The sequence below is a fragment of the Aulonocara stuartgranti genome (genome assembly GCF_965226115.1).
Source record: "Aulonocara stuartgranti genome assembly, chromosome: 18".
Lineage (NCBI taxonomy): Eukaryota > Metazoa > Chordata > Actinopteri > Cichliformes > Cichlidae > Aulonocara > Aulonocara stuartgranti.
In genome coordinates, this window is record NC_138954.1 from 1,327,835 (window position 1) to 1,399,923 (window position 72,089).

Genomic DNA, 72,089 nt, shown 5'->3' on the forward strand with positions numbered 1-72,089 from the left:
GGGGCCAGTTTAATAGCTCAGCCAATCAAATAGTTTTGTGCTTCCACAGCAGCTCTGTCTCTGTCTCTGATCTTTACTGCTTCATTTCTCTGTTGTCTTTGTCATCAGTCCAATGACACAAGAATCAGAGGTTTAACAGTGTGTGGCTCCCTCTAGTGGATGTTGTGGAGTATTCTGTTATCCAAAGGTTTTTGTACAGAGTTTTGCTGTTTCCTGTCACTGTGGGCTGCAGAGCACAGTAGTACACAGCAGAGTCAGACACTGCAGCAGAGGAGATGCTCATCTTGATTTCTGTTCCCTTCACTTGAATCTTCAGTCCAGGAACTTTTTCTACTCCTACTGATCCTGAAGGTGAGTGTGAGATCAGGAACTCTGGAGGTTTTCCTGGATGTTGTCGATACCAGAAGAAATAATCAGAAGGTGACACTTTGTAAGTGTAGGTCAGAGTAACTGTGCTGCCTTCTACGCTGGACTCTTCATCTTTGACTGGAGTGAGCTGATCACATGTGACACCTGAAGGAAGAGAGAACGTTTTCAATCAATAATTGACGTTAATGAATCCTTTGAATTGAACATAGTTTCCTGTGTAGGTGAGCAGACCTGTGAGAGTGAGAAGAATCAGAGGAAACACACAGTGATGTAATGACAGCATGTTGAGGAACATAAAGTTTGTTTTGTGTTGAACTCTGTTGAATGTGGAGGTTTTTCTCTCTTCTATAGTTCAGTAACAGCTCAGCTCCTCCCTGAATCTCTGCTCCTCCTCTCTGCTCTCAGTCACTCCTCCTCCTGTGCTTCACACACTTTATAACCAGAGTTGCTGGTTGCTTCATCATCCCAACAAATGCTAGTTGGGATGATGAAGGTTTCAACTCTTTTGAAAACTTTTCCATTATGTGCAACAAAGAAAATTTGCTCTTTTGAATAAAAATGATTAAAACATGAAAATCTTATATCATCCATGTTTTCCTTCCAAAGCTGCTGCAGGACTTGTTGTTGCTTCTTTTAAAAAGGCCGATGAATTACTAACGACTAACTCTTGCTGCCTGCAGTTTTGCAGTGCAGCTTGGACTTTGTAAAAATCTTCCACACGTCACATTTGCTTACAGAAGTTTTGTTCAGTATACCGATGCACATGAAACACTAATAATAAAAGTGTGATGTGAGCAGTGAGCCTCACATGAACAGAAAGTTTTGACTTATTTCTCTCAGATTAGTTGTCTTGATTTGTAGAAACGCACAGACACGTCACATTAGGCCTACGAGATCATTTCAAATGTCAGTTATTAACTGACGTATGTCTGTACGTGGGAGCCTTTGTCAAGGCGGCCTTTTGCCAATGGATTTACAGTCAGACCGAGTACGGTGGAAGCAGGGGGTGTTTATTTCCACACACATATATAACGCCATGGATAAGTAACGGCAGCTCAAGCAACAAAATCATGATCCTGCCTAATGACCAATGGCAGCCTTAAATCATTTCAGCTGTTAAAGGATTAAACCTTTACTTACTGTAAATGACTGTGTAAAAACAGTGTCAACGTCCAGCAAACATCATGTAGAAAAACAGTTAAATATGTAACTTCTTTGCACTGAGAGAAAGTTTCCCCGGTCTGACCCACTTAAGATCACAGTGGGCTATGTGTGGCCTGTGGTGGTCTAACAGCCCAGGCCGAGTGCTCAGTCCACTCGCTCATCGTTACAGTCTGACAGGACAACACAACAGCTTCTTTCTTAAAGACGTGTTGATGCACGGGCGAATATTCAGGTAAGGAAATCCCACAAGGTTGATTCTGTTCATCTGTAGCGTTTCAGTGGGAGAAGAAAGCAGCAGACACCATGAAGGTATCAGTTTTCTTTATTGACAACAATTTCGAATATTTAAATTGAATTTAATATATTATTTACTATTATTGTAATTTTCTTACATTTAGGAAGACATTATGATGTAAATACATCAGTTCAATTAGTTGCCATAATTGTCTTTAAATAATGATAATAATTAGGGGTGGTTGATGTGAGTTTCCATCAACATCAATGTTATTTCTTATATTTTGCTTCATAAGTGAAATGAATCCAGTCTGTATCCACACAGACTGTTTATAAGATTAAAACCTGCAGTCAGCTGAGACTGAAGAAGTCACCTGATGATGATGATGATGAAACGTTTCTCCCACAAAACGCTACGAACAGATGAAGAGAATCAACTTTTAGAGATATCCACACAGAGGCTTAACAGTGTGTGGCTCCCTCTAGTGGATGTTGTGGAGTATTCTGTTGTCTTTGCTCCAAAGGTTTTTGTACAGAGTTTTGCTGTTTCCTGTCACTGTGGGCTGCAGAGCACAGTAGTACACAGCAGAGTCAGACAGCTGAAGCTTCTGGATCTTCAGAGGAACTGACTTTTCTTGTAGCGTAGCCGTAAATCTGCTCCTCTCAGAGTCTTCATGTTCTGTTGATCCAGAGAAGCGTCGTAGTATAAACTCTGGAAAGCTTCCTACTTTTTGTTTGTACCAGAACAATCTGGGGAAATTGTCTGATGTTTCATATCTACATCCAAGTGTAACTGTGTCTCCTTCAGCAGCAATGACATCTCCTTGTTCCTGGATCACTTTGTCTTCTCCTTTACACTCTGAGGAAGAACAGAACATGCAGAGGAAGAGATGGATCAATAAACATGATTAAAAACTCACCATTAATCAGACTCACACATTTATTTAAGCAGAGGAAACATGTTGATGTTTGTATCTCACCAAAGAAAAGAGCAGCAAGAATAATCCACAGCCAATGTTCCATCTGTACAACAAGGTTTAAATCAACAGGAGAAACTAGCTGATGTTCAACATTCAGTCTGAGAATTGTTCTCTTCACAGCAGCACTTATTATTGACACAATGGTTGAACACAGTGCAGAAGGAGAGCCCCGCCTACTGGATGATGTCGCCCTCTGTCTCCTCTTTGAGTCTCACTTCTCTCACTTCCTCTTCCTCCTGGTTCACAGACTGTTAGCAGCATTTGAATCACTGTGAGGAGGGAGGAGGGAGCACTTTGCACTGTGTGCAAGGACAACGAGCCAAATGTTCTCCATCACTGAGCTCCCACGAGAAGAGCATTGAAAGAAAATATAAATGGTCACAAACAGAACTTGTTTCTTTGGGATTCTGGTGGGTGGTTGGACTGGAGCGGTGTCTTGGGTAGATAATGATCACGACATGGATTTGGGCGAGTGGGCACTGGGTCGTCAGATTGTTGGTTTCTTTATAATATTGCAGGGTCTTTGCTCTTTGAGGCAACTTTGATGTTTTATGTGTTTATGCGTTGGATGTGACTGTGGACTTGGTTAGGTTGATCGGTGCTGTGAGTCTTATGGATGTGTAGTAAATACTTCAGCATCGACATGAGCGAGGCAGAAATAAAGAGCATGATAAAGCAGAAATGGTGGAAACGTTGGAAAAGCAGTGGGCGGAGGAAAAAGAAGGATGACGGTGTTACAGGACTCAGAGGAAAGCAGGAGAGAGAGGACATCAGCACGTTGATTTGGATGCTCTGGTTTAAACAGCACATGGTTCATAACAGGAAACAGGACACAAGGACATGTGACAGCGGTGAGGAAACCAAGCATCATCTTACACCAGGCTGTCAGAAACATGCGGCTGAGAGCTGCAGACTGACCCCAAACCTCATTAAAGTCACTGACAGCGAAACTTTCAGGTCCTGTTAAACAGAATCAGTTCTTTTTCTCAGTGACGCGCTCGTTCACACTTCCCACCAGCAGATGGCGCTAATGCACTATTTCCCTGTTTTCCAACCACTAATATCTGCCTTCAACTGACGGAACTTCACATTGTGACACCAGGCGGAAGTAAACAAAGAAAAGGCGGAAGAACCGTTAGCTTTCCTCCCGTGTGTCTGAGCACGAAGTGTGTGAGCTGAGTGTGTGAGCTGAGTGTGTGAGCTGAGTGTGTGAGCTGCGGCAGCAACGATGCCTTCAGTTCAGTATCTGAGAGAGTTCATCAACGAGCGACTAACTGCTGCTGCTGAACAAATATTCTTGGAGTTTGAAAAAACGATCGTCCAGTACGAGGAAGAGATCGACCGTCAGCGCAGACTGCTGGATATCACCTGGAAACCCCAAATCAAGCTGCACAGGACAGGTGAGTGTCCCTCTGAGGGAGGATCCTGATCACAGCTCTGCGGGACGTTTCTGATTGTGAGGTAGAAAAACCTGAATGCATCATTTTCACCGAGCCGGTGTGTGTGTGTGTGTGTGTGTGTGTGTGTGTGTGTGTGTGTGTGTGTGTGTGTGTGTGTGTGTGTGTGTGTGTGTAAATAACTCTGAGCTGATGGACTCTGAGTTTGTCTTTAATGACAGTTTAATCCGAGCAGCTGCTCAGTGAGATGCAGCTCAGATGCTTCTTATCTGTGATCAGTGTGTTTACCTTCAGACAGCTTGAACTTTAAAACTGATAGATGTAAAAACAGGGCTCAGAGTCTATTGGAGAAGCTGGCTGGTGTCATTTGTTGCCATCAGGCTGTGAGCATGTGCTGTTTATATCAGCGATAAACTGAGAACATGACGCACGTAGGAAATTATGAGTTTAGAGCTTATCAGTGTCTTAAAATGGAACTGCAGCACTGGCTAGTGTGAAGCTTCTGACAATAAAAATTCATATATGAACTTTAATTTGTATCATATTTGTTACAGCTGGCTTTTTTCAATGCATTGGTTGCATTTTTATTATTTATTTATTTTTAATTAATTTAGGATTTTCAGTGGAGAGAAACCCACTGATGATGTAAGTCTCAAAAACTCACAAAGACTCACAAATATGATACACCAGGTGTTAAGGAGTTAAAGACTTCAGCAAATGAAACAGAAACAATCAACAGTTTCTCCAGATCTCTGTCAGTGTCAGTGTATCTACAGGAAATGTTACAAAATGATGATTTGGTTAAAAATGTCTGCCAGCTGAGTTCAAACCTGCAGAAGCACTTTGGTTAACAGCAGCTCTTCTGAATGGAGCTGCTGATAGTTTTTAAGCTGCTTTTACTGCTCAGGGGACGAGCTTTCATGTTCCAGAGCAGCTGACATTAACTTCCACTATGGACCCGCCTCATCTGCAATAATTCAGCAGTCGTGAATGCACAAATACAAAAGTCAGCCATTACTTTTATGTAACTCTGGGTATAATCGGCTCTGCTCACAACCTCTTGAGATTCTGAGGAGCGAAGCTGATTTTAAAAAATGAGTCCAACGTCTAACATCATCACTTTTCTTCTTCTTGTGTCCTTTTTTTCCCTCCAGACGACCCACAGCAGCCTGTCTGTAAGGAGGAGGAGGAGGTTCTCCCTGAGCAGCAGCTCTGGAACCAGGAGAGGAGCTCCAGTGTGGAGCAGGAGGAACCAGAAGCTCCACAGATTAAAGAGGAACAGGAGGAACTGTGCAGCAGTCAGGAGGGAGAGCAGCTGGGACTGAAGGAGGAGATGGATACCTTCATGGTGACTGCTGCTGAGGAAGGAGAGCACAGTGAACCAGAAGCAAACACTGACCAGCTCCCCTCTCACAGCTCTGACACTTTTATGTTTCTTCAGTCCAAATCTAAAGAAATATTTGAAGTTATTAATAATTCTATCCTGTACGAGGAAGAGAACGACCATCAGCACAGACTCATGGATATCAGCTGGAAACCCGAAATACAGCTTCACATTACAGGTATGTAAAAGTCTGAATGAAGTCACACATGAATGGGACTCATGTAAGTAATGAATCTGAATCATGATCAACATGTTTGAAGGAGGTCAGGAGAGAGGTCTAACAGTCGGCGTCTGCAGCCTTCTGTTGAACACGGTGGAGGTGCTGTCATGGTTTGCGCTGCATTTCAGCCAGTGTTGGAGCTCATATTAAAACTGAAGGAATTATAAATGCAGAAAAGTACATGCAGATTTAATCCACCGTACAATATCACCTTGAGACTGGAAATGGCTTCATTTTCAGTCTGAGCATGATCACAAACAGTCAGATGATGCATCGGAAGGTCATCTAGATGGTGCTTTACTGTGTGTTTTTTCTATGAGTCATGGATCAGTCTCCCTGGAACTCAGACCTCAACATTGTTCAAGAAGTGTAGGGTTTTGACAGGCAACAAAACAAAATTCAGTCAATATCCAAAGAATATCTCTAAATCTTTTTCAGGAACCCTGGAGAACTCTTTTTTTCAACACTACCTGAATAAATGACAAAAGCTGCCAAACTGTTCAGTCTGTGGTGAAGATTAAAGGTAGCCAAACCACATCAATCAATACCAAATATTTAAAATTGTACAAACCTTTGCTTTGTATACTGTATAATGCATTTGGTTTTGCACACATTTCAATAAATCTGCCGTTTCATTAACTTGCTACATCATTTCCTCATTTTCCAGGCAAAACATAAATGAAGGATAGCTTTAGACTTTTGCACAGTATTACACTTTTATTTATCTCACTCGTCTGTAAATTTTTACCAACTGACATTTTTAAAATACACATGCAAAATATAAACATTTATTTAAATGTACTGGAAATGTATTCAAACTGAAAGTTCTTTAAAGAATCGACTAAAAGACAAAAACCTGCATGAATGCCATAAAAACGACACAAACACAATCTTTTTATTTTGTTACTGTTAGAAAGTTGGTTTGTCGTGTCATACTGATCATTTATTCATTCAGTATATGTTCACTGCCTGCAGCTTTTCTACCTTGCCATTTAACCTCTCTCTTCCTCTGTTGATTTCTGGAGTAGCAGCCTTTGTGGATGACACTTATTTTCTCTGTAAAAGTCTTATTTTGACAATGTGTTTTCTCGGGGATGTTTTTCTATTATCACATCACTTTTCTTTTTCTCGTGTCCTTTTGTCCTTCCAGACGTCCCACAGCAGCCTGTCTGTGAGGAGGAGGAGGTTCTCCCTGAACAGCAGCTCTGGAAGCAGAAAAGGAGCTCCAGTGTGGACCAGGAGGAACCAGAGGGAGAGCAGCTTGGACTGAAGGGGGAGACTGATACCTTTGTGGTGACTGCTGCTGAGGAAGAAGACCACAATGACCCAGAAGCAAACACTAACCAGCTTCTTTATCACAACTGTCCTATAAATGAGAGCCAAAATCATGAAGGAAGCTGGAATTTAGATTCAGGGACAAATAGTAACTCAGAGAGTCGGTGTAACTCTGACACAGGTAAAAAGTCCTTAACGTGTGATTTTTGTGGAAAATCCTTTAAGAATAAGTACAACATGAATCAACATCACAGAATCCACACAGGTGAGAAGCCGTATTCTTGTGAAACATGTGGGAAAGGTTTTTATGTGTCATCATCTCTTAAAAGCCATAAGACTACCCATACAGGTGAGAAACCATATTCTTGTAAAACATGTGGGAAAAGTTTCACACAGAGGGGTAGTTTGACTATACACATGAGAACGCACACAGGTGAAAAGCCGTATCATTGTAAAACGTGCAGGAAAATATTCACATGTAGCAGTCATTTATCAGTGCACATAAGAACACACACAGGTGAGAAACCATATTGTTGTAAAACATGCGGGAAAATGTTCACATACAGAAGTCAGCTGTTCGGGCACATAAGAACGCACACTGGTGAGAAACCGTATCATTGCAAAACATGCGGGAAAATGTTCACATATAACAGTCATTTGTGGCGTCACATGAAAACTCACACAGGTGAGAAACCATAATGTTGTACAAAATGCGGAAGAATGTTCACATCCAGAAGTGTCTGTTTGGACATAGAAGAACTCACACCGTTGTATCAAGCGTATCATTTTCAGAAATTGTAGTCTTGAAACATGTGGAGAGAAGCCAAGCGTGAAAGAAGATTGGCGGACTTATACGTGTTTACAGGAGAGCTTTCAGAGTTCAAATATCTTTAGACTGTGTTCCGACAAGCATCATTTATTGCATGATTATTATCTATAAAGCAGAGTTTCATCTAATCTGTTCTCATCTAATTCTTCAGTGAAAATATGGTGACTCTTAAAAAATGAATTTTAGTTTGGTTTTATTTATTGATATAGTCTTTATTTACAGGGGGTTTGAAACTCAATTTGTATATTAAGTTTTGTATTTGCTGTCTATTAATGGATAACCAATGACTGTTGCTGGTTGGTGTCTTGTGATGTAAAACTGCATTCGAGGTATTTGTTTTTTAATAAATAGAAAATGTTGACGTTTTTTTTATTTTGTTTTTTATATTTGAAGCTATTCACTTTATTTGGTTCATAATATCTTTGGTTATTTAGTTCATTTAGACTGACTTTGTTTTGTTGTGTTTTATCTGCATAGCAGTAACTAATGACAATAATAAAGTAGAAAGTTTCAAGGGGATGATTGTTTCCCTTGGACTCCTCCAGCCTTCAGCAAAGACCTCGTTCCTATAGCTGCACATATGTTTCTCTGCTTGAGAGCACAGTGTGAGGCAAAGATGTTTTTCCTGCATCAGGGGGACCTGCCAGAGCTGAGGAAGGCTGGTTTGAGCTCAACTTTCATTCAGCATCGCTTTAAAAGGTCAAAGAGGGTTTTAAGCAGAGTAGAATAAGATGGAATAGGGATAAATGAAGATAAGGGTTTACTTCAATTTTACCTTTATAATGTTTGAATAGATTTTTATAGATTATTGCTGTTAGCCTTCTGCATGCATTAAATAAATTGAATCTGTTATTAAAGTAAAGCCCACCTGTCATTACTTATTTCATTCAATAGTTTCTTTCAGATTGTGTGTTAGAGAAACATTTTTACCCCTTTACCTCCATCATTTTGGTTTTTGTACACCTGAACTTTGTTGAAAACTGTTACACAGGGGTCTATGTCTGTTCCTCAGACTCCTCCCACCTGAATGCTGTCATTATACAGCCACTTGAGCTCGGCCCTTAAGATGTTTGAGATTAAATATCTGGCACTATGGCTCCATGAATATGGACTCTCAGAAGTGGAGAGTCCACTGCAGTCCAACATCAGGCTGGTTGTGCTTTGACTTGTGCAGACAGAAATCATCTCATTGGTTGAGTTCAACATCAGTGGGTGAAGTCAGAAACAGTTTCAGGTCAGTCTGTGAGGTTATTTCTGTCTTTACCTCTGTGTGTTACTCTACTCTTCTTGTTTCCTTTTGTTCCTCCAGGCGTCCCACAGCAGCACATCTGTATGAAGGAGCAGGAGGAGGTTCTCCCTGAGCAGAAGCTCTGGAACCAGGAGAGGAGCTCCAGTCTGGAGCAGGAGGAACCAGAAGCTCCACAGATTAAAGAGGAAGATGAGGAACTCTGCAGCAGTCGGGACGGCGAGCAACTTGCATTTGAAGAGACTGATACCTTTATGGTGACTGCTGCTTATTAGGAAAGAGATCATAGACCATAATAGGAGTAGCTCCTCTCTCACAGCTCTGCCGTAGCTGAGAGAAAAGATCAGGAAAGAAAGAATAAAGATTTGGGATCATCTAAAAATTCAGAGTCAAAGTCAAAGAAGAGACTTCACATAAACTGACATCACAGCAAAAATGTAAAAGACTCTCTTCTATCAAAGAGTCAGTGTGACTCTGGTGCAGGTAAAAAGTCTTTAAAATGTGAAAAGGTTCCAAATGAATAAATTTCACAGAATCCGCACATGAAAGAAGTCTTGCTCTTGTAAAGAATGTGAGAAACATTTTACTCACAACAGTACTTTGACTGTCCACATGAGAACGCACACAGGAGAGAAACCATATCATTGTGAAACCCACGGAAAAACATTCAATGTAGGAGTTAGTTGTCAGTACACACACGAACTCAGACAGGTGACAAACATGAATGTAAAGCATGTGGAAAAATATTCATATTGTGTAGAAATATTTTACGCCAGCGGTCTCCAACCTTTTTTGCACCACGGACCGGTTTATGCCCGACAATATTTTCACGGACCGGCCTTTAAGGTGTCGCGGATAAATACAACAAAATACAACTAGTACCGAAAAAAAGATTTATTCATAACACACGTGAAAAGACCCAAGAAAAACGATAAAAACGATAACAAAATAACGCTGAAAACCGATAAAAACCCTGAAAGCCATACATTTCACACCTGAGCCTCAACTCTCACAGCCCGGTACCAAACGACTCACGGACCGGTACCAGTGTGAGGCCCGGGGTTGGGGACCGCTGTTTTACGCCACACTGAAAATCACATGGGTCAGAAGTCCTAGTCTTGACAGTTAAACATTATTAGGGAATCCAGCTTTGGGCAAAACATCCAAAAATGTGTACATGTTTCAGTTTTCAGAGTTCAAACTCCTTTTGTGTTTGAGTTTATTACATGTAACACTGATCAGTCTGATCTGTTATCCATCTACATCAGGCTTCTCGGTGATGTTCAGCGAAGCTTTATTCTGATTAGATTTTGTTGTTAAAAAAAACAAAACATGGACAGTTGTTTAGTTTATTTGGCTCATTTTCGATTATGAAGTTAATTTAAATCAGTTTATTGTTAGCTTTATTTAGGACAGCTTCCTTTGAGCTCATCGTACAGCCATGCGTCACATGATCCCAGGCAGTCATGAGTAGAGGAGGATAAGGTGGAGTAGAGTTGGATGAAAATAATGGAAGATTCATTTTTGTCTTCATGCATTTATTATTTTGAACATAATTTCACAGAATATTGCTGTTAGCTTCTGCAAGCTGTAAATAAAGCATTTAACTTGTTGTTAAAGTAAAACTCTTGTCTTTATTTTATTTGACTGTTTCGGTTTCTTTAAAATGCCAGTAGCCTTTCCTCAGTGATCTAAAATACAACTATGTAGTATGAGTGCGCTTGTTTTTAAAAAGTTCCTTCATGTAATGATCTGCTAGAGGGTGTGGGGGGGGGGGGCACAGCCCCGTCCTCCAGGGTATGAAGCAGGTATGGAGGAGATCAAAACTCCAGACATCCAGAGGCCCCCAGAACACAAGAGACCAAGGAAGACCAACAGAGGGGCAGCCGCGCCACTGTCCCAGAAAGAGCTGAGGAGAGTCCCAGCCAGCTGTGCCAGAGCGACCGAGCCCCAGGCCGAGAGGCTGAGGGCACCCCACCCCCGAAGTGGCCCAAGTGAGCCCCAGGCTCCAGGCTGGACAATCTAACACCAGACAATCAAAACTAGAAATACCGATAACTAAGCTACGAACAAGTCACACAGAGAAAACAATAATGAATGAACAAGACTCAAAAAAGCATAAAGACAAAACAAAGAGTCAGAAACCCAAGGACCCTAACAGTTTTATATTTAGACTATTATTTACTCGATTCTGTCAAAAAACAGACAAATATTCACATTGGTTGGTTGAATCTATGAAAATGCAAAAGATTTGACATAATGAAATGAATGAGGGGATTCTCAGCTACTAGCTTGAAAATGGGAATTTTATTTAAATATGAGAAGAAAGAGTTCTTAGTCTTTTATTTTATAAAAGAGAAATTACGCAAAGGAATCAAAAATATGAAAAAAAAATGACCTAAAGACTTTTAGCTTCATGTGAGAGATTTTACCTTAAAGAGATAAACCTCTGTTACTCTGTTTATTTTGCTTCTGCTGCATTTCTGCATGTCCTCATCCACTAAATATAAAATAGTGTAAATGAGCAGCTTTTGATGTTTGACAGTTTTTATTGTGTCTGAACGTTCCTGCAGTTGGTTTGTGGTTGATGTGGATTTGCTGCTCATGTGAATCCTCCCACAGTGTTTCATTAGCAGCTGTAACCACAGTGACTCTGATAAAACAGGAATTAGCAGAATCCATCTGATATGAAGCTGTGCTTTGAATACCACTTCCCTCCTCTTTGAAGAGTAGTCAGATATCTGTGTTCAGGTTTTTGTACAGCCTCTTCTACACTTTGTATCACTGTGTTTGTAGAGCACAGTAGTAGAGAGCTGTGTCTGCCAGGGTTAGGGCTGCTATGGTCAGATTAGTTGATCGATCTGATGTTTCTGATCCATATCGTTTATCAGGAATATACTGAGTTGTGGATCCTCTTGCTCCTTTCCAGAGTATAAACTGAGGAGCCTGAAGGTCAGAATGATGTTTGTACCAGTAAACATAAGGGGTGCCACTTATCTCATAGCTACATGTGAGTTTGACAGATTCTCCTTCTGTTTCAGTGACTTCAGGTTGTTGAGGAGTGATTGAGTCTCCAGCTGTTAGTCCTGGAAAAAGAAAGAAGAAAAGTAGTGAAATGCAGTCTGTATATCTGCTTAATGCAGCAGCTTCAACTAAACTTTAATCCCTGTTCTTAAACTCACCTATAATGTGAGATAGAAGCAAAAAGAGGTGCAGCAACATGTCTTTGGAGTTATTAAAGCCAGACAGACAGCACATGAACAATGTTCTTCCACTGCAGCACAATGACCAACAAATAATGTCATTGGATGAGCTCAACTTCAGTGGGCGGGGCCAGTGTAATAGCTCAGCCAATCAAATCGTTTTGTGCTTCCACAGCAGCTCTGTCTCTGTCTCTGATCTTTACTGCTTCATGTTGTCTTTGTCATCAGTCCAATGACAAAATCGTATGTGAACTGCTTCAGTCTTTCCAGTCATGTCAAGGCTTCCAAAGTTTCCAGTGAAATGATGACTTATGTGATGAATCTTAAATTATCTATTTTCACTAAATGATGATATATAGACAGATACTTTATATGAACAGAAAACATAAAAAAAAAACCAAATAAAAGAAAAAAGGAAGTTAGTTAAAAACATTCGTGATATTTAAAGTCCCTGAACTGAATATTTCCTTTGTTTTTTGCCAAGTTACTGAATTAACAATGGAAATGAGTTTATTTGCTCTGTGTTGTTCTAAAGATGGTTTTTTTAGATGCCAAGACAGATTTCTCTCTTTTTTAAAACTGGCTTTCAAATGCATCACTGGCCTTGTCCCAGAGTTAGTGACCAATATGATTCTAAAAGTCAGCTCAGGGAGCCTGCAAACTACCAAAATCCAAAACATTACTTGGTGAGTCCTCGTTTTCTTTCAAATGTCCTCATATTTTTAATAGTTTACCATCTGCAATAAAACTAGCTGATGTTCAACATTCAGTCTGAGAATTGTTCTCTTCACAGCAGCACTTATTATTGACACAATGGTTGAACACAGTGCAGAAGGAGAGCCCCGCCTACTGGATGATGTCGCCCTCTGTCTCCTCTTTGAGTCTGACTTCTCTCACTTCCTCTTCCTCCTGGTTCACAGACTGTTAGCAGCATTTGAATCACTGTGAGGAGGGAGGATGGAGCACTTTGCACTGTGTGCAAGGACAACGAGCCAAATGTTCTCCATCACTGAGCTGATTAATACTTGAAATTTAAGAATTATATGAGGCTTAAGTTTGACATGAACAGAATTTCACCAAAACAGAATCTCTTACAGAATTCACCTGCTTGCTGCTACTACTGCACATTCACCTAATGTATATACTATATATATAATGTTCTTCCTCTACCCCCCCCACCACCACCACTATTTTTGCACATGTCGAGGAGCGTGTCAGGTTACATTTCACTGTGTGTTATACTTGTATAATTATACATGTGACAAATAAAGAACCTTGAACCTTGAGCCTCTTATGGTTATGATTAGAGAAAAATACACATGGCATAAGTCGAACAGGGAATTAAAAGCAAAACTAAAATTGAAAAGAACACATCATCTCATCTATATGAAAGTATGAGCACCAGAACTTCTGATTTATTAGACAAAAGGCCAAATATTTAAGATCTGAATATAATAAAAAATAATTCATGGCCAAATCGTAATAATAATTAACACATAATTTATTCTGGAAATGCTTTGTGAGTTCCTATGTAATCAAACTGTGTTTGTTGTAGTGGTGGATTAGCAGGTAGCTGAGCTAGCTCTCCTGAGCCTCCAGAACACGAGGAGAACAGCTGGACGGGCTCACCTGAGCTTCCAGCGAGGTCAGAAACTGCACCTGCCGGGCCAACACCCGAGGAGCAGTTTGTTTGTTCTGAACTCACCAAATCCAAACAGTAACTCCTTTTTTAAAAATAAGATTTAAAAATGTCATATTATTCTGCGGTGTCAGTTTAAGGAGGCAGTGGATTCAAGATAGGAATCATGTTAAAGTTCAACCTAAGAAAATCATTCAGATAATTTCAAAACAGAAAACTTCAAATTAAATTTATAATATTTGTGATTTTCTTGTTTTTCATGGATGTAGAAAAACATTGTTTTCAGCTGGAAACTGATTTGAAACAGAGAAATCTTCGACAGCGGAACAGTTAAAGGTAAATGCTCTCTGCCGGAGCAACAACCGTGTGACACCAGGCGGAAATAAAGAAAGGAAAGGCGCGTGTGTGAACAGAGCCGGGAGTGTGGGACCGAAAGAGTCAGCACATCACTGTGGTGTTAGCGGCTTTGCACTGACTCCCCGAGCTCTCTGTAATACTTTACATTCATTAATAAGAGAGAGAGAGGGGGAGGTGCGTTAACAGTCCCGCTCTGTCGGAGCTTTATCACGTGACACCAGGCGGAAGTAAACAAAGGAAAGGCGCAAATTGCGTTAGCTTTCCAGAGACTGTTGTTGTTGTGTGAGCTGAGTGTGTGAGCTGAGTGTGTGAGCTGCGGCAGCAACGATGCCTTCAGTTCAGTATCTGAGAGAGTTCATCAACGAGCGACTAACTGCTGCTGCTGAACAAATATTCTTGGAGTTTGAAAAAACGATCGTCCAGTACGAGGAAGAGATCGACCGTCAGCGCAGACTGCTGGATATCACCTGGAAACCCCAAATCAAGCTGCACAGGACAGGTGAGTGTCCCTCTGAGGGAGGATCCTGATCACAGCTCTGCGGGACGTTTCTGATTGTGAGGACTTTTTGATGTGAGCTAACAAAGAGCAAACAGAGGACAGGACTGCACTGCGCTCCATTCAAACAGCAGGCGCTGAAATCATTTAAAGCTTTGAAGTCTGAACTTTTTCCTCTTGATGGTTTTTTAGCTAAGGAATCAGATTTATATATAAGACCAAGCTAAGAGAAATCTGAGCATGGATAGTGTGTGAGGCTGCACATGTGTTACATGTACAGGGAGTGCAGAATTATTAGGCAAGTTGTATTTTTGAGGAATAATTTTATTATTGAACAACAACCATGTTCTCAATGAACCCAAAAAACTCATTAATACACTGAACAAAAATATAAACGCAACACCTGTGTTACTGCTCCCATTCCCCATGGGATGGACGTAGAGACCTAAAATTCATTCCAGATACACAATATAACCATCCCTCCCAAACAGTGGTCACAAATCAGTCCAAATGTGTGGTAGTGGGCACATCTGCCATATTGAGATAATCCATCCCACCTCACAGGTGTGCCACATCAGGATGCTGATCTGACATCATGAGTAGTGCACAGGTGTACCTCAGACTGCCCACAACAAAAGGCCACCCTGGAATGTGCAGTTTTTTGCGCTATTGGGGGTCTGGGGACCCAGAACCGGTCAGTATCTGGTGTGACCACCATTTGCCTCATGCAGTGCAACACATCGTCGCATGGAGTCCATCTCAATATGGCAGATGTGCCCACTACCACACATTTGGACTGATTTGTGACCACTGTTTGGGAGGGATGGTTATATTGTGTATCTGGAATGAATTTTAGGTCTCTACGTCCATCCCATGGGGAATGGGAGCAGTAACAAAGGTGTTGCGTTTATATTTTTGTTCAGTGTATCAAAGCTGAATGTTTTTGGAAGTAGTTTTTAGTTTGTTTTTAGTTTTAGCTATTTTAGGGGGATATCTGTGTGTGCAGGTGACTATTACTGTGCATAATTATTAGGCAACTTAACAAAAAACAAATATATACCCATTTCAATTATTTATTTTTACCAGTGAAACCAATATAACATCTCCACATTCACAAATATACATTTCTGACATTCAAAAACAAAAACAAATCAGCGACCAATATAGCCACCTTTCTTTGCAAGGACACTCAAAAGCCTGCCATCCATGGATTCTGTCAGTGTTTTGATCTGTTCACCATCAACATTGCGTGCAGCAGCAACCACAGCCTCCCAGACACTGTTCAGAGAGGTGTACTGTTTTCCCTCCTTGTAAATCTCACATTTGATGATGGACCACAGGTTCTCAATGGGGTTCAGATCAGGTGAACAAGGAGGCCATGTCATTAGTTTTTCTTCTTTTATACCCTTTCTTGCAGCCACGCTGTGGAGTACTTGGACGCGTGTGATGGAGCATTGTCCTGCATGAAAATCATGTTTTTCTTGAAGGATGCAGACTTCTTCCTGTACCACTGCTTGAAGAAGGTGTCTTCCAGAAACTGGCAGTAGGACTGGGAGTTGAGCTTGACTCCATCCTCAACCCGAAAAGGCCCCACAAGCTCATCTTTGATGATACCAGCCCAAACCAGTACTCCACCTCCACCTTGCTGGCGTCTGAGTGGGACTGGAGCTCTCTGCCCTTTACCAATCCAGCCACGGGCCCATCCATCTGGCCCATCAAGACTCACTCTCATTTCATCAGTCCATAAAACCTTAGAAAAACCAGTCTTGAGATATTTCTTGGCCCAGTCTTGACGTTTCAGCTTGTGTGTCTTGTTCAGTGGTGGTCGTCTTTCAGCCTTTCTTACCTTGGCCATGTCTCTGAGTATTGCACACCTTGTGCTTTTGGGCACTCCAGTGATGTTGCAGCTCTGAAATATGGCCAAACTGGTGGCAAGTGGCATCTTGGCAGCTGCACGCTTGACTTTTCTCAGTTCATGGGCAGTTATTTTGCGCCTTGGTTTTTCCACACGCTTCTTGCGACCCTGTTGACTATTTTGAATGAAACGCTTGATTGTTCGATGATCACGCTTCAGAAGCTTTGCAATGTTGAGACTGCTGCATCCCTCTGCAAGATATCTCACTATTTTTGACTTTTCTGAGCCTGTCAAGTCCTTCTTTTGACCCATTTTGCCAAAGGAAAGGACGTTGCCTAATAATTATGCACACCTGATATAGGGTGTTGATGTCATTAGACCACACCCCTTCTCATTACAGAGATGCACATCACCTAATATGCTTAACTGGTAGTAGGCTTTCGAGCCTATACAGCTTGGAGTAAGACAACATGCATGAAGAGGATGATGTGGACAAAATACTCATTTGCCTAATAATTCTGCACTCCCTGTAGAGGTGACAGTATCTTCATGTAGTTGACTTTATTCCCCTTTTCAATTTTTTTTACTCGTACAAGCTTATGGTTGCAGAGGATATTTACTGATTTGTACATTTTTTTTAATCATCGCATCTGTTTTATTATTTTCATCCCTCCAGACGTCCCACTGCAGCCTGTCTGTGAGGAGGAGGTTCTCCCTGAGCTGCAGCTCTGTGACCAGGAGGAACCAGAACCTCCACAGATTAAAGAGGAACAGGAGGAACTGTGCAGCAGTCAGGAGGGAGAGCAGCTGGGACTGAAAGAGGAGATGGATACCTTCATGGTGACTGTTGCTGAGGAAGGAGAGCACAGTGAACCAGAAGCAGACCGTGAACAGCTTCCATCTCTCAGCTCTGATAACTTTTTTTGTACCAAACCAACAGACACGGAAGACTTTAGAATTTTTTTCCAGTACAAAGAAGACATCAACCATCAACAAAGGCAGTTGGCTGTCACCTGGAAACCAGAAATAAAGCTCTACAGAATAGGTGAGTCAGTCTCAGGGAGGATCCTATCAGGAGGATCAGAGGAGCAGGTCATTGATCCATAAAGAAACTGACCACATGACTGAAACTATAGTCAAATGTCTGTAGCTCAGTTTGTAGAGCAGCTCACCTACCAACTAGAAGGTTGGTTTGATCCCCATTTCTGCCACTCAGGTGGGTTTTTGCTGTTTTGCAGCTTGCAGGCGTGTTTCACCTGCATGGAGAGCTCCTTTGACCGCATGTTGTATGTTCACAGCAAAATCTTCCAAATGCAAGCACCACAACTCAGATCAACTCCAGGCCTTTTATCTGCTTAATTGATAATGACATAACAAAAGTATTGCCCATGAAATGGTATTTGAGTCAATTGTCCAATTACTTTTGGTCCCTTTAAAAAGAGGGTGGCACATGTTAAGGAGCTGAAACTCTTAAACCCTTCATCCAATTATAATTGGAATAAAATGTTTCATTTCATCTGACCAGCTCCTTTGCTGATTAAAATGAGAATCTTGGGCTTATTTTTACTATTTTCTATCCAGAAAAGAACTCAGGGTGTGACCACTGGATTATCAGACTGGGCTGGTGGTACTGTCTTTTAAGAAGGGAGGGTGTGCTCCAGCTGTGTGGGGGATCACACTGCTAAGCCTACCTGGGAAGGTGTACGCTGGAGTACTGGAGAGGAGAATTCATCCATTAGTCAAACATCAGATGGAGGATGTACAGTGCAGTTTTCATCCTGGTCATCGAACGCTGGCTCTTTATCCTCTTGAGGCTGTTCGAGAGTGTGTGGGAGTTTGCCCAACAGTCTACAGTGCTTTGTGGACTTGGAGAAGGTATTCGACTGCAGTCCTTGGGGTGTCCTGTGAACGGTGCTTTGGAACTATTGGCTATTTTGCCGTTGTCAAAGGGCAGTTAGTCCCTGTACAGCTGCCCTGAACTTGGTCCATGTTGGCAACAATAAGTTGGACTCATTCCTGGTGGATGATGGGTTCCAGCAGTGCTGCCCTTCATCACCAGTTCTACTTTTATATCATCAGGACTTCTTGGTACAGCAAAGTGGCAGAGAGTCTCAGGTTTGGTGGTCCCAGAATCTTAACTGTGTTCAACAGACGACTTGTTTCTTTTGGTGGTGACTTGATGCACTTTGCAGCTGTAAGTCACCTGGTGCAGAGTGTGAAACAGCGGAAATGAGAATTTAGCATCTCAAAGTCCAGAGCCATGACTCTCAGCTGAAAAAGGGTGGCGTGCCCAATTCCAGGCAAAGGCAGATCTGATATCCTTAACTGCTGTCTTTGCACAGTCATGTGGTTGATTGTCGATTATTGCCATTCCTTCAGCCATGTTGAATGTGTGCCATAGGTGATATGCAGCTGTGTAAGCGTGCTGGAGATCTTTGTCTTCCTGGCTGGTGTCTAAATGAATGCACTTGAGCTCAAAAATGCCACTACTCCATGGTTTGTGTTGAAATCTCTCATGCCAAAAGCCACCAACCGACACCTCTGCCAGCATTCCATATTGGGACAAATCGTGGTCCTGGCTGTTGTTGCTGTAGCTTTGGTTCACGCTCAGGCTGTGCTCGTGTAGCCAATGCAGCAGCCACAGATTGTTGTATCTCTGTTTTTAAGTCAGCTGATACAGCCACCATTTGTTTAGCTTTTGTTTTGTTCATGTTAAACTCTGAGTCCCTTTCTTCCATCTAATGTTTAAGCAACCTTTTGGTTAATTGTTTAATCTTTTGCTCTGGTTTCTCTCCATGTCTCCTGACATGATGTTGCAAGTACTCTCTCCATAACGAGTCTGTCATAGCACTCAAGTCGACCACCCCATCCAGCGAGTCTTGTACAGATCTTGGCACTGATTTCTCCACAAGAGTAAGGTTGCCTCACTCGTATCAGGCCGCACACCTGTGTGATGTTTTCAGAGTTTGGCTGCTTGTTCCAGATATTCAGCCAGAGACTCGTTGGCTTCCAGCTTCAATCATTTGAGTGCCCTTTAGGGCTGCCACAAATGATTATTTTCATAGTCGACTAGTCACAGATTATTTTTGCGATTAGTCGACTAATCAGATTATCATCCATTGGACGTAAAACGTACAGCTTATTGCACCAACATGAATCTGCTCTTATATGTGATTAGCTTACAGCTTTAAGTGTTTAGTAGGGGTGCAACGATACACAAAATTCACGGTTCGGTTCGATACTTTGGTGTCACGGTTCGATATTTTTTTCAATACAAAAAAATGTTCATGCCTTTTTAATTAACATTTATTAAAATTATAAATATATATTTTAACTGAAAAGTACAGTTTTTAATTTAATGTTGCTGAAACTACAAAGTAATTTAAAAAATCTATCTGATTGAGGAATCACTCATCTTTGGAAAAGAGAGTTTATTACAGAGAAATGTCTCTTTCCAAAATAAAAGCTCTACTATACACTTCTTCTGGGCTATATTCTCAGCAGCATATTAAACATATCAGGTCCCCATAAGGAGAATCCTGTGCTAACGGCTGTCTAAATGACTCGGGTAAAGTTTGTAGCATGCTGCTTGTTGTTTTTGTCTGCTTCCACTTGTCTTTGCACTAGGATGATGTCGGAGTAAATGTGCAGTCATATTCGTTGTGTTCCCACTAGTGCTGTCAGCGTTAATCTCGTTAAAATGACGTTAACGTCACAACACGGCAAATCTCCGTTAACGAGCTACCGTGGATCGCCCCGTGCGTGGGGCTGGACGGCCAACACGTTAACAAGCTAACTGCGCTAACACACTAGTTCCCACCCATGTAATTGAGCATTGCGTGGCACATCCAACATACTGTTTTACTTTAGTCCATGACGCGCTTACCTTCAGGGTCATCCGTCACATGAAAACCAAATTAGTTCCAAACGCCAGATCTGAATGAGGGTGGGGGAGGTTCAATTTCGGGTAGCGTTGAGGCAGTTGCCATGTTGCAACGAGCTTAGTTTCTGTCTTGCTAGCTTGTGCTGTGCTCAGTGGATCTGCGCTCGACAGTGCAGCCTAGGCAGAGTAGTCGAACGCAGATCCACTGAGCTCTCAACACAGACAGCATCGTCAGGAGAAAAGTTGATAAAATAAATGAAAAATTTTGTATTGTTCGATACATATGCGTACCGAACCGAAAGCACTGTATCGAACGGTTCAATGTCGATACGAGTATCGTTGCACCCCTAGTGTTTAGGTATGTACTAACTAAAAACAAAGACAAGATGATAGTTTATTAAGTTTTGATGATATTTGCAGATTGTTTCGGTGGAGTTTAATAAACTCACCCGTCTGATCCTTGCTATCTAAAATATAACAGGACACCGGAGTAAATTCTCGAGCATCTCACACTTCTGATAATCAGCTGTCTGCTTGACGTTTATTCAGCTGTGTAAAAACTTTAATCTCAGCCAAACCGATTTACTCAGGAACAAATAAAATACTGAAAAAAGCCAAACAATATCATTTTTAAGTTCTCTAAGTGACTCATATATCCTGTTGAACCAGAGTGGCAAAAAATCTTGAGGGGTTTAAAACGATTTGCCGGGAGTCTGGTGTTCTCACGGCTCTAGTTAGCCTAGCCCCCGGCTCGCTATCGAGCTAGTGGGTAACAGACGTCTCTGAAAACGTCGGAGCGCTTTTGAAAATATGCGGTGTCTTGATAAACTGAGCAGATATTTGAGGTTTACACAGCTACATTCTCGCCTGAAAATATGTTAAACGTTTATTTTGTGACCCAGAAAGAATAATAAGAGTAACATTAAAACTAACTAGCTGCCGCCATTGTTGGAAACTGAGCTGGGCCGCGCTATGAATTCTGGGGCAGGTTGGGCCACGAGGGATACACCCAACCCATCCTTCAAATCTGGGGAAATGAAGGACGCATTTGTCGGCCGCGTTTGTCGGAGTCTTTAAATTTGGACAGTCTTCGTTGTGTAGCTGTAACGTAATTGGCCTACAAATGCGGGCACAGGAGGATGCGGTTCCTCAATTTGGACACAGCTACGATACCGGACACTGCTTCTTCTTCTTCTTCGTGGATTAACAGCAGCTGGCATCCTTGTACATGCAGTGCTGCCATCTTCTGTTTCAGTCCGATATTACACTCTTAAATCCTGCTACTTATTCCTGCGTCTTTTGGGATCTTGCAAAGCTTCAAACGACGCGTCGACTATTAAATCAGTCGTCTACAATTTTGATAGTCGACATAATCATAACTAAATGACTAATCGTGGCAGCCCTAGTATTAAAATACACCAAATGTTTTCCTTTTAAGCACATTTTATATAAATCCGATTTTACCAGTAGGCTACCATTGTTATTAACTTCTCAATGCACTCTGGGTAATGATGTCATACGGTTGCACAGCATTGAGTTCACAGTTAGCAGCGCACTGAAAATGGGTTCTGTTCAACCTTTCCAGTATGAACCAGTGCAAACCGAGAGAGGATGAAAATAGTCAACCATAGTCTATGCGGCTGCTGCTTGCCAATGGCAACGGTGACTGAGAGCATAAAGAGCTCAATTTTATGGCAGCAGCTATCCATGGTATCGCATAACTGCATGATCAAACCATTAACACATTTTAATTTTTATTATATAGTGAAATTACGATATTGTTGTTCTTACAGATTCTCCATGCAACACAGTGCACCAAAACTTTGAAGCCGTATGTCTTAATACAGATGTTCTTTGGGCAGCCCTCGTTAGCCTCCATGACCGGCATAGTACTGGTTTACCAAGTCGTAACCAGGTCACTAGTAGGCAAGTTAATTAACACCCTCGCCGACAACCAATACGTGTCATCGTCCCAGAATGCATTGTGTACGAAAAAACATGGCCGCTCCCACGGCTCCAAAAATAGTTTTAAACAACAAAGATTTAATGGAAAAACAAAAATTGTAGTTATTCTCAACTATGTTTTTATGTAGTGAAGATAATTTGTAACATATTTAGAGTAACTTGTCATAATAGCCGGGGGTCCTTCTAAGGCGTTAAAGAATTCAGCAAATGAAAACGAAACGATCAACAGTTTCTGCCAGATCACTGTCGCCAAAGTGCTGCTCATAGGGGGTCATATGATTGTTGGGATTTTCTCTGTATCTGTTATTATAGGATGTACTGTACAATATAAAGCGCCTTGAGGCAACTTTTGTTGTGATTTGGCGCTACATAAATTGAATTGAATCGTCGGCGTCAGTGTATCTACAGGAAATGATGATTTGGTTAAAAATGTCTGCCAACTGACTTCTTCCCCTCTTCTGTGGAACCAGCTTCCAGTTTGGATTCGGGAGACAGACACTATCTCTACTTTTAAGATTAGGCTTCAAACTTTCCTTTTTGCTAAAGCATATAGTTAGGGCTGGACCAGGTGACCCTGAATCCTCCCTTAGTTATGCTGCAATAGACGTAGACTGCCGGGGATTCCCATGATGCATTGAGTTTTTCCTTTCCAGTCACCTTTCTCACTCACTATGTGTTAACAGACCTCTCTGCATTGAATCATACTTGTTATTAACCTCTGTCTCTCTTCCACAGCATGTCTTTATCCTGTCTTCCTTCTCTCACCCCAACCAATCACAGCAGATGGCCCCGCCCCTCCCTGAGCCTGGTTCTGCCGGAGGTTTCTTCCTGTTAAAAGGGAGTTTTTCCTTCCCACTGTCGCCAAAGTGCTTGCTCATAGGGGGTTATATGATTGTTGGGTTTTTCTCTGTATCTATGAAGCGCCTTGAGGCGACTTTTGTTGTGATTTGGCGCTATATAAATAAAATTTAATAAAATTGACTTCTTCCCAAAGCCCTATCAGCTCGCTGATCACATGAAAACCTGCAGAAGCACTTTGGTTAACAGCAGCTCTTCTGAATGGAGCTGCTGATAGTTTTTAAGCTGCTTTTACTGCTCAGGGGACGAGCTTTCATGTTCCAGAGCAGCTGACATTAACTTCCACTATGGACCCGCCTCATCTGCAATAATTCAGCAGTCGCGAATGCACAAATACAAAAGTCAGCCATTACTTTTATGTAACTCTGGGTATAATCGGCTCTGCTCACAACCTCTTGAGATTCTGAGGAGCGAAGCTGATTTTAAAAAATGAGTCCAACGTCTAACATCATCACTTTTCTTCTTCTTGTGTCCTTTTTTTCCCTCCAGACGACCCACAGCAGCACGTCTGTAAGGAGGAGGAGGAGGTTCTCCCTGAGCAGCAGCTCTGGAACCAGGAGAGGAGCTCCAGTGTGGAGCAGGAGGAACCAGAAGCTCCACAGATTAAAGAGGAACAGGAGGAACTGTGCAGCAGTCAGGAGGGAGAGCAGCTGGGACTGAAGGAGGAGACGGATACCTTCATGGTGACTGTTGCTGAGGAAGGAGAGCACAGTGAACCAGAAGCAAACACTGACCAGCTCCCCTCTCACAGCTCTGATATTTTTGCGTTTCTTCAGTCCAAATCTAAAGAAATATTTGAAGTTATTAATAATTCTATCCAGTACGAGGAAGAGAACGACCATCAGCACAGACTCATGGATGTCAGCTGGAAACCCGAAATACAGCTTCACATTACAGGTATGTAAAAGTCTGAATGAAGTCACACATGAATGGGACTCATGAAGCATCCTGATCACAGCTCTGCGGGACGTTTCTGATTGTGAGGGCTTTTTGGAGATGTGAGCTAACAAAGAGCAAACAGACTGCACTGTGTAAGTTATGAATCTGAATCATGATCAACATGTTTGAAGGAGGTCAGGAGAGAGGTCTAACAGTCGGCGTCTGCAGCCTTCTGTTGAACACGGTGGAGGTGCTGTCATGGTTTGCGCTGCATTTCAGCCAGTGTTGGAGCTCATATTAACCCTTGTGTGGTGTTCGTATTTTTGTTACTCAGCCAGTGTTCATGGGTCTGGTGGACCCGCTAGAGTTTTGGCTTTCCAAATTAACCCTTTAAGACCTACCATAGAACCAAGTCCGCCAGAGCTTATATTATATTTTTACATGCTGTGGAGCCATTTTTGGGAGCATTTCAAGTTGCTATACATCAATACAACCATTATAGCCCAAACTTTAATAATATGTCTGCATTAGGTGCATAGTAATTACATAAATTGCAAAAAAGTGCAATAAACTACAAAAAAATTGAAAATCGTTTTTGTTTTTTTAACATATATTTCTAGTTAGAGAAATTTAAGAGGCTTATCCCTCAAAACTGTAAATACAAAAAAGTTGCACAAAATAGTTTCCCACCACAGGAAATTTATTTTGAGTGTCTTCATAGTTTTATTTTTGAAATACACCAATTTTTATACACTGCAGGAAAAACGAAAATAAATATTATAGTGCAAATTTGCAAAATAACAGCATATGCATCAAAATAAACTATTTCCAGCAGTGCAATATGAGTCCTCAGCATCCCAGAAACGACACAGAAAGTCATAAACTCAAACATAACTTTTTAAAACACAAGTATAGGCTCATAAGGCCCCGATCGTAAAAAAACTACATTTCCGCAAAATGACGTCACTTCCGGTTTCGGGCAGGTCATGCGGTCATGTGATAGTTCGCGCTGATGGACGTAGGAAGTGTTACAAACAGCTGATGGATCGGCGAAGCGTGTTTCTGGAATATCATGTTTTTGTTGCTGCAAGTGATTTTTATGCAGTTTTTGCAAAGCTATATGTGGAAGGAAACTGTGACCGAGGACAAACTGATGGCATAAGATGTAAGTACAACTCCTCTGGTTTCATATGCAAAAAAAATTATTGCGCTAGCTTACGTGGTTGCAGAGCTACCGGGATTTAAAAATAGTTACGCAAAATGGAGCGTGCTGCTCCGACCGGCTGTAAAGGGTTAACACTATCAAACAATTTTATGTTAAATTACTCAACAGATGTTTACTTCATCCCAATTACAAGACATATGAACAGCAAACATGGTTAATTTTTTCCCTTTACCTTTGTTAGATCACATTTATGAATTAATGTGCTTCTCGTTTTTCTTTTATATAAAATGTTATAAATAAATCAGTTATAATCAAGTGGAGTGAGTGGAAAGACACAACACATTTACACGTGAAAAAAGAATTAATTGTTTAATTTTTCTTTTGAAAAAAACTGAACATGGGTCTCACAGACCCGAACACCATACAAGGGTTAAAACTGAAGGAATTATAAATGCGGAAAAGTACATGCAGATTTAATCCACCGTACAATATCACCTTGAGCCTGGAAATGGCTTCATTTTCAGTCTGAGTATGATCACAAACAGTCAGATGATGCATCAGAAGGTAATCTTTGTTAATGTTGTTGTTACTGTTAGAAAGTTGGTTTGTCGTGTCATACTGATCTTTTTTTTTTTTTTTTTTTTTTTTTTTTTTTCTGCCTGTCCCGTTTGGCTCTTTTGCATCAGAATTATTATCTAAAGGCAAAGAAAGATGCCCAACGGATTTACTTTACCAAATTGACCATCCCAGCCTTGCCGTAATGGTCCATTTGATTCACCTTTTATTGTTTATTTTATTTTCACTTACTGAATACAGGACAGACTTGACTGGGGGAAAGAAGGGGAGAAAGAAAGAGGGAAAGAGAAACAGCTGAGAAGAGGGACGGGGGAGAAGGGCAAAAGACAAAAACCAACAGAATGAGCAGAAAAAAAAAAAGAAATAAAAAATGCATATATCGATCACCTGGATCACCTGCTGTGAAAGAAAAAAACAGTTTTGATCTCCTCCATAACTGCTTCATGCCCTGGAGGACGGGGCTGTGGCCCCCCCACACCCTCTAGCAGATCATTACATGAAGGAACCTTTTAAAAAAACAAGCGCGTCCATGCTCACAGGTGTACACACGGGTGATCACACCCACAAACTACACCCTTTTTGGCTCCTACCTCAAAGCACACTGTGTTCTGTTGATCTTATGTGCTGCACAATAATGTTTAACATTTAGTATTTACTGTCATATTCCCATATATCATTGTGATGTTGTTTATTCTATTACTCTTGTTCTCTTCTGCTTGCTTTCTTTTTTCTTTCTCAGCAGGTGATCCAGGTCATACTGATCATTTATTCATTCAGTATATGTTCACTGCCTGCAGCTTTTCTACCTTGCCGTTTAACCTCTCTCTTCCTTTACTGCTGCACGTCTGCTGATGTTCCTCTGTTGATGAGCTTATATCTGGAGTAGCAGCCTTTGTGGATGACACTTATAGTCTCTGTAAAAGTGTTATTTTGACAATGTATTTTCTCAGGCATGTTTTTCTATTATCACATCACAGAGGGAGAGCAGCTTGGACTGAAGGAGGAGACTGATACCTTTATGGTGACTGCTGCTGAGGAAGGAGACCACAATGACCCAGAAGCAAACACTGACCAGCTTCTTTATCACAGCTGTCCTATGAATGAGAGCCAAAATCATGAAGGAAGCTGGAATTTAGATTCAGGGACAAATAGTAACTCAGAGAGTCGGTGTAACTCTGACACAGGTAAAAAGTATTTAACGTGTGATTTTTGTGGAAAATCCTTTAATGAAATGTACAAAATGAATCGACATCTGACAATCCACACAGGTAATAAGCCGTATTCTTGTGAAACATGTGAGAAAAGTTTCACAGTGAAGGGTAATCTGACTGTACACATGAGAACGCACACAGGTGAGAAGCCGTATTCTTGTGAAACGTGTGGGAAAAGTTTTCATTTGTCATCATCACTTAAAGACCATAAGAATGTCCACACAGGTGAGAAACCATATTCTTGTAAAACATGTGGGAAAAGTTTCAGAAACGGGGGTAATTTAAATAGGCACAAGAAAGCACACACAGGTGAGAAGCCGTATCATTGTAAAATATGCAGGAAGATGTTCATTCGTAGAAGAAGTTTATCTGAACACATAAGAATGCACACAGGTGAGAAGCCGTATTCTTGTGAAACTTGTGGAAAAAGTTTTTATTTTTCATATTCACTTAAAAGACATATGACTGCCCATACAGGTGAGAAGCTGTATTCTTGTAAAACCTGTGGGAAAAGTTTAACACAGAGGGCTAGTTTGACCATACACATGAGACTGCACACAGGTGAGAGACCGTATCGTTGTAAACGATGCAGGAAAAAATTTATAAGTAGTAGTTGTTTATCGGTACACATGAAAAAAGCACACAAGTGAGAAACCGTATCATTGCAAAACATGTGGGAAAATGTTCCCATACAGAAGAAGTCGTAGTCTTGAAGAATTTAGAGAGACTGACATCTGAGAGACCTAGCGTAACAGAAGATCTAAGGATTTATACAGGTTCACAGGAGAGCTGTTAAGAGAATATTTATCTACTGGGTGGTTGAAACTCAATTTGAATATCAAGTTTTATATTTGCTGTCTATTCGTTGATAGCTGATAGCTTTTGCTGATTTGGAGTTGGTGTCTTGTGATGTAAAAGTGCATTTGAGCTATTTGTTTTTTAATAAATAGAAAATGTTGAAGGTTTTTTTTAATTTTGTTTTTTACATTTTGTAGCTATTCAGTTTATTTGGTTCATATCATTTTTGGTTATTTAGTTCATTGACTTTGTTTTGTTTTTGTTTGTTTTTTACTTTTCAGTTTTGTAAGAATGTAGACGTTGTTATGCGTTGTTATCATCAGGTTATAACTGTACCAGCATTGGGGAGGGTCTTTGTTTTGTTGTGTTTTATCTGCATAGCAGTAACTAATGAAAGAATATTTTGACAGTGATAAAGTAGAACATTTGTTTCCCTTGGACTCCTCCAGCCTGCAGCAAAGACCTCGTTCCTATAGCTGCACATATGTTTCTCTGCTTGAGAGCACAGTGTGAGGCAAAGATGTTTTTCCTGCGTCATGGGGACCTGCCAGAGCTGAGGAAGGCTGGTTTGAGCTCAACTTTCATTCAGCATCGCTTTAAAAGGTCAAAGAGGGTTTTAAGCAGAGTAGAATAAGCTGGAACAGGGATAAGTGAAGATAACAGTTTACTTAAATTGTATCCTTTATAACTGTTGAATAGATTTTTATATATTATTGCTGTTAGCCTTCTGCCTGCATTAAATAAATTCAATCTATGATTATATTAAAGCCCATCTGTCCTTACTTTATTTCATTCAGTAGTTTCTTTCAGTAGTCTTTCCTGAGTGATGTAAAATCCAGATTGTGTTAGAGAAACAGTTTTCCCCTTTACCTCCGTCATTTTGTTACATGCCTATTGTTACAAGCTGGTGCCCTCGTGGTTTACTGTGGTGAAGCTCGCTCACTGTGAGAAGCTGATCATTGCATCCAATTCAAATGTTCCTCTACTCTGGAGAGGTTTCTGAAGAAAACAATACTGATGAAGAAAGGCATGAAAAACATTTATTTATTTTTTTGTTTTATCTTTTTTGTGCTACAGATGGTCAGAATCCCCTTTGCAGTAAAGACTTGCACCCATACCTGCAGAGGCAACTGTTTGTTTATAGTTTCTTTAATTTTCTTTATTTTGATAATTTTTTTGCATCATTTTAATACTGATGCTGTGCATTGGGGTTTTGTTAAAATCTAGACATGACTTTAGAATCCAAAGATGGGTAAAGGGCCACCATGCACTCGGGAGATTTTGGGTTGCTTTTTTTACACAGCGGCACAGGAGTGCAGTTTCTTCGCTTGTCTGTGTCAAAGATTTTCAAAAAGCAGATGCTGATTAAAAATCCTCACGGGCTGTTTTTGGTCGTTCGTACTCCCTCAGCCTGTTCCTGGACCCACCTAGATGTTTGGAGGCCTCTGGTCACTTAGCCAAGAAGCACAAATAAGGCCACAGCCTGAAGTAAAGATGCTTTTTCTCCTTCATGGGGACCAATCACAGCTGACAACAGCTGCCTCATTCAACTCATTCCCAATAAATCCTTCAACAATTTTTGTTTCAAACAAACAACTTTCACTTCAAACTATTTGTAACTTTTGTCACTGGACTGCTTCATTAGTTTGCTACACTTCTTCAAAAAAGCAACAAGTTAAACAGAACGTGAACGTGGCCAGACATGGGAAAGAAAGTTCAGTCTTATAAAATAAAATGTGGTTGGGTCTCGTGCCCCAGTCCTGGGTTTCGGCACCACTGTAAAAGATGCACAACAGACCTGACCACATGATCGCACTTTTTAGTACACTCCTTTATTGAAACTGTCAACTTACACACGTGGCCGCAGCTTTTCAGCAGATGCTTAACATGCGCAACTAATGTTGAACATTAGTTGCGCATGGTTTTTCTGCCAGGTAACTGGTGCCCCACCTGTCAGAACCCCACCAGTGGCGCATGCCACATACTTTGAGAATAACTGTTTTAAGCTCATCTATTATCCAGCCATGTTTCAAGATCCAAGGTGGTTACAAGTACAGGGAAAGAGAACCAAGGACAGATTAGAATAGTTGACTTTTTTTTTTCTGAATGCATTTATAACTGCTGCAATAAAACAGAAAACCACTGGTTAAAATAAATCTCCCCTGCTTATTGTATCAGTGGTTTCTTTAAAATGTCAGTAGTCTCTCCTAAGTCATGTAGAAATACAGATTTTGTGGCTAAGTCAGATCCTTAGTTGAAGTTTCTAAACAGTTCCATCTAAATTGCACATAACTTAGTACTAAGAACATAAATTCACATTTTAGTATTAAATGCATAAATATGTATTTAAAGTCAGTGGGTTTTGAATTTCAGCTGTGTGAATTTGCTTTTTTATTTCTTTGTGCTTGAACGTTCCTGCAGTTGGTTTGTGGTTGATGTGGATTTGCTGCTCATGTGAATCCTCCCACAGTGTTTCATTAGCAGCTGTAACCACAGTGACTCTGATAAAACAGGAATTAGCAGAATCCATCTGATATGAAGCTGTGCTTTGAATACCACTTCCCTCCTCTTTGAAGAGTAGTCAGATATCTGTGTTCAGGTTTTTGTACAGCCTCTTCTACACTTTGTATCACTGTGTTTGTAGAGCACAGTAGTAGAGAGCTGTGTCTGCCAGGGTTAGGGCTGCTATGGTCAGATTAGTTGTTGTTGGTGATGTTTGGGATCCATATCGATTATTGGGAATATATTGACGACCACTGTAGTCTTTGGCTCCTTTCCAGAGTATAAACTGAGGAGCCTGAAGGTCAGAATGATGTCTGTACCAGTGAAGCTCTGGATGTGTATAACTTGTCTCATAGCTACATGTGAGTTTGACAGATTGTCCTTCTGTTTCAGTGACTTCAGGTTGTTGAGGAGTGATTGAGTCTCCAGCTGTTAGTCCTGGAAAAAGAAAGAAGAAAAGTAGTGAAATGCAGTCTGTATATCTGCTTAATGCAGCAGCTTCAACTAAACTTTAATCCCTGTTCTTAAACTCACCTATAATGTGAGATAGAAGCAAAAAGAGGTGCAGCAACATGTCTTTGGAGTTATTAAAGCCAGACAGACAGCACATGAACAATGTTCTTCCACTGCAGCACAATGACCAACAAATAATGTCATTGGATGAGCTCAACTTCAGTGGGCGGGGCCAGTGTAATAGCTGAGCCAATCAAACAGTTCTGTGCTTCCACAGCAGCTCTGTCTCTGTCTCTGATCTTTACTGCTTCATTTCTCTGTTGTCTTTGTCATCAGTCCAATGACACAAGAATCAGAGGTTTAACAGTGTGTGGCTCCCTCTAGTGGATGTTGTGGAGTATTCTGTTGTCTTTCATCGCTTAGAAGTAAACGTGGAGGTAAATGGACTGTGTGGAAATGAAACAACCTTGCCTTTGATTCAAAACAATGGCAATGAGCAAGCTAGCACACAGCTAAGGAGCACAGATAACATGACCAAGAAAGTAGACTCTGTGCATTATTATAAATCCTCAAGTGATAATCCCCCCTTAGACTGTCTTGGTGCAAAACCAAGACATAAATCATGTCTCCTGGAAGGGGGAGGACGTATCACAGGCAGGGCACAGCGAGCTGAAATCTCTGAAACCGACTGGCCTTCACTTCCTACGAGACAGAGAAGCTCTTCTACCCCTGTATACGGGAGGAAACAGGACTGGACAACCGTGAATAGGAAGGTTAACAACAAACCTCCAAAACAACTGAATGTGAAACTGCAGAACAGATTTGCTCCACTATCAAAGGACCCTGGATCTATATCGGACAACCATCCATCTAAAAGCAGCAAAATAAGGTCTGAAAATCTGTTGAAAAGTGAAAGGCCACAGGGAAAGCTAACGGCTAGGCCTGAAACTCTGATTGTGGGTGACTCTGCCGTAAAGGATGTACAAAGGATGTGCGGTAAGAACACTAAAGTCCTCTGCTTTCCTAACGATATGGTCAACAACCTGAAGGAGAGAATTCTTCAAATTGCAGATGAATATCCAACTGTGACAAACATTGTTCTGCATACAGGGTCAAACGATGTGTCCAAACAACAGTCGGAGGTTCTGAAACGGGACTTTACTGGATTATTAAATACTGTAAACTCTCTGAATGCAGCTGTATTCATCAGTGGACCTGTACCGCCGGTCAGAGGAGGAGACGAGAGATTCAGCAGGTTGTTTACACTGAATAAATGGCTTATATCAGCATGTGCTGACCACTCAGTGCATTTTATCGACAACTTTAATATTTTTTGGGAACGCAGGCATCTGTTCAAAGCAAATGGATTTAATTTTAACAAGTCAGGGGTGAAACTGTTCACCTCCAACTTGTTTTATTCCATACGTCATCCATCCGTGCTTGGTGCCAAGGCTGAGATAAACGAGGAGTTATCTCATAAAGAGGAACAAACAGTACTCCAAGAACAGACAAACCCAGCAGAAACCTTGAGGAGGAGCTCCATTTGCCCCCACCCGGGAAGAGCCTCAGAAAGGAGAGACATCCATGGCATCTGAGGAAGAGCCTCAGAAAGGAGAGACATCTAAGGCAAGAAGAGGGGTCCCTATTTGCCTCCAACTCTCTCAACAACACCAACGACCAGGACAAGGGACCACGACCTTCCCCAGTCCCCCAAACCCCTGACAGGCCATCACCCTCCTCCCCCTCCCTTTCTCCCTCCTCCCCACACCTGAAATTCACTGAGGAGATGATGGAGCGGGTCAATGCTGGGCTCAGATCTACCCCCCGTCCCAATCCCTTTTTGTCCCCCATAAACCCCCCACCAGAGCGGCCAAAGGTTCGCCATCGAGCCCCACCCTCAACAGAGCAATCGAAGTCACATTGCCCAGCCTCGCCCCCCTTAGTTCCTCTTCATGCCCTGTCTCCGCAGTCTGATGCGTGATGTGTGAAGGGTCCGGGCTGTGAGGATTATGGCAGTGATGACTTTTCCCAGGAGAAGCTGGGACCCTGTTTACTAGAAGGTTTTAAAATCTCTGTACTTTTAGGTGACAGGAGACATGTGGCCTGGTCAAAACACAGAGAGCTGCACTCTAAAAGATCTTTAAATATAGTAAACATACCTTGTGTGCCACAGACTGCTCCCAAACACGAGGGGACAAGTAATACCTCTAAAACACTTAAGTTGGCTTTATTAAACGTTAGATCTCTAGCTGGGAAAACATTTTTAATTAATGATTTAATCACTGAGCACAGCCTTGATTTTATGTTTTTAACTGAAACTTGGTTGGACCAAAGTAACAGTGGAGCTGTTCTCATCGAGACGACCCCTCCTAACTACAGTTTTATCAGTGAGGTCAGGGCGAGCAGGAGAGGAGGAGGGGTTGCTGTCTTATTTAATGAATCATTTCAATGTAAGCAGCTATCTCCTGGAAGTTTTCAGTCTTTTGAATATGTGGCTTTACAGCTGAAGGCCCCATCCAAAGTTGTGTTTCTTAATGTTTACAGGCCTCCCAAATACTGCACAGACTTTTTTAATGACCTCAGTGAACTGCTGTCTGTGATCTGTGTTGATTTCGACTGTGTAATTATTGCTGGGGATTTTAACATTCATGTGGACAACCCTCAGGACAAAGGGACTAAAGACCTGAGTAACACTCTGGGCAACTTTGGGCTGACTCAGCATGTAACAGAGGCCACACATAATAGAGGACACACTCTTGACCTACTGATCTCCAAAGGCCTGAGCATTTCAAAGGTTACTGTGTCTGATGTGGGCCTGTCTGATCATTACTGTGTTTTCTTTGAAAGTAAAATCTCAGCCCACACAAATATATCAACAACAGTGATCACAAAACGGTGTATAACTGAACACAGTAGTGCAATTTTTAACCAGGTCTTCCCATTAACACCTGACCTGCCCAGAGGGTCAGTCAGTGAGCTCGTCAATAGCTTCAATGCTAACATGTTAAATGTAATGGACACTATTGCCCCCATTAAGGTGAAGGTTATCTCTGGAAGGAAAAAGTCTCCATGGAGAAACTCCACACTGGTGAAAAATGAAAAAAGAGAGTGTAGGAAAGCTGAGCGCAGATGGAGAAAAACAAACCTCCAGGTTCATTATGACATTTATAAAGAGAAACTTCACAATTATAATTTACAACTGAGGAATGCAAGGAGGTCCTACTTCTCTGACATCATCACTAAAAACAGCCATAATGCTCGGGTCTTATTTTCTACAGTTGACAGGCTAACAAACCCTCCTGTGTCAGTGGCAGCTGAACTTCATTCGACCATGGCCTGCAATGACTTTGCCAAATTCTTCACTGAAAAAATCCAAAAGATTAGACAAGCAATTGGTACATCAACAGCAGATCCAGGATATGTACTGTGTCCACCGAAAAACTGTTTAAACACCATGAAACAGTTTCAACCTATTAACAGCAAAGACCTGGAGGACATCTTAGGTCAACTGAACTCCTCCTCCTGCTGTTTAGATGTCCTGCCAACAAGTTTTTTCAAAAAGGTCTCAAAGACTTTAGAGTCAGACCTGTTACAGATCGCCAACTTTTCTTTATTATCAGGTGTGTTTCCAGAATCACTAAAAACTGCTGTAATCAAACCTATACTGAAAAAGGACAATCTTGACAAGACACAAATGAACAACTACAGGCCGATCTCAAATCTCCCGTTTTTAAGTAAGATCATTGAAAAAGCAGTTTCTCAACAGCTCAGTTACTTCTTAAAACAGAATAACTGCTACGATGCCTTCCAGTCAGGTTTTAGACAGAACCACAGCACTGAAACCGCTCTGACAAAAGTGTTTAATGACATATGTCTGAATACAGACAGTGGAAAAATGTCAGTCCTAGTTTTACTGGATCTCAGTGCAGCATTTGATACAGTTGACCACAACATATTACTCAAACGACTGGAGAACTGGACAGGTCTTTCAGGAACTGTACTAAACTGGTTCAAAACATACGTAGAAAACAGGAAATACTTTGTATCAATAGGTAACTTCACATCTGAGCAGACAAGTATCACATGTGGAGTTCCCCAAGGTTCCATCTTGGGACCCCTTCTGTTTAACATCTACATGCTCCCACTGGCACAGATTATAAACAACAACAAAATAAACTACCACAGCTATGCAGATGACACACAAATATATATCACAATGTCACCAGGAGACCGAGGCCCTGTACAGGCTCTTGGTAAATGCATTGAGGAAATTAATGACTGGTTATGCCACAATTTTCTCCAGCTAAACAAAAACAAAACTGAGGTAATAGTCTTTGGCGCCAAAGAAAAACGATTACAGGTCACCAGAGAACTTCAATCTATACATCTAAAAACCACAAACCAGGCGAGAAATTTGGGTGTAGTGATGGATGCAGACCTAAACTTAGGAAAACACATTAAGACAATAACAAAATCAGCTTACTATCACCTCAAGAATATATCAAGGATAAAAGATCTGATGTCTCAACAGGACCTGGAAAAACTAGTCCATGCATTCATCTTTAGTAGGCTTGATTACTGTAACAGCATCTTTACAGGTGTACCTAAAAAATCAGTCAGACAACTACAGCTCATTCAGAACTCTGCTGCTCGAGTCCTCACTAAGACCAAAAAAGTGGACCACATCAGTCCAGCTCTGAGGTCCTTACACTGGCTGCCTGTCCGTCAGAGGATAGACTTTAAAGTTCTGATGCTGGTCTATAAAGCTCTGAATGGTTTAGGACCAAAATACATCGATGACCTCCTGACCCAGTATGAACCTTCCAGATCCCTCAGGTCATCTGGATCCGGTCTTTTATCAGTTCCCAGAGTCAGAACCAGACACGGAGAAGCTGCATTCAGCTTTTATGCTCCTTATATCTGGAACAAACTCCCAGAAAGCCTCAGATCAGCTGAAACACTCAGTTTATTTAAATCCAGGTTGAAGACTCACCTGTTCTCAGCTGCATTTGAATAAAGCACCAAATCCACACTTTAAGCTTAAATTTCAAAACTTACATTTAACTACTGATTTTATCTACTGTTCTGATTTTATCTGTTTTGATTTTATATACTGTTGTTTGTTTGTTTGTTTGTTAATTAGTTAGTTAGTTTATTTGCTTGTTTTATTCAATTTTAAATCATGCTTTTTATTTGTTCTTGTTTCTAATGTCTCTGTAAAGCACTTTGAATCACCTTGTTGTTGAATTGTGCTATACAAATAAACTTGCCTTGCCTTGCCTTTGCTCCAAAGGTTTTTGTACAGAGTTTTGTTGTTTCCTGTCACTGTGGGCTGCAGAGCACAGTAGTACACAGCAGAGTCTGTCACTGCAGCAGAGGAGATCTCCAGATGAAACTCACTTTTGTCTTGATCTTTTCTAAACTTCAGCTTTTCGTTTTGCTCTGAATAGTCATTGATGAGAAACTGTGGAGATAAACTGGACTTTTGTTTGTACCAGAAGAAGTAAGTTTCAGAGCCTGAATAGTTGCAGGAGAGAGTCACAGTGTCTCCTTCCAAACTCGTCACTACATCTTTAGATGGTGTCAGTAAATCCTCAGAGGATCCTGAAAACAACAAAGACATATTTCACCATCATGTTTCTGCATCTTTAAACTTAGTTTATAAAAAGTGAATCAATTCAAACAACATCCAGATATTTTCATGTCCATCATCTCCTTTTACATCTCACTCCATCTTTTGATGACTCACCAGTCTGAAAGGAGACTATCATCATCCAAATGAAAAGCAGCAACATGATTTTCTCTTGGACTGAATGAACAATAGAGAGAACACAGCAGCTCTTCAGCTCCTAAATGAAGCCTTTCATGTTCACTGCTGTAGCTCCTCCTCTTGCTGAGCTCTGTTTCCTGTCACTGTTTCCTCATATCTGCAGAGCGCAGAGTCCAACACCCACCAGGAACAAATTCGCTTTCTTTCCAGCTATGTGGATCAAGCTCTTATGCCTTTGCTGGTTGGGGTCAGTGATGAATCAGGTGAGGAGGATTCAAGACTGAGGCGAGAGATAAGAATGTGCACTGAATGTACTCAGCTGCATGAAGAGTACATGAGATTTTCTCAGACACAATTAAATAAAACCTGAGGAAGGTCAAAGGTCGTCACTTGTATGTTTAACTACAAACTTGTGATCTGGAATTCTTTCACTGTTTTTTGACAGTAGCGTGTTGTTTACCATAAAGTAATTCAGAGTCATTCATACCACAGTAACCAGAGATGATAATATATTTGTAAATATATAACTTTCTACAGGACTGAATATAATATCTTTATGTCCGGAGCCTCTGAGGAGTATCCGAGTATTTATAACATTACACAAACATCTCCATCACAGTGTTCATGAAATGCTGAGTTTATCCATCTTCTGGGTGGGCCTACGGAGGAGTTTTGAAGATTTCCCTGTGAGGGAGCTGGTGGTGACCAGCACCAGGGGTCCGTTCTTCGTACCTCGCTAAGTAAGTTAGCTGGATTAGATTGTTGACGATTTCGCGTGATCGTTGATCGTTCGGTTCTCCGAAGCTCATCCGGGACTTGCTGTCATAGCAACAGAGCCGTAAGCGTAAACCTGCTCGGGAGCAGGTTCACTTTATGTAAACAGGATTAGATCGCGGCCACGCAGGTATGTCCGCGTCATTCATACGAAAGCAACAGCGATATTCCACCACTGTTTCACCATAAATAAATAACATCAATGTAACTAAAGACAATGCAGCACTTGATCCTTTTATTGATTTCACACAGATACATACAGGTCATTTCCTAAAAAAGGGAAATGTACTATTAACATTCTATTACATGTATGTGATTATTACAGATGTAATTCATATTTCAGAGTAGTAATAGTAAATTACTTCGTGTAATCAAGATGAGAGACCACGGCTATAAAAGCGAAGGTGGATTTGGGAAGTCTGTCGCAGCCATGTCCTGTCCGTTTACGCGAGCAACCCATTGTGGAAGGTGCAAGATTGATAAGGAGAGTTTTCAGAATTCAGCGTATATTGCGGGACAGACAGGATCCTTTAGCTCAGCGCGACAGTGTGCTCATAGAGAGATATCGATATTCCCGTGAGGGTATTATTCACTTAACCAACTTGTTGACGAGGGGGTGCAGGACCACCACCTGTCTTTTTTTCCTCTGCCCTTTTCTTGGTTGCTGTTATGAACAAACTAACAGAGTATTACAGGCCAGTATTACCTTGCCAAGAGACGCAAAGCAATCTAAGAGATAAATATTACCATTCTGTAGAATACTCCTGTATTCCACTTTTACTTGTTCCCATGTTCTTGTGGGTCCTGTTGTGGCTCTAATGTGAAAGGGGATATAATATAATATAATATAATATAATATAATATAATATAATATAATATAATATAATATAACATATTATAATATAATATAATGCCATATGATATTGGACAATATAGTGTCATATGATAGATCTACCCTACCGCCTACTGGTGTTGGCCAGAGGGGCCGATGGCGCGATATGGCAGCCTGGCTACAACCGTAGCTGCCTCCACCAGTGTGTGAATGTGGGAGTGAATGAATAGTGGTATCGTAAAGCGCTTTGGGTGCCTTGGAAAGCGCTATATAAATCCAATCCATTATTATTATTATTATTAAATTACCTACGAGTTTAATTTGTCAGCAACTTTCTGCCAGCCCTCGCTCCTTGCTTTTGCAGCCTTTGCAGTGTTCCCTTGCGTTTTAATTAAACTCTGAAACTCCTGAAATCCCTCAATCAAGAGTTCTTGCTCTGCTGCCGGAAAATACCGAGCACGCCCCTTCGACATTTTCGCCGACCAATCAGAGGGTTGCCGATCAATGTTTCTACTATCGATGCGTAGCCCCTTTTACGACACCCAGTGATCTCACATTCCTGCGTCCAGCTGTACTAATCGTCAACAGCAGGTGTGTTCGGGGAACCGGATTAGCGAGCTCACGGTTAGCGCGATGGTTTGGTCTTGGATGTGTCATTTGATCTTGGATGTAGTAAGCGACGTACGAAGAACAGGCCCCAGAGGTTCTAATTTAATAAACAATATGCCGAATGTTTAACAACTGAATATAATAAGAATTTATTTGTGGCCAGTCAAACAATAATAATAATTAATAACTTATTCTGGCATTACTTTGTAAGTTTTTAATCAAACTTTATATATTTTGATCAGAAAGCACATTTTTGTTTGTTTGTTCTGAGCTCACCAGATCAAACAGTAACTCTTTTTATAGGGATCATGTTAAAGTTCAATATAAGAAACGTATTCAGATCATTTCAAACCAGAAAGCTTAAAATTCAAATGAGAATATCTGCGATTTTCTTGTTTTCCGTGGATGTAGAAAAAAATTGATTTCAGCTGGAAACTGATTTGAAACAGAGAAATCTTCGACAGCGGAACAGTTAAAGGTAAATGCCCTCTGCCGGAGCAACAACCGTGTGACACCAAGCGGAAATAAAGAAAGGAAAGGCGCGTGTGTGAACAGAGCCGGGAGTGTGGGACCGAAAGAGTCAGCACATCACTGTGGTGTTAGCGGCTTTGCACTGACTCACCGAGCTCTCTGTAATACTTTACATTCATTAATAAGAGAGAGGGGGAGGTGCGTTAATCACGTGACACCAGGCGGAAGTAAACAAAGGAAAGGCGCAAATTGCGTTAGCTTTCCAGAGACTGTTGTTGTTGTGTGAGCTGAGTGTGTGAGCCGCGGCAGCAACGATGCCTTCAGTTCAGTATCTGAGAGAGTTCATCAACGAGCGACTAACTGCTGCTGCTGAACAAATATTCTTGGAGTTTGAAAAAACGATCGTCCAGTACGAGGAAGAGATCGACCGTCAGCGCAGACTGCTGGATATCACCTGTAAACCCCAAATCAAGCTGCACAGGACAGGTGAGTGTCCCTCTGAGGGAGGATCCTGATCACAGCTCTGCGGGACGTTTCTGATTGTGAGGACTTTTTGATGTGAGCTAACAAAGAGCAAACAGAGGACAGGACTGCACGAGTGAAGTTGCCCCCCACCTTCTTCAAATCCAGCAAAAGTGGTATCTAACGTTTGTGCTGCAAAAATGTTTGTTTGTGCCGCTGTCGTTTTAAAGATATTATTATAAGCTTCTAAAGTTCAACCAGCCACTTCCTTTGCTGTAAAAAACATTGAGAGATATTAACCAGCATTGGATATTTTTTTCTCATGATCACACTCTTAAACCTAGTAATCAAACTGCTATAACCTATTTAAAAACTAGGTTAAATATAGCATTTAAAATAATTAATGCATTCTGTTGGAGAAACAACTTTATTTGCTGGTAACAAAATACAAAACTACGAGAACAACGTGGTTTATGTTTCCTGTTAGAAAAGGTAAATACATGGAACTGTCTGAGCCTCACAAGTCTAATACAATAACTGAAAAATAACAGCTATTTCCATCATCTAACTCACAAACTAGAAAAGGACTTTCTTTCATGAAATCTTGCCATCATTCCTTTGTGTAGAGCACAGCGTGCGGACATGCGCTGGTGTTTTCAGATGCTATGGTTACATCCTTCCTTAGGTCATCATACATCTCCCAGATGTACGGGGTCCTGTTACAGAATGTCATATAATGCCCGAGTGTTTCTGGTGTTGGGCCCTCCTGAAATGTAATGACTGCTTTCAGTGTGAATTTCTCTCCTTGAAGTAGCAGAGTGGATGGGAATTCAGTAAGCAAAAACCTTTTTGGACTGTGAAAACTGTGCTCCAGAGTTTCTGTAGAGCCTTTTCCAAGGTCTGTGTCAATCCATACAAGCTCTCTCAGGGTGAAACTGTGACAAACAGTCCCTGTGCAAAGTTGCTTTCCTGATGAATCTGTTTTAAATGCTGTTGGAGATGCATCAGGACTTTCGATTGGTCTTAGGCATGGCGATGCTGGAAGGTTGAGCCCTTGTTCAACAGCAGACTGAAGGTGAGCTATGCCAGAAGCTGACAGATCAATGGAAACAAAAGGGATTTGCCTTGTGTTTGGTGTGTAAAGTTTGCAGTACTGGGAGGAACACTGTCTTGTGAAGTGAACACTTGGATTTTCCGTCATTGTTTTTTGAATTACTGTGGACACATGGCACTGTGCATCAACACGATGAACAGCAGTCTTCAACTGAACAGGGCAGAATATTGAGCTCAGCACCTCTGCCCTCAATGAATAGGCATGTTGAGTGACACCCTTTGAAGCAAGGGATTTCACAAGCTGGAATACTTTGTTCTCCTCTGAACTATTCAACATGTTTTGAGCAGTAAGACTGTCACAGAAAGCGCAGCACAGACTTTGACAGAAGGCATCAAAGGCACAGGTGTTCATGACACAGTATTGTCCTTTGCCAAGTTTGACTGGCTGTTGATTATTTCCATTTTTTAACAGCCATAGCTTTACTTTTTTCTTTTTCACAGCTGGATCTGAGTGGAGCCATTCAGGACAAGGGGAGAGGTATGGTTTGGTGGAACTGCAAGGCCTCTCCAGTTTTCCAAAGCTGCTGTTTCTTCAATGTCCATGTCTGTGTCAATTTTGGGTCCTGAGAGGGGTTATCATCCACTTCCTGCTCCACAAAGGCTTTGTGTGGATCCTGACGCTTCACTGTACCATCCTGTCTGGCAACCTCTGCTTCTTTTCGTATTTGTGTTGCAGAACAGATCTGCATGTTTCCTTCAATGAAACCAAGATGTCGTGCAGTGAATTTATCTATCCTTATAGGGAGATTTTCATGCTTGAACAGACCATGTTTAATGTTCTTGAACTCTGCTTCAACATTAGCTGAAGTTATCTAATGTCTTCTTCTTCCTTGTCATCAGAAACAGACATAGTCTCATCTGCAATCTTTCTTTTCAGATTTGATTTGGACACTTCTGACATAAGGGGGATTTTTTTCCGAAGCAAGACACCAAAGCATTCATTAATGTAGCTTCAAATCTGAATGATGTGTTAAAGCCTTAACTAAAGCACCAAGTAAAGCTAAGGAGAAATCACAGATGGCCTCCTTTGGGATTGGTGCTCCAGCACGAATCCATTCCGATAACCATCTTGTGATTGCCTGGACATCATGTCTCTCTGACAACATTTGCACCACTGGGACGTGAGAGTTGTCCCTTCCTGTTAACACACCTTGATACAGGAAGATGTTTCCAGATAAACCATTAGGCCTGAGAAGCTTTTTTACAGCTGAGCCAGTCGCATCAAAGGCGACTATGGGTGCTTTGCAGTCTTGTACAGCATTTGAGTTTGACTCCAGTAGTGACAGAAGAACTTGTCTAATCCAATGTCCCAAATGCTTCCACTGGGAGGGGAACTGTATTTTAATGAGTGGAGAGACAGTATTGGGTTTTTATGAGCAACTTCTAGTTGATTTTGTTCGTGTTTGTCTTTGCGCAGAGTTGTCAAATTTGGTAGATGGCTTGGCTCTGGATCACCAAAGTCCATCAGCTTTGCTGCCTCTGATGCTCTCCACACATGGGGCTGCAGTCTGCCTTCACCAAGTTCTTTTGTTACTTGTGCCCTCAGACTTCCGGGCATGGCTCTCTTAGAAAAGCCAGTGTGCATGGATTCATCCGTGTTTGCCATTACACACTTCAGCACCATTGGGCAGTGATTTTCAGGTTCCTTTTCACATGTAATGTACAGCTGGCCAGCTTCCCTTTTCTTGAAAGTATTCTTTTTGTATGTGACTTTATGTGGAATCATATGTATCCACATATCATATGTATCCAAATGGGAGCTCCACAGTCTTGCAGTCTTTGTTTTGAAAAGGAGAGCTGCTTTGTTCAAAATCATTATCATTGTCACTGCTGTCTGTGTCAGTCTCTATTCGTCACTGTAATCCAGAGCAGCCCATACATTGTCTGTTTAATTTAACAAAAGTGTAAAGAGCTTTTGGTGTCATCTTTTCGCCAAGTTGTTTGCATAGATTTTTCTATATGTCACTTGGAGTTGAAACTTCCATTTTTTTATGACTGCTTCTTTAGAAGCACGAAGGACTTCAAATACTGCAGTTTTGTCCACCACTGATTTCTTTGGCATCTGTCAAGCAAAAATGACAAATGTGATATATTACTGCCATAATTTGGTTATAACTTTAGTTCTACATCTTTAAGTGGACATAAAATTACTTTGATACACTGTTTTGACGTAGTGAATTGAAGTGTTGATGATTGCTGTTGCTCATGGAAGCTAGCTTAAAAATGCAAATGAGAGAGCTAGCACATGTTTTCTTCAACTCTTGTTTTTTTTCCTCAGAAGTAGAATGTGTGTGATAGCGCCCCCTGGTGATCACAAACCGAACACAGGTCGCTATGTTTGCTTTTTTGGCAGAGTTGTACCAGTTTATCCTTAACAAGATCTAGTTCAAAATTCATTTGATCGGCATAAAAATGAATTTAGTCAATGTTCATAGCTCATCATCAAAATACTTGTAGATAAATCCAGGCTCTGAGATAAATGTGTGTCAATGCCACACGTGTTTAATAGCCCTTTGGGACCATGGCTACAGAAGTTTGGCTCTTTCAGGTAACATTGACAGTTACCTGAGATTCACAGTTCTGCAGGCTGTTTGGAGCTCAGATTTGCTGAATCACTGAAGTGCATGTTAATTTTATACAACTTGCTCATGACAGCCCACATACAAATGACAGCACTTTTGTTAATATTAGCATTTGAATTAAAAGCTACAGTTCACATATTATTAGGTTAATGTTTTAACAACCATTAGCATTTTAGCATATACCCTGCTGGTAGCACACTAGATGGAGTAAGGTAATGTTAAGAAACATGGTAGTCAGTGATCCACAACCAGCTTATTGGCTCAAAACACCTTATCTAATTATAAACTGATACGCACCTACGGGCATGCCCCTTTAAATTTCTTCAGATAGGCTCCAGCGCCCCCGCGACCCTTAAAAGGATAAGTGGAAGCGAATGGATGGATTGATGGAATTTTATAAATATCTTTAAAATGAAAGCGGCACAAACAAAAAATTTGCAGCACAAACGTTTGATACCACTTTTGTTGGATTTGAAGCAGGTGGGGGGCAACTTCACTGACAGGACTGCACTGTGCTCCATTCAAACAGCAGGCACTAAAATCAGCCTGGATTTGAGTTTTCTTTATGCAAGTAACAGCATAAAGTTAGAACTGTGAAAGTATCGCTTTAAAAGAAAGTGTAATGTAAAATACCCTCATGTATGAATGCATTAAGATGCAGATGCAGATACAGCGATAGAAGTCCTCCTGTGGGTCTCCAATAATATGAACGCATCAGTGTCATTTCAGGCAGCTCATGGTCATTTTCATCACAGACATTCTGCTGATTGTGTCCTCAGTTCTCAGTGGCTTGGTTTGTAAAAGTTCAGACTCAGTGTGACTTAGCGTTGCTAAGTGCATCATATAGGTTGTTGCTTAGTTACAAGGCATCAACTCCGTTGCCTTTCTTTATCCCATCCATAAACAGAGACCAGTACTTGCTGAGTGTTTGTGTCGTGCGCTTGATTAGATGTAGGAAACATAAAACAGGTTTTCATCTTCAGATGTTTGAGCACTGAGGATGCAGCCTGGTCACATACAGGTAGATCCACCCTCTCAGTGTCAGGGCTTTCGTGCATCAGTATAAAACAGACACACACTTTCTTTGGCTCTCGGAGGAGGCGGACGCACTTTTCTCCTCTCCCTTATCTTTCCTGCTAGTTCTTATGTCCTTGTCTAGTCTCGTGTCTTTTTTGTATTACTTTCCCTGAACACTCTCTCACAGTCTGTGTCTAAAACCTAAAAGAGAATTATGGATTTGATCAACTGGTCTCTGAATGCTATTGACACCCTTTAACGTGAAGTCTGGGCTCGGGAGAACCCGAGTGCCCTGGAGGGACTTTCCCTGCCGGATACACGATGGACGGGTGGCAGAGGATCGTGTGCCTGGCGGGACTGTCGATCGAGGACGCTGAAGATATCTACCTATTCGGAACCACGATAACAGGGTTCTTGCTGATCGGAGCTGGCTTGGCCCTGACTTATCGGAGAATTAAGAGAGCGGAACCGGCTGTTCAAACCCCACCAAGGCTGCCCGCTGGGATTGGAACGACAGGTGCGACTTCTCAGAAAGGGCTCACTGAAGGCAGCATGGTTAAGAGCTTGGAGGCGCTAACGGCTGCAGTGAATGCTCAGAATAACACCTTTGAGCGTATGTATGTTGGATTATATCAGGAAAGAATCAACTCAGAACAACATCTCTGGGTGGAGCTGGATTACACCTCGGATCAGTTGGCTGCGGTCGTGAGGTCTCAGAATCTGCTCTGTGAGCAAAAAGAGTGACAAGACCACAGAATCGACGGCTAATAACATCACGGAGAAGCTCGCAGCTATTAACGGGAGACTGAGAGACCAGTGTCGGAGTGTTAAAAAACAGCTTGAAATTCTCAATTACCATCATAACCTGGCTACCCCTTCGGCGCCAGCTCAAGGCTGGAGCCGAACAACAACTCCCTGATAACGACTGTGTTGAGTCTGTTCCTTCCCATTCCCTACAAGGCCACCTGGGTTGGCTGGAAGACTGTTTACTTAGCCTGGCAGGGCGAAGGACACTGTCTCAGCTGAACTATAGACACGCACACACATACATATACAGGGAGTGCAGAATTATTAGGCAAGTTGTATTTCTGAGGAATAATTTTATTATTGAACAACAACCATGTTCTCAATGAACCCAAAAAACTCATTAATATCAAAGCTGAATGTTTTTGGAAGTAGTTTTTAGTTTGTTTTTAGTTTTAGCTATTTTAGGGGGATATCTGTGTGTGCAGGTGACTATTACTGTGCATAATTATTAGGCAACTTAACAAAAACAAATATACACCCATTTCAATTATTTATTTTTACCAGTGAAACCAATATAACATCTCCACATTCACAAATACACATTTCTGACATTCAAAAACAAAACAAAAACAAATCAGCGACCAATATAGCCACCTTTCTTTGCAAGGACACTCAAAAGCCTGCCATCCATGGATTCTGTCAGTGTTTTGATCTGTTCACCATCAACATTGCGTGCAGCAGCAACCACAGCCTCCCAGACACTGTTCAGAGAGGTGTACTGTTTTCCCTCCTTGTAAATCTCACATTTGATGATGGACCACAGGTTCTCAATGGGGTTCAGATCAGGTGAACAAGGAGGCCATGTCATTAGTTTTTCTTCTTTTATACCCTTTCTTGCCAGCCACGCTGTGGAGTACTTGGACGCGTGTGATGGAGCATTGTCCTGCATGAAAATCATGTTTTTCTTGAAGGATGCAGACTTCTTCCTGTACCACTGCTTGAAGAAGGTGTCTTCCAGAAACTGGCAGTAGGACTGGGAGTTGAGCTTGACTCCATCCTCAACCCGAAAAGGCCCCACAAGCTCATCTTTGATGATACCAGCCCAAACCAGTACTCCACCTCCACCTTGCTGGCGTCTGAGTCGGACTGGAGCTCTCTGCCCTTTACCAATCCAGCCACGGGCCCATCCATCTGGCCCATCAAGACTCACTCTCATTTCATCAGTCCATAAAACCTTAGAAAAACCAGTCTTGAGATATTTCTTGGCCCAGTCTTGACGTTTCAGCTTGTGTGTCTTGTTCAGTGGTGGTCGTCTTTCAGCCTTTCTTACCTTGGCCATGTCTCTGAGTATTGCACACCTTGTGCTTTTGGGCACTCCAGTGATGTTGCAGCTCTGAAATATGGCCAAACTGGTGGCAAGTGGCATCTTGGCAGCTGCACGCTTGACTTTTCTCAGTTCATGGGCAGTTATTTTGTGCCTTGGTTTTTCCACACGCTTCTTGCGACCCTGTTGACTATTTTGAATGAAACGCTTGATTGTTCGATGATCACGCTTCAGAAGCTTTGCAATTTTGAGACTGCTGCATCCCTCTGCAAGATATCTCACTATTTTTGACTTTTCTGAGCCTGTCAAGTCCTTCTTTTGACCCATTTTGCCAAAGGAAAGGACGTTGCCTAATAATTATGCACACCTGATATAGGGTGTTGATGTCATTAGACCACACCCCTTCTCATTACAGAGATGCACATCACCTAATATGCTTAATTGGTAGTAGGCTTTCGAGCCTATACAGCTTGGAGTAAGACAACATGCATGAAGAGGATGATGTGGACAAAATACTCATTTGCCTAATAATTCTGCACTCCCTGTACTGATACTGATAAGCACTCACTGACGCATCACCCTCCCTACCCCGGATCCAACGCCACCTCCAACGCTTACCTCCCCCATGATGTGGACATCGGGTCAGCTGGAGGCGCAGTCGAAAGATTGTAGCGGTTCCAGATCAGATGTCCACACTGGAACTCTTTCCCATGTTGCTTGTCTGTGTTTTGTGTTGCACATTTCAATGTTTTTTTTCCTCGCTACCTGGCCTGACCTGTCTCCCCAATGTGATGTTTGTATTGTATGTACGGTCGGCAAGGTCTGTCATCTCGGTTGTGGCCAAAAGACCTGCAACTGACAAATAAAGGCTATCTCATCTCATCTCAATGGCTGTATCCCAATTCAGGTTCAGGCCGCATTTTTTTTTTTTTTTTTTTTTTATTGCTACTGCTGTTCAAAATCCCATAAGGCTGGCTGACATGATAGACGATGGGCAGGGCTGTGAGTACTCAGACTGTGTTTTGATAAGATCTTGGAGAAGAACAACGGGAATTGAGATAATTGGTGACCAGTGACGGACATTAGACCAACTGTAAAAATTGGATGCAGTTGTTCGCACTAAACCCAAACATTCACCATCTTCACTCATGCAGCTATCCCACTGGCGCCAAGGTCGAAGCTGACTGGAACAACAAATTGTTCCCATGATTACAGGATTGTTGTCAGAACTCTTTGTCCCTCCTTCAAGGCCACCTGCGTCCACTGGAGACTGTTGACCTTTGCTTAACCGGGCGTGGTGACACTTTCTCTCAGCTGAACACGGGATACACATGCACACGCACGAAACATGTACACTGATACTGATGCGCCCTCACTATCACCCTCCTTCCCCTGAATCCAACGCCTCCCATCCAATGTGGACGGATCAGCTGGAGGCGCAGGCGAAGATTGCTGCGGTCCCAGATCAGCTGTACACACTGGAATACTCTCCCATGTTGCTTGTCTGTGTTTTATTGTGTTATGGTGTGCTGATATTCCTGTATTATCCTTTTGTGTTACACATTTCACTGTTGTTTTTTTGTTTTTTGTTTTTTTTTTCCTCACTACGTAGCCTGACCATCCCCAATGTGATGTTTGTATTGTATGTACTCTCTCTCTCTCTGTCTCTCTCTCTCTCTGTCTCTCTGTCTCTCTCTGTCTCTCTCTGTCTGTCTCTCTCTGTCTGTCTCTCTCTCTCTGTCTCTCTGTCTGTCTCTCTCTGTCTCTCATAATCTCATTAGTTGTCTTTTTTTTCCCCTCCAGACGTCCCACAGCAGCCTGTCTGTAAGGAGGAGGAGGTTCTCCTTGAGCTGCAGCTCTGTGACCAGGAGGAACCAGAACCTCCACAGATTAAAGAGGAGCAGGAGGAACTGTGCAGCAGTCAGGAGGGAGAGCAGCTGGGACTGAAGGAGGAGACGGATACCTTCATGGTGACTGCTGCTGAGGAAGGAGAGCACAGTGAACCAGATAATGATCGTCTCATCACTAATAACGCCCCTCTTGCTGAGAGCCAAGATCAGGGAAGAAGCAGGAGTGCAGATCCAGGATCATCGAGAAATCCAAACAGTAAAAATGCAGAAAGCTCTGAAGGACTGAAGGAGGAGACGGATACCTTCATGGTGACTGCTGCTGAGGAAGGAGAGCACAGTGAACCAGATAATGATCGTCTCATCACTAATAACGCCCCTCTTGCTGAGAGCCAAGATCAGGGAAGAAGCAGGAGTGCAGATCCAGGATCAACGAGAAATCCAAACAGTAAAAATGCAGAAAGCTCTCGTTCGTGCAAAAATCTCTGTAAGACTTGTGGTAAAATGTTTTCTAGGCCATCAGTACTTAGAAGGCATACACAGATCCACACAGGTGAGAAGCCATATTCCTGTAAAACATGTGGGAAAAAGTTTCGTCGAACTTGTCATTTGACCGTCCACATGAGATATCACACAGGTGAGAAACCGTACTCTTGTCAAACATGTAGTAAACAGTTTTCTGCGTCATCGTCACTTAAAGAACACGCAAGGCTTCACACAGGTGAGAAGCCGTACTCTTGTCAAACATGCGGTAAATTGTTTTCCAGGTCATCGTCATTTAAAGACCATGTACGGCTGCACACAGGTGAGAAGCCGTACTCTTGTCAAACATGCGGTAAAAGGTTTCCCAGGTCATCGTCACTTAAACAACACGCACGACTTCACTCAGGTGAGAAGCCGTACTCTTGCAAAACATGCGGGAAAGGTTTTTATCACAATAAAAGTTTGTCTTTCCACATAAGAACTCACACAGTTGAGAGGTCACATGTTGGTAACACCTCCAGTAAAAAGTTTTCAAATTCAACATCACTTAAAAAACACACAGAAATTCATTCAGGTAAATAGCTGCATTCCTGCAAAGCGTGGGGAAAGTTGAAATCCTCATTTGACTGGCCACGTAAATGTTGAACATCAGCTGTTTCCTCCTGCTGAGAGCTCACACAGGTGAGAAGCTGTAGTCTTAACATATTTTTAGAAAAGGTCAAATATTTGGAGCTAAGTTTGACACAAATGTACAAATTCATGCTGGTTCAAATGTTTTTGCTTTTGGCTTGAAAACCTATTCAGACAATGATCGTTTGACTGTATTACATGTCGCAATGTGTGAACTAAATCTGATGATACTTATCATGTTGAAGCTTTTTGATTCGTCAGGGAAAATATGATAAATCTTTTTTTTGAAATTGATGGCAGCACCAGGTCTCAAAAAAGGTTTGATAGAGGATTCTAGAGGCTCAGCAGTCCCCCGGCTCTTTGTTGTGTTTTTGATTTTCTGATGCTCCAGAGATTTCAATTTGTCTTTGATTAGTCAACGATTATTTCAATAAATCTTGTCTCCGCTTCCTGTGGGAAGACTTCCTGTTCTAGGCTTTAGTACCTCACCTGCTCAGGTCTGCCCACCTGTGAGTATCACCCTCTCGTCTCGTCCCACAGAAAATTAAAACAATGACCCAGGAGACATGAATTTGAAAATAATGTATTTTTAACATCAATACTTAAATATTTAGTCCTATTTTACTCAATAAGACTGTCCAAATAAAAATGAAATAAATACAAATATTAAGTAATATGAATTAAATTCTAGTAGTATTTGAACCAAAAATTCAGCTTTAAAGTAAATAAAAAAGATTTTGTTTTCCAGTCCAAAATAACAAGTTTCCAAAGTTTACAGATGATGCTGTTTTGCTGTTCCACTGCATTCTTCGTCAGTGTTGAGTGCAGTGTTGGCAGACAACATACAGTGGGGCAAAAAAGTATTTAGTCAGCCACCGATTGTGCAAGTTCCCCCACTTAAAATGATGACAGAGGTCAGTAATTTGCACCAGAGGTACACTTCAACTGTGAGAGACAGAATGTGAAAAAAAAAATCCATGAATCCACATGGTAGGATTTGTAAAGAATTTATTCGTAAATCAGGGTGGAAAATAAGTATTTGGTCAATAACAAAAATACAACTCAATACTTTGTAACTAGGGCTGAACGATATATCGCATTTGCGATAATATCGCGACATGATCAAGTGCAATTTTCTAACCGCAAAGGCTGCGATTATACTCTGGACATGTCCAAATTCATGGGCTGCATCCTCCTGAGGCCGCATTTGTAGACCGATTACGTCACAGCGACGCGCCGAAGGCTGTCCAAATTACTACCATATCCCAGAATTCATAGCGCGGCCCAGCCAAACTCCAGTTTCCAACAATGGCGGCCGCTACTAAGTTTTAAAATTACTCATACTAATCTTTCTGGGTCACAAAATAAACTTTTAACATATTTTCAGGCGAGAAAGTAGTTGTGTAAACATCAAATATCTGCTCGGTTTATCAAGATATCCCATATTTGCAAAAGTGCTTCGACGTTTTCAGAGGCGTCTGCTACCCACCAGCTCGACAGCTAGCCGGGAGCTCGAGGGTTACTGATGCGGCCGAGAACGGCACAACTCCCGGCACGTCATTTTCAGATCACCGCGGAGTTTCGCTGCTCGGGTTAAACGTAATATATAAGTCACTTAGACAACCTAAAAATGTTATTGTTGGGCTTTTTTCAGTGTTTTGTTTGTTCGTGAGTAAATCGGTTTGGCTGAGATTAAAGTTATTAGATTAGATAAAATAAAACTTTATTAATCCCCCGGGTGGGTTCCTCCTTGGTTTTCACACAGCTGACTAAACGTCAAACAGAAAACTTATTAAACAGAAGTATGAGACAGTCGAGAATTTACACCAGTGTCTGGTTATATTTTAGATAGCAAGAAGCAGACGGCCGAGTTTATTAAACTCCACCGAGACAGCGGTGACGCTAATCAGAACTAGACCGTCCAATTTCACGCCTTTAAATTTTAAAGGCGTGTTTGTGTGTGTGTTTATACAATTGCTATTATGTTTGCACTTTATGTGTAATGTTACTGACTGCAGAGATCAGTAAGATGTGTGTATTTTTTATTTATTAGTTTTATTTATTTAATATTATTTTTTAATTGAATGACTGTCTAGTAGTTCACAGATGTCGAAAAACTGAGTGTGGTAAAGCCACTGATTTTTTTTATGTATATTTCTGCAATCTGCACATTGTACTGACTTTCATTTTAATGTTTACACCAGGGTTCCTTGTCAGCACTTTATGCTCAGATGTTTGTAAGCTAAAAATAAACTATTGTGTATGTTCAAATATACTGTTGTGATTGAAGAAGTTAAATAAAAATGTCAGTCATCAATTCATGCATCACCTCATGTCATCATAACAGAGGTCTGTCTTCCAGGAAAGAACAGTTTAAAATTAATGTAATATAGTATTGGCCATACTATATGATGTATTGCTTGTCTTTGTTTAATAATACAGAAGACAAAGACCTTAAAAAATAATCGCATATCGCATCGCAATCGCAATATTGGGGCAAAAAATCGCAATTAGATTATTTTCCATAATCGTTCAGCCCTATTTGTAACATAACCTTTGTTGGCAATAACAGAGGTCAAACGTTTACTATAGGTCTTTACCAGGTTTGCACACACAGTAGCTGGTATTTTGGCCCATTCCTCCATGCAGATCTTCTCGAGAGCAGTGATGTTTTGGGGCTGTCGCCGAGCAACACGGACTTTCAACTCCCGCCACAGATTTTCTATGGGGTTGAGGTCTGGAGACTGGCTAGGCCACTCCAGGGGCCCGTTCTTTGTACGTCGCTCATTACATCCAAGATCAAATGACACATCCAAGACCAAACCATCGCGCTAACCGTGAGCTCGCTAATCCGGTTCCCCGAACACACCTGCTGTTGACGATTAGTACAGCTGGACGCAGGAATGTGAGATCACTGGGTGTCGTAAAAGGGGCTACGCATCGATAGTGGAAACATTGATCGGCAACCCTCTGATTGGTCGGCGAAAATGTCGACGGAGCGCGCTCGGCTCGGTATTTTTCGGCAGCAGAGCAAGAACTCTTGAGTGAGGGATTTCAGGAGTTTCAGAGTTTAATCAGAACGCAAGGGAACACTGCAAAGGCTGCAAAAGCAAGGAGCGAGGGCTGGCAGGAAGTTGCTGACAAATTAAACTCGTAAGTAATTTAATAATAACAATAATAATGGAGTGGATTTATATAGCGCTTTTCAAGGCACCCAAAGTGCTTTACAATGCCACTATTCATTCACTCTCACATTCACACACTGGTGGAGGCAGCTACGGTTGTAGCCACAGCTGCCCTGGGGCAGACTGACAGAAGCCAGGCTGCCATATCGCGCCATCGGCCCCTCTGGCCAACACCAGTAGGCGGTAGGGTAGATTTATTATATTACACTATATTATCCAATATTATATTACATTATATTATAATATGTTATATTATATCCCCTTTCACATTAGAGCCACAACAGGACCCACTAGAACATGGGAACAAGTAAAAGTGAAATATAAGAATATTCTACAGAATGGTAATATTTATCACTTATATTGCTTTTAGTCTCTTGGAAAGAGACCCTGAAATAATCTGTTTGTTTGTAACAGCAACCAAGAAAAGGGCAGAGCAAAAAAAGACAGGTGGTGGTCCTGCACCCCCTCGTCAACAAGTTGGTTAAGTAAATAATACCCTCACGGGAAAATCGATATCTCTCTATGAGCACACTGTCGCGCTGAGCTAAAGGATCCTGTCTGTCCCGCAATATACGCTGAATTCTGAGGACTCTCCTTATCAATCTTGCACCTTCCACAATGGGTGGCTCGCGTATACGGACAGGACATGGCTGCGACAGACTTCCCAAATCCACCTTCACTTTTATAGCCGTGGTCTCCCATCTTGATTACACAAAGTAATTTGCAATTGCTACTCTGAAATATGAATTACATCTGTAATAATCACATACATGTAATAGAATGTTAATAGTACATTTCCCTTTTTTAGGAAATGACCTGTATGTATCTGTGTGACATCAATAAAAGGATCAAGTGCTGCATTATCTTTAGTTACATTGATGTTATTTATTTATGGTGAAACAGTGGTGGAATATCGCTGTTGCTTTCGTATAAATGAAGCGGACATACCTGCGTGGCCGCGATCTAATCCTGTTTACATAAAGTGAACCTGCTCCCGAGCAGGTTTACGCTTACGGCTCTGTTGCTATGACAGCAAGTCCCGGATGGGCTTCGGGGAACCGAACGATCCAGGATCACGCGAAATCGTCAACAATCTAATCCAGCTAACTTACTTAGCGAGGTACGAAGAACGGGCCCCTGGACTTTCAAATGCTTCTTACGGAGCCACTCCTTTGTTGCCCGGGCGGTGTGTTTTGGATCATTGTCATGTTGGAAGACCCAGCCTCGTTTCATCTTCAAAGTTCTCACTGATGGAAGGAGGTTTTGGCTCAAAATCTCACGATACATGGCCCCATTCATTCTGTCCTTAACACGGATCAGTCGTCCTGTCCCCTTGGCAGAAAAACAGCCCCATAGCATGATGTTTCCACCCCCATGCTTCACAGTAGGTATGGTGTTCTTGGGATGCAACTCAGTATTCTTCTTCCTCCAAACACCACGAGTTGAGTTTATACCAAAAAGTTCTACTTTGGTTTCATCTGACCACATGACATTCTCCCAATCCTCTGCTGTATCATCCATGTGCTCTCTGGCAAACTTCAGACGGGCCTGGACATGCACTGGCTTCAGCAGCGGAACACGTCTGGCACTGCGGGATTTGATTCCCTGCCGTTGTAGTGTGTTACTGATGGTGACCTTTGTTACTTTGGTCCCAGCTCTCTGCAGGTCATTCACCAGGTCCCCCCGTGTGGTTCTGGGATCTTTGCTCACCGTTCTCATGATCATTTTGACCCCACGGGATGAGATCTTGCGTGGAGCCCCAGATCGAGGGAGATTATCAGTGGTCTTGTATGTCTTCCATTTTCTGATGATTGCTCCCACAGTTGATTTTTTCACACCAAGCTGCTTGCCTATTGTAGATTCACTCTTCCCAGTCTGGTGCAGGTCTACAATACTTTTCCTGGTGTCCTTCGAAAGCTCTTTGGTCTTGGCCATGGCGGAGTTTGGAGTATTTATGTGGTTTTAAGATGTGACAAGAAATTTCTATGTCGTGTGATCGATTATGTCGACGAATCATTGTAGCCCTACAAATGAACCTTACTGTTTTCAAAATGCTCCTCCACCTGTTTTCTTTAGCACCACTTAATTCTCCAGCCTTTGTTGTTCCATCGTGAAACATGTCGCTGCATTAAAGTCAAAACAAGTTCATAGTTTTCTTATAATTGTAGTTTTTTCCACATTTTGTTTTTTCTGTCCTATTTTGAATAAAACGTGTTTCTGAGATGTGCATTCTGTTTTTATTTCCATTTTACACAAAGTCCCAACTTTTTTGGAATTGGGTTTGTATAACTGCTGAAGGACAACATTCAATTGTTGAGAACATGGTTCGATCCTGGATTGTAGTCCAGGAAAAGACAAACAGTTTCCTCTGTGTCTGCCTTAGTGTCCTGAGATAAAATCATGCAGTGAATTTAGTTTTTCCTTTATATTGCTGTAATATAAGTTTGTTTACTTATAATTTTGTATTTTTTATGTCTTCGTGTCTGAACGTTCCTGCAGTTGGTTTGTGGTTGATGTGGATTTGCTGCTCATGTGAATCCTCCCACAGTGTTTCATTAGCAGCTGTAACCACAGTGACTCTGATAAAACAGGAATTAGCAGAATCCATCTGATATGAAGCTGTGCTTTGAATACCACTTCCCTCCTCTTTGAAGAGTAGTCAGATATCTGTGTTCAGGTTTTTGTACAGCCTCTTCTACACTTTGTATCACTGTGTTTGTAGAGCACAGTAGTAGAGAGCTGTGTCTGCCAGGGTTAGGGCTGTTATGGTCAGATTAGTTGTTGTACGTGATGTTTTTGATTCATATCGATTATCAGGAATATATTCATTGCCACTCCATGATCTTGCTCCTTTCCAGAGTATAAACTGAGGAGCCTGAAGGTCAGAATCATGTCTGTACCAGTGAAGTAGAAGACTGCTTTCACTCGTCTCATAGCTACATGTGAGTTTGACAGATTGTCCTTCTGTTTCAGTGACTTCAGGTTGTTGAGGAGTGATTGAGTCTCCAGCTGTTAGTCCTGGAAAAAGAAAGAAGAAAAGTAGTGAAATGCAGTCTGTATATCTGCTTAATGCAGCAGCTTCAACTAAACTTTAATCCCTGTTCTTAAACTCACCTATAATGTGAGATAGAAGCAAAAAGAGGTGCAGCAACATGTCTTTGGAGTTATTAAAGCCAGACAGACAGCACATGAACAATGTTCTTCCACTGCAGCACAATGACCAACAAATAATGTCATTGGATGAGCTCAACTTCAGTGGGCGGGGCCAGTGTAATAGCTGAGCCAATCAAACAGTTCTGTGCTTCCACAGCAGCTCTGTCTCTGTCTCTGATCTTTACTGCTTCATTTCTCTGTTGTCTTTGTCATCAGTCCAATGACACAAGAATCAGAGGTTTAACAGTGTGTGGCTCCCTCTAGTGGATGTTGTGGAGTATTCTGTTGTCTTTGCTCCAAAGGTTTTTGTACAGAGTTTTGCTGTTTCCTGTCACTGTGGGCTGCAGAGCACAGTAGTACACAGCAGAGTCAGTCACTGCAGCAGAGGAGATCTCCAGATGAAACTGCTGTTTTTCTTTGTCATGTATAAACTTCAGCTTTTCTGTTTGCTTTGAATAGTAGGCGATGAGAAAGTCTGGATGTGAATTAGGTTTCTGTTTGTACCAGAAGAAGTAAGTTTCAGAGCCTGAATATTTGCAGGAGAGAGTCACAGTGTCTGCTTCCAAACTCGTCACTACATCTTTAGATGGTGTCAGTAAATCCTCAGAGGATCCTGAAAACAACAAAGACATATTTCACCATCATGTTTCTGCATCTTTAAACTTAGTTTATAAAAAGTGAATCAATTCAAACAACATCCAGATATTTTCATGTCCATCATCTCCTTTTACATCTCACTCCATCTTTTGATGACTCACCAGTCTGAAAGGAGACTATCATCATCCAAATGAAAAGCAGCAACATGATTTTCTCTTGGACTGAATGAACAATAGAGAGAACACAGCAGCTCTTCAGCTCCTAAATGAAGCCTTTCATGTTTACTGCTGTAGCTCCTCCTCTTGCTGAGCTCTGTTTCCATTCAGGCTGATGAAGCTTTGACAGTGATGCTGCAGTCATCATCATCATCATTATCATCAAGAAGGTCAGACTGAAGGAGGAGCCTGCAGAGCTCCGACTGCATCCTGCACACATGGTCTAACTGAAACATGTTCGAGCAACAAAAAGAAGTTTACAAAGTTAACAGCACAGAGCTTCAATTATAGTTTTAAAATGAGCAACAGGAAAACTTCTGAAACTCCTGACAGTGTTCTTGTTCTAAGACACCAACTGTATTTGGTGAGACAAACTTACTCTTCTCTGCGTTTAATCATTAGTTGTTAATCTCTGGCTCTCTGCCACAGCGTGACTTTGTCCTGGCTTCCTCCTCTCACCTGATGACCGCCCCTCCCTGAGCCTTTTCCTGCTTGAAGTTTATTCCTGTTAAAAGGGAGTTTTTCCTTCCCACTGTTGCCTTTGCTTGCTCATAGGTGTTCATGTTATTGTTGGGGTTTTCTCTCTGTCTCTGTTCTTAATACTCCACTGAATGTCTGTTTGGAAGTTTCTCCTAAGATTTGCAATGATTTTCTGAACTTTTTATTGAAAAGGTTGTCACCACCAGGGCTCTTATCACAGCTCCTGACTGTGAGCCCTCTGTCTCTGTCCCTTGCACTGCTGTTTTCACTCAGTTTGAGCTTGTGACGCTCTCCACTTTAGAGGATGTGGTTCGCCATATTAAGCCCACAGGTTCCCCTCGTGGTCCTTTCCCTCCACGATTCTTTAAAGAAATTTTTCCTGGTATAGGGCAGTCTGTCCTTGACATTATTAACAGCAGTCTGTCTTCTGGTATGGTTCCTCCAAATTTCAAACATACAGTAGTGCAGCCACTGCTTAAGAAACCTGGCCTTGATCACACAGTTTTAGCGAACTATAGGCCTATTTCCAAGCTGCCTTTAGTCTCCAAGGTTTTAGAGAAAATAGTTTTTAGTCATCTGAAAGATTTTCTAGATGGTAATGGCATCTTTGAGGTTTTTCAGTCAGGTTTTAAAACACTTCATAGCACAGAATCTGCATTATTAAGGGTTTTTAATGACATCCTTCTGGCATGTGATTCTGGTAGCCATGTTGTTCTTGTCTTGCTCGACCGAACTGCTGCCTTTGACACCGTAGACCACAATATTCTAACTTCTCGATTAAGTGATGTAGTGGGTATTGGTGGCACTGCACTTAATTGGTTTAGGTCTTATTTGTCAGACAGAACTTTCTCTGTCAGCCTTCTCGGTTACGAATCGTCTTCTGCTCCTCTGTCATGCGGCGTCCCACAGGGCTCAATTTTAGGGCCACTACTCTTTTTACTGTATCTTTAGAAGGCCCGGGATCTCATTTCATTGTTATGCCGATGACTGCCAAATTTGTTTGCCACTAAAGCACAAGGATGGCATCTCCATAAAACCTCTCTTGACATGTCTAGATGACATTAAAGCTTGGTTGGCTCTAAACTTTTAAAATTTTAATAAAAAGAAAACAGAAGTGTTGGTGTTTGGACCCAGTGGTCCCTGTGAGTCCTCCTCTGTTGTTTTAGGATCCCTGGAAGTCTATTTTAAATCTGTTGTTACTGACCTTGGTTTTAAGTTGGACAGTGATTTTAAATTGGACAACCAAATCAGAGCAGTGGTGAAGTCCAGTTTTTATCATTTAAGGCAACTGGCAAGAGTAAAATCTTTTCTTTCGAGGCAGCACCTTGAAACAGTGATCCATGCTTTTATTTCTTCCCGCCTGGACTGTAACTCACTTTATGTGGGGGTCAGTCAGTCGTTGCTCTCACGTCTGCAGCTGGTTCAAAATGCGGCTGCACGACTCCTAACAGGAACTCGAAAAAGAGAGCATATAACCCCTGTGCTGGCCTCTCTGCACTGGCTGCCTGTGTCTTTTAGAGTTCATTTTAAAATTCTCATGTTTGTTTTTAAATGCCTTCAGTCTTGCCCCGCCTTACCTCTCTGAGCTTCTTCATCCCCACACACCCTGTCGGTCTCTCAGGTCAGCTGACCAGCTTCTCCTGGAGGTACCGAGATCCAGGAGGAAGCTCAGAGGGGCGGGGACTTCTCTATCGTGGCTCCTAAATTATGGAATAATTTGCCCATGCATGTTAGAGAGGCGCCTTCACTGTCCACTTTTAAATCCCGTCTTAAAACCCACTTTTATTCCTTGGCTTTTAACCTCAGTGAGACTTAGCTTCTCTTTTAATTGAAGTAGTTATTTAATTAATGATTTCACTCTTTTATTTGTTTTTATTTATATCTCATGTAATTTTATTTTACAGTTCCAGTGTACAGCACTTTGTGTCAGCTGTGGTTGTTTTAAAGTGCTTTATAAATAAAGTTGATGATGATGATGATGATCTTTACCTTACAGTGTTCAGCCCATTGAGGTGACTGTTTGGTGCTATATAAATAAACCTGAATTGAATACAACCATGTGTTACTCCCTCTACAGCACAGAGTTCCTGTTGCACGCTGAGCAGTGGACATTAGAGATGAGCAGTATTGCAAAAAAGTAATTAGATTACTGTTACTTTCCCGTAGCCATGCTGCATTACTAAACTGTGATTTTGTTTGTGAATGTGTCTCATGACAGTGACGTCCGTGGCAGCAACAGACGTGTGCAGATCAACATGTATAATATGGTGTGATGGAGAGAGTACAAACACGCAGTGTTTAAAGTGTGGAAGTAATCGCATTACTTTGAATTTGAGTCTGTAAAGAGTGACAAAAATATTAGCGTCCACTGTACACTCTGTGTGGGCAGAAAACTTCCATGGGAGGAAGCAATTGAGGAAGCATTTGAGCGTAAGAAGCTGCGCTATGCCAACAACAGCTGAGGCAGAGGAGAGAGGCTGAAAGATCATGGTGGGCCCGGTGGAAGTGGGGTGCAGGGGCTTTGTGGCCAACAGCAAAACTGCTCAGAGAGACTGGGATCAGAGGACAGGCGCAACAGCAGGCTATAAGAGAACTAGCTAACAGTGCTGAGAGGAGCAGTCACTGGCCATGGTTAAAAAGGGCTGACATCACTTGGGGAGCTAAGGCAGTCAGCTAACCATGAGAAAATAAATATTCTGCTCTTCTTCCCTTTTTTGGGAGGCAGTGGGGAGGTAGAGCGTACAGCCCGATCCGGCGGGGAGGTGTGGGAAGCCAGACCGGGCGCCCCCCTTCCGGCTCTTCTCTCTCCTATCTTGTCCCGTTTGTCTTACTTCTCTCGATCACCTTTTCTATCCCTTTGAAGAAGTTAGGCTCCATAAATGCTAAAGAGGTAAGAATTATTTCTCAGTTGCAGTAGATAGAAATAGATAGAAAATAAACTGTAGGAAACTAAACAGAAGAAAGAAGGAGAGAAATAACAATTTAACACAAACCACTGACACTCCGGGGCCTGACCAACCCTGGCAGGGCCTCCTTGGATGAGGGTGTCTGGTGATAATGGCCGAAACACCCGATGAATCCAAGGTCCACAACTGATGATGTGTCCCAAATTTAAAATGATAATCTAGATCAGATCTCTAATCCCTAAACCTAACCAAGGAAGGAAAATGGCAGATTAGCCTGGGTAAAAGACCGAAAGTTGAGGCACAACGATGCGTGCTGCTGACAAAGTTTCTGGGCTTTCCTCATAACAGCCGTCCCTCAAGAGTCTCTCCATCTGAAGCAATGCATTATCAGGGACCGTAACATCGAGTGCTTTTACTGAATCTACAGCAAAAAATTAAACTTCAAATCTGTGCGAGCAGCGAGCACGCTGCCACGGGAATGTGACATTCACAGACAGACACCCGGATGCCCCCACTGACACGACCGCTGTGGGCAAACCTCCACCCGCCCCACTCCTGCTAAACAGGTGACAATAGATTTAAGAGCGACAGGACTCAGTGCTGCTGAATCTTTCATTTTATTTATTTTTGCTGTGTTTTACTTGCATCTATTTGAAAAAGTGTAAACACAAAACTTTATTTTATGCTGAAATATGCAGAAAATAGGTTTAAATGTTAAACACGTTTCTTCAAGTCAAAGACTGTTGCATATAATTTAATTTTTGCTTGATGCAAAAAGTTAAAAGATTAATACTAATAAAACAAATTTTAGAAAGAGACTTTCATTTGATTCAGTTTCATATGATGGATTATGGGCTAAAGGTCTATTTCTTTATTACGTACTGAGCTTGTGTATCATGTTTTTAAAAAGTAACTAAGTAATAAGTAACTAATTACTTTTGAATATAAGTAATCAGTAAAGTAACAAGATTACTTTCTTTGAGAAGTAACCAGTAATTAGTAACTAATTACTATTTTCATGTAACTGGACCAGCGTCTGAGTCATTATTTGAAAAACAGACTCCTTACAGGTCCTCAGCTGACAGCTTCATGATACCGGATTGCAAAGGGACTAAAATACATTGTTGTATAACCCTTGATGTCCCAAAGCCATTTCTTTGATCAGCAGTTGTGCAAATGTACTGTTTATAAAGTTGAGGAAACCTAGAGTCAGCTGAGACTGAAGAAGTCACCTGGATGAGTGACGAATCGTTTCTCACACTGATGAACAGAATCAACTTTTTGGAACTTGGTGTCCCAGCTTTCAGTCTGTACACAGGCTGTTTGAAAAGTTCTTTCTTCAGGTGTTATTGTGAGAGTAAAACTGAAGCCACAAAAATTGATGCTCAACACGCTCAGTTTGCTAAATGGTTCATATCAGGCCAAGAATAACTCTTTATGAGAAATAATAAATCACCTAGTTTCTGCTATACTTGCTTACTTTAGACTCACAAAACTTACAACAGCACTTAATGATTTACAGTGGACTGAGTCACATGTCACACTAGTGAAGTGGAGTGAAAAGAAGGGATTATATCCAACCAAAGCACTGAGGTTTAACAGTGTGTGGCTCCCTCTAGTGGATGTTGTGGAGTATTCTGTTGTCTTTGCTCCAAAGGTTTTTGTACAGAGTTTTGCTGTTTCCTGTCACTGTGGGCTGCAGAGCACAGTAGTACACAGCAGAGTCAGACACTGCAGCAGAGGAGATCGTTATTTGTCTTTGATCATCAACGACTTTAAAAGACACTCTGGAGAATTCTCGCTTCAATAAATCTCCATTTCCCAAATGAGAGATCAGGAACTCTGGTGGGTTTCCAGGATATTGTCGATACCAGAAGAAATAATCATTGACATTAGCTTGTCCAGAGAATCTGTAGGACAGAGTGAGAGTGTTTCCTTCTACAGTGGACTCTTCATCCTTGACTGCAGTGAGTTGATCACAGCTGACACCTAAAGGAAGAGATAAATGTTGTTAAAGACGATGTTAAACTGTGAGCGCCTGTTCCAGTGATTTCTAGCAAACAGATCCTTTAAAGACATTTCTTCTTCCTGCTTTAACCGACCTGTTAGTGTGATCACAAACAAAGGAAACATGAGCCAGTAATGCAGTGACAGCATCTTCCACACACTATCTGTTCTGTATGCTTCACATATTGAATGTATCTGACAGTGGGAGTCCTTTTCTGCTCTGTGACAGTGTTGCTCCTCCTTCAGCCTCTTCCTCCTCTCATATCTCTGCATGTTCAGTCTTATCTTCATTTAGCTGCAGAAAGTTGCAGCTCATCGGGTCGATTTGGTGAATCTCACATTCAGACAGTTTGTTCATGTTCAAATGTCACCTTCACCTTAATGTGAGCACAATGTCAGAAAAAGGCTTAATAAAGATTATTGTGACCTTTATTTTAGCGCAGTTATGAACTTTATTAATTCATTGATGTGCGGGAGCTCTGGTATATGTTTGTGTATTTTTCATCTTCTATTTGAAGAACAAACTGGGAATTTAAAAGAACATACAGACACGAGAGCGGAATTCAAAGCAACTTTCCTCATCGACAGGAAGCGCTCTGTGTGACAGCAGGCGGAAGTAAACAAGGAAAAGGCGGAAGTGGTTCCGTTTCTTGTGTGTCGCGCGAGCAGCAAGGCTGTTGCGTCTTCAAAGGCTTAATTTAGACTTTATGAGACATTCACACCTGTGCGGACTGAACGTGGAGCAATTTCTGTGCGTTAGGGCGCAATTTATGTATGTGAGCTGAGTGTGTGAGCTGCGTGTGTGAGCTGAGTGTGTGAGCCGAGTGTGTGAGCTGCGGCAGCAACGATGCCTTCAGTTCAGTATCTGAGAGAGTTCATCAACGAGCGACTAACTGCTGCTGCTGAACAAATATTCTTGGAGTTTGAAAAAACGATCGTCCAGTACGAGGAAGAGATCGACCGTCAGCGCAGACTGCTGGATATCACCTGGAAACCCCAAATCAAGCTGCACAGGACAGGTGAGTGTCCCTCTGAGGGAGCATCCTGATCACAGCTCTGCGGGACGTTTCTGATTGTGAGGACTTTTTGGAGATGTGAGCTAACAAAGAGCAAACAGAGGACAGGACTGCGCTGTGAGGATGAAGTATAAATTTAAGAAAGAGGAAGATGATGAAGTGAAACTGTCTTTGATAGAGCAAATAATGTCAGGTGACCAGATATTCATAATAATAAATGTATTTTAATATTATTTATTTGAAGTGAAGTAGTAGTTATGTAGCAGACATTAGTAAATGTCTCTATGGTTGTCTACACCAGGGGTCTCTAACTCGCGGCCCGGGGGCCACTTGCAGCCCACGTCACCCCTCCTTACTTATATATTGCAATTTGGCCGTTAAAGTGACTTTTTGTGTTAAAATAAGTTCTTTAAAAGCCAAAAATGATTTGATATGAAGGCAATATGAGCAAAGAGTACAAACATGTTGAGGTGTGAGTTCAGGGAGAGAGTCAAAGACGAATGTGTTCTCTTATGTCTGCATTTTTATTTTGTTAAATACAAACAAAATGATAGAAGTGCTGCCACGTGTCTGAACAGGAAGAGAGGACCGATGGGTTTGTTTGGTAGATCAGTGAAGGCTGCAGTTAGTGAAGAGTGGGACAAAGAAATGTGTGTTCATGTTTGCTGTTTTGTCTTGTTGTAGAACAGGCACGTGGGGGGGGGGGGGGCTAGAGGGGCTTGAGCACCCGCCCCTTTCCTGATGGGTGCCCAAAGTGCCCTTTTGATAAGGCAACTTTTAAAAAAAATATGTATATATATATTTTTTTTTATGTGTGTGTGAGTGCGGAGTCCTGTCTGTGCCCCTCAGCAATAATATTTAACTATTAATCACAGTTTTGCTAAATAAAAGGATCTGGCTTGCATCAGTCACATGATCACATTTAACCAATGATCACTCTTGACGGCAGAACGCGCTGGTTACGAGCCGGGAACGAGCTCACAAAGAGCACGCGCATTTTTTGCGGTCCGGAGCTGTAGGAGAAACACAAGTTAACTCAGAGACACAGACTGATGCGACACAACCAGTAAGTAGGTGTACAGCGTACACTGTAGTGTATAGCACACAGGAGTATTAGCTTATTACGTACACGTTGGTAAGATGTCTTGTTGCAACTGACGAACTGAAACAAACGAGCGTGCTGTGTGTGCAACAGCACGACACACATTACCTGTCCTTTTATTAACTGCACAGGTAGTGCTGGTCATAGCTGCTGGCTACCTGTGTAAGGCTGTCATGGGTCTGTAGCTCTGTCACCGTTTTAGGGAACATATTTAGTTTTAAAGTATTTAGAACATATTTAGTTTTAAATTAAGTTTCTGGGCTTTTCCTGCCTTTCTGGAGGGATTATATTTCACTGAAAAACGATCTAATATGCATGTCCACATAATTATTATAATTATAATATATTAAAAACACACGCTGTATTTTAAAGAACATACATTAAGAAGCAGATTATATTAGATTTATATTTTAAATAAGACAAAATTTGGATGTTACAGCAGTAAAATGATTGTATCTCTACAGTTTAAACATGTAATAAGCTTTGCCCTGCACAGAGTGGATAGTGAAACACATGGAATCATCATAAATACATTATTTCATATTTATTACTTCCCCCTCTTCTTTGCTTTATTATTGTAGCTCTAGTAATAAATAATAATGTAAGGATTCTGGATCAGCACAGTGATGCCCATAGTATATACAGTATTCTGAAGAAGGTCTAAAATGTCACTGTGTGTGCGTGCATGTGTGTGTTTTATGTATATGGATTATTTTAAATTATTACTCGTGATATAACATTGTGCAGACATGCCTGGTAAGGACATGAGGAGGAAACAGCAGGAGCTGTGTGAGGCTACTAAAGGCAGTGCTATAACATTTTTCTGTCATCATTTTATTATAGATTAAGTGCAAGAGTTGTTAGGTGTGGATAATTAGATTATAGTTTATTGCAATAGCAAGTTGTGCCTTGTTCTCACATAGACAGCAAGTGCAGAGTGATATATGAAATGATGGGAAGGAAGGAAGAAGAGAAGCAAAGAGTGATTCACAGGCAGAGCCTAAATTATTTCTCACAGTTTTTCGTTGCCTTATGGTTCCAAGCGCTGTCACCAATCTTTGCATTTTGTTATTATCTCATGACACTTGTTTAATCAGCTACCATCTCTCCTGTGGACTTTTTAATGTCTACAGTCTCAGATTAACACAGCCCTGCCCTTCCCATATTAGATTCTTGATGAATGTGTGTTGTTGTTATTCAGCCTGGTTCAATGTGCCCCTTTTTAACTTTGAGCACCCGCCCCTTTAAACCTCTCTGCACGGCCCTGTTGTAGAATATTTGAAATTTTAAAAACAAACATTTTCAGAAATATTTGTGGCTGTTTGTTTGTTTGTTTGTTTGTTTTTGTACTACTTGATCACTAAAGTTGCCCTCCAATGAGATGACAGTGCCAGCAGTGGCCCACAGCTCGTTTAAGTTTGAGACCCCTGGTCTACAGTGTGCAGCATTAAACATGACAGAAAATCTGATAAATTAATTAATTTTTTTAATATAAGGAAATATCTTAGTAAGCAGTCTCTGTTGAAGTAAAAAATGGACTTTTTTGCTGTCACCACAGTTTCCAGTGGAAGTAGCTGATATAGTCATGTATCGTGTGCCATGTCCTGATCCAGAATGGCGGCTACATCACTGCATTAGCTATAAACACCTGTGAAGTGCCCCCCCTGGGAGGGTTAGGGTTAGCAGCATCAGTCTCATGAAATCAGCTAATCCAGGTACATGTGTGTGGTTTATCAGGTGTGTTACACAGGAGGAGGACAGGGAGCACACGTGCTTTTCTGTAAACTCAGTTAGTGCAGTAACATTCATCCATCCCTCCACTGTCATGAACTATACTCACTCTACGTTCGTGAATTCATGATTTTGACTAAAAACAATACTAGCTTTACCTCATGCCATTTTCTTTAGGCTACATTTTTCAGTGTTTGCTCCCTTGAATATACCACCAGAGAAAAGTGAAGGTTGATTGTACCACATAATATCGATTATATGCTATCATAGCGAGAAAAACAGTTTTCACCTCCCTTGATTACAGGTACCTGAAAGAGTTTGAGTTTGTGTCACAGTAGGGTAACACCTTGATACAAGTCACCAGAAACTATTTTAAGCCGCTGGCAGGGAGACACGTCTGGCTTCTATCGGCCTACTTTTGAGTAGGCAGGCTAGCTCAGGCTCCTTCCCCATTGTCACCGCAGAGAGGTGACATTCCATGTCCCAATTGCCAGTCTTGGTAGCCAGGGATCGGTCCACCAGGGCTTCCGCTCCGCTCCTAGAGGTTGGGTTCCTTACACCGCCTCCTGCAGGTGGTGGGCCTGCAGGACGATGGGCCTGTGTCCCGTTTTCAGGCTGGGCCCCATGGACTAAGGCCCGGTCACCAGACGCTTGCCCATGAACACCCTTCCCCATGCCTGGCTCCAGGGCAGGGCTCTGGTAACCCTATCCAAGGAAGGGTGAACTGTTCCCTTGATCTTACACTCAAATCAAATCAAATCAAATCACTTTTATTGTCACATCACATGTGCAGGCACACTGGCACAGCACATGCGAGTGAAATTCTTGTGTGCGAGCCCCACAAGCAACAGAGATGTGCAAACACAACAACACAAACGAGCAAAATACAAGAATGGCCAACCTGAAACTAATAAATATATGTACAATATATAATAGTGTATGCATTTCTAGATGTGTATACTAAATATTTTCCTACGTGTGTGTGTGTGTGTGTGTGTATACACATTTTTACAAATTAAATAGTAAAAAAAATAAAATAAAATAATAATAATAATAATAAAATATATAAAATATACAGAGTTGAATATGTGCAAAACAAGTGGCATTTATATACAGTGTGGAGTGCATAATGTTGAAGTTCCAGTAGTGAAGCTGAGGTGTCTATGACGTGTTCAGCAGTCTGATGGCCTGATGGAAGAAGCTGTCTCTCAGTCTGCTGGTACGGGACCGGATGCTGCAGAACCTCCTTCCTGATGGAAGCAGTCTGAACAGTTTATGGCTGGGGTGACTGGAGTCCTTGATGATCCTCCCCGCTTTCCTCAGGCACCGCTTCCTGTAGATGTCTTGGAGGGAGGGAAGCTCACCTCCAATTATCCGTTCAGAGCACCGCACTACTCGCTGGAGAGCTTTGCAGTTGTAGGCGGTGCTGTTGCCATACCAGGTGGTGATGCATCCAGTGAGGATGCTCTCAATGGCACAGTGATAGAAGGTCCTGAGGATGCGGGGGCTCATGCCGAATCTTTTCAGTCTCCTGAGAAAGAAGAGGCGCTGCTGCGCCTTCTTCACTGTTTTGTTTGTGTGTACTGACCACGTAAGATCCTCAGCCAGATGTACTCCAAGGAACCGGAAGCTGCTCACTCTCTCCACAGCAGCGCCGTTGATGGTGATGGGGGTGTGTACTTCTCTGCACCTCCGGAAGTCCACTATCAACTCCTTTGTCTTTGCGACGTTGAGGGTGAGATGGTTGTCTTGACACCAGTGGGTCAGGGCGCTGACCTCCTCCCTGTAAGCCGTCTCATCACCGTTGGTGATAAGACCCACCACTGTAGTGTCGTCTGCAAACTTCACAATGATGTTGGAGCTGTTAGTGGCTGTGCAGTCGTAGGTGTAGAGTGAGTACAGGAGAGGGCTCAGTACACACCCCTGTGGAGCACCAGTGTTCAGTGTGATGGGGGATGAGGTGATGCTGCCCAGTCTGACCACCTGGCGTCTGTCAGACAGGAAGTTAAGGATCCAGCTGCAGAGGGAGCTGCTCAGTCCTAGATCCTGCAGTTTCCTGTCCAGCTTCGAGGGAACGATGGTATTCATAGGGGTCTTCTGAATCTCTCTTTGTCTAGTCCCTTACCCTGGACCAATTTGCCACATGAGACCCTTCCAGGGGGGAAAAGCCCCCAGACAACACAACACACAAACCCCTCCACCACGATAAGGTAGCGATTCGCAGCACTGACAACAAGTGGAAACCTTTTGTGCATTTCAGAGAATCATGTTCAGTTCACTTTTGTTTTTGTTGTCTCCTTTAGTCCCTCCAGACGTCCCGCAGCAGCCTGTCTGTAAGGAGGAGGAGGTTCTCATTGAGCTGCAGCTCTGTGACCAGGAGAGGAGCTCCAGCCTGGGCCAGGAAGAGCCAGAACCTCCACAGATTAAAGAGGAACAGGAGGAACTCTGCAGGAGTGAGGAGGGAGAGGAGCTTGGATTGAAGGAGGAGACTGATACCTTAATGGTGCCTGCTGCTAACGAGGAAAGAGACCACAGTGAATCAGAAGGAGGCTCTGCTGTAGCTGAGAGCCAGGATCAGGAAGAAAGCAGGAGTGCAGATCCAGGATCAACTGGAAATAAAAATGAAAGTCAAGAATTTCCTCCCAGATCAGGGAGTCAGTATAATTTTGACACAGCTAAAAAGTTTTTAAAATGTGACGTTTGTGGAAAATGCTTTAAAGATAATTATGAAATGAAACGACATTACAGAATCCACACAGGTGAGAAACCGTATTCTTGTGAAATGTGTGGGCATCGTTTTAGTCAGAAGAGTACTTTGACTGTCCACATGAGAATCCACACAAGTGAGAAGCCGTATCCATGTCAAACATGTGGAAAAATGTTTACACGCAGTAGTCGTTTGCTGGAGCACGTAAGATCTCACACAGGAGAGAAACCACATCATTGTAAAACATGTGGGGAAATGTTCACCTATAGTAGTCAGCTCTTGCGCCACATGAAAACTCACACAGCTGAGAAGTCTTAGAGTATGTTGGAACTAGAGATGCACGCACTAAATTATTTTTTGGCCATTTCAGATTTTTCTCTGGGTGTCCTGCTGGTACTGATTTTTGATAATTGATGTTTAACTTTGACCATATAGAAACACCAATCACCAATGGTTTTCTCTGAACTCTGGATAGATTCGATAGATGAAGCTGATTTGTTAGGTTTGTAGCTACAAATGTTTTATGTGGGTCCAAACTGAGATATTATGGTACATAGTGGGGGATAAATAACTGACAGTTGTTACTTTATTAGTGTCTTATGGTGTGAAATAACATGTATGAGCTGTTTGGTTTTAAATAAATGGCAGATGTTGAAGCTATTATATATTTGTATATTTTTATTGCTCTATTTGTTTCACTGCTGTTTTTCATTTCATTGGGGGGGGGGGGTGATTAAAAAGTCAAGATAGAATATGGAAATCTCAGGTTGTATAGATAGGGTAAGCAGGTATAGGACCAGCATGCACTGGTTGTTTGTTTGTTTGTTTGTTTTTTTAAATACCTGCACAGGAGGGGCAGCAAAGAGAAAAAGTCTGCATGAAGGGATGAGGTCACTCAAGACCTCACTCCTGTACCTGCAGAGGTGTTTGGAGACCTCTGCTCTCTGAGCCAAGTAGCCACATGAGGCCACAGCCTGAGGGAAAGATCGTTTTCCTTCTTCGTGGGGACCTCTCAGAGCTGAGGACAGCTGCCTTTGAGCTCATCTGTTATCCAACCAAGCTTCATGAGGCTCACGGTGGTTGTAAGTAGTGCAGGATAAGATAAACTAGGGGTAAATGGAAATAATGGTGGGCTTGGTGATAAAGATAATTATCGCAAAATAACATATCATGATAAAAATATGACATTGTTAATTTAAATTTTTTAGAAATACTGACAGAAACTGACATGAATGACTCGAATATTCCAGCCCACAGTTATTCAACACCAGTAATTATACCGTACCACCACATAGGAGAAATAACATCAACAAAAATATCACAAATCCTTGTGTCAAAGTCAATTAATGTAAATATTTAAAGAACAAAAGCTTGAGTCCCAGATGTGTTTGGAATAAGAATAGGTCTATATCAATACAAAAGTCAGCGTCTCCAACAAGGGCAAAGGTCAAAGCAGCTCCTCATAGCTCCTTTTGTTCTTGAAGAAGACATCTTTGCGATGAGCCTATCGAGATAATCCTTGTGTTAATGTATAGCCACTATACAAGCCATCTGCTGTCAGGAAGTATGTCTTTCAGTCAGCTATGAGTACCGAGGCACTTAGTCATGATGATAACATCTCCAGGAGCGATGCTTTTTTTGGTTCTCTGACAATTCTGACTGTCCTGAAGTTGAGGCAGATACTTCTGAAACCAGTGCTTCCAGAACAGGTCAGACATGTACTGCTCTTGTTCCCATCAGCACTGACCTCTGTCTTTCTGAAACACCCTGGTGCTACAGAGGTTTAGACGAGGGGTATCAAACTCATTTTACACCACATGACACATACAGCCCACTTTGATGTTAAGTAGGCAAGACTGGTGAATTTTTCTGTCAGTGTAAATAAGTTACATGAAGAACTGTGAGAAATACAACGACAGAAGAAGTTCTGGGAGCTCATTGCCCAAACTGTCCAGTTTTTTTTAACTGTAGTTGTAAAAAATCTAAAACTTCTATAGCAGAAAGTGAAAAAGATCAACTTTTCTGTTTCTCACAAAGTCACAGAGGTTTTGTTAGAGACACAGCTGAGCACTTTGTAGTTTGGCATCATTTGTGAAAGCTGAAATTTCTTCTGTATTGAAAAGCAAAAATGAGGCTTTCTTGTCAGAAGCCATTTTGGGGAATAAACAAAAACAGCGGCCGACAGCAGCATACACAACGGTAGACTGGTGTGTAATAAGCAAGCACATAATGCAGAAAACAGAGATTTTTGATGGTCTCAAAGCAGAAAGAGGGAGAGAGATGTGCAGGAATCATGGTGGAAGCAAAACAGCCAAAGAAAGAGTGAATTCATGAAAATGTTTTTCAAACGTGAGGCGTAGTTTTGGTCTTCTTTCATGCTGGTTCAGTGAATGTTGGTCTAATCATCGGAATCTGCATTTCCAGTGAGATGTCTACTTTCATCACGGGCGGCGTGTTCGTGTTCCTGCTGCCGGGTGAACGATCAGCTCATTATGTTTACATCTCTTTGTTGAATCTGTTTACCTGCTCTTTAATCGTTTGCTGTTTTGGCTGTTTGGTGGTCGTTGAAACTGTTTTAAGAGCTTTTAGCTGAGATTCTAACGTTTCCGTGGATACCACACATGTCTTTGTATAAACAACACATCTGGTGGTACATCCTGTTCAACCACATGTTCTCTCGCTCTGCTCCCGTACTGGGGGCATTAATTGTTTGTTGCTAGATTTCTTTGTGTGGTATGAATGGCCATAAGTTTGTATCAGTAGGAAAAACTGTAACACTTATGAACAGTCCAAAAAATGTCTGCTTGTGCTTGTTTGTGGTGAGCAGGTTAAGAATTCAAACAGGTTAAGAATTATAAGTTATATTTATAAATGGCTTCAAGTGCACAATTAGGACTGTGAGACTCATTTAGACACTCAAACACTGAGCAAGCTGAGCTTTGACACCCCTGATTTAGACATGAGATGTAACGGAGTCACATCTACATCCAGGGTTGTGTTTTAAGCATGAAATTCACACCCTGATGGCAACATATTGCACTAAGCATGAGATGGTCTTCCTGGTTGGACTTTTAGCCTCATGTGAGAGATTTTACCTTAAAGAGATAAACCTCTGTTACTCTGTTTATTTAGCTTCTGCTGCATTTCTGCATGTCCTCATCCACTAAATATAAAATAGTGTAAATGAGCAGCTTTTGATGTTTGACAGTTTTTATTGTGTCTGAACGTTCCTGCAGTTGGTTTGTGGTTGATGTGGATTTGCTGCTCATGTGAATCCTCCCACAGTGTTTCATTAGCAGCTGTAACCACAGTGACTCTGATAAAACAGGAATTAGCAGAATCCATCTGATATGAAGCTGTGCTTTGAATACCACTTCCCTCCTCTTTGAAG

The 72,089-nt window shown here is 41.7% G+C and overlaps 2 protein-coding genes and 1 long non-coding RNA gene across 7 annotated transcripts; all 3 read left to right on the forward strand.

Moving 5' to 3' along the window:
- Nucleotides 1-3,870: 3,870 nt before the first annotated feature.
- On the forward strand, nt 3,871-28,755 carry LOC309693922 (uncharacterized protein). Of its 2 annotated transcripts, XM_082513579.1 has the most exons (6): nt 3,871-4,147; nt 5,299-5,706; nt 6,899-6,933; nt 17,354-17,693; nt 23,844-24,251; nt 26,952-28,755. In XM_082513579.1, exons 1-6 carry the CDS (start codon nt 3,976-3,978, stop codon nt 27,833-27,835), a joined length of 2,247 nt encoding a protein of 748 aa, XP_082369705.1. In that variant the 5' UTR covers nt 3,871-3,975; the 3' UTR covers nt 27,836-28,755. The 2 variants fall into 2 exon arrangements, with proteins under 2 accessions (XP_082369705.1, XP_082369706.1); XM_082513580.1 differs by lacking the exons at nt 3,871-4,147; nt 5,299-5,706; nt 6,899-6,933 and adding an exon at nt 14,306-14,796 and having other exon boundaries at nt 17,325-17,693; nt 26,952-28,749.
- Nucleotides 28,756-36,895: 8,140 nt separating this feature from the next.
- On the forward strand, nt 36,896-51,618 carry LOC309693945 (uncharacterized protein). Of its 4 annotated transcripts, none has more exons than XM_082513622.1 (3): nt 38,407-39,880; nt 48,443-49,375; nt 51,448-51,618. In XM_082513622.1, exons 1-3 carry the CDS (start codon nt 39,709-39,711, stop codon nt 51,513-51,515), a joined length of 1,173 nt encoding a protein of 390 aa, XP_082369748.1. In that variant the 5' UTR covers nt 38,407-39,708; the 3' UTR covers nt 51,516-51,618. The 4 variants fall into 4 exon arrangements, with proteins under 4 accessions (XP_082369749.1, XP_082369748.1, XP_082369747.1 ...); XM_082513624.1 differs by lacking the exon at nt 51,448-51,618 and adding an exon at nt 49,376-51,436 and having other exon boundaries at nt 38,409-39,880; nt 48,443-49,123; XM_082513623.1 differs by lacking the exons at nt 38,407-39,880; nt 51,448-51,618 and adding an exon at nt 36,896-36,971 and having other exon boundaries at nt 48,443-51,439.
- An 11,448-nt stretch (nt 51,619-63,066) lies between these two features.
- Nucleotides 63,067-68,379, forward strand: LOC309693991. Its single transcript, XR_014272766.1, has 3 exons — nt 63,067-63,161; nt 68,109-68,201; nt 68,295-68,379. It is a non-coding gene; the product is annotated as an uncharacterized lncRNA (long non-coding RNA).
- Nucleotides 68,380-72,089: the final 3,710 nt, after the last annotated feature.

Bases quoted from the DNA above. Each gene is read 5' to 3' on its own strand.
- LOC309693922 (XM_082513579.1), top strand. From the start codon at position 3,976: ATGCCTTCAGTTCAGTATCTGAGAGAGTTCATCAACGAGCGACTAACT. The intron at 6,934-17,353 runs GTTCTCCCTGAA...GTCTGTGAGGAG, and splicing joins CTGTCTGTGAGGAGGAGGAG to GAGGTTCTCCCTGAGCTGCA. The intron at 17,694-23,843 runs GTGAGTCAGTCT...TTTTCCCTCCAG, and splicing joins AATAAAGCTCTACAGAATAG to ACGACCCACAGCAGCACGTC.
- LOC309693945 (XM_082513621.1), top strand. From the start codon at position 39,709: ATGCCTTCAGTTCAGTATCTGAGAGAGTTCATCAACGAGCGACTAACT. The intron at 39,881-48,442 runs GTGAGTGTCCCT...TTTCCCCTCCAG, and splicing joins AATCAAGCTGCACAGGACAG to ACGTCCCACAGCAGCCTGTC.